The sequence below is a fragment of the Mustela erminea genome, chromosome 4 (assembly GCF_009829155.1).
Source record: "Mustela erminea isolate mMusErm1 chromosome 4, mMusErm1.Pri, whole genome shotgun sequence".
Lineage (NCBI taxonomy): Eukaryota > Metazoa > Chordata > Mammalia > Carnivora > Mustelidae > Mustela > Mustela erminea.
Window position 1 is genome coordinate 19,320,397 of NC_045617.1, and position 72,089 is coordinate 19,392,485.

The 72,089-nt window shown below is 37.5% G+C and overlaps 1 long non-coding RNA gene across 2 annotated transcripts; it reads left to right on the forward strand.

The window, feature by feature from the left end:
• Positions 1-16,286: 16,286 nt before the first annotated feature.
• LOC116588094 lies at positions 16,287-54,333 on the forward strand. 2 transcript variants are annotated; one of them, XR_004284779.1, is made up of 4 exons: positions 16,287-16,506; positions 18,410-18,457; positions 51,484-51,635; positions 54,141-54,333. It is a non-coding gene; the product is annotated as an uncharacterized LOC116588094 (long non-coding RNA). The 2 variants fall into 2 exon arrangements; XR_004284780.1 differs by lacking the exon at positions 18,410-18,457.
• The last annotated feature ends 17,756 nt before the right edge of the window (positions 54,334-72,089 follow it).

The following is a 72,089-nucleotide window of genomic DNA, read 5'->3' on the forward strand; positions in this document are numbered from 1 at the left end:
GTTGGTTCCCCGCAAGTCAACATAAGAAAGGTGTTACTCTAAGGGTGTGTGTCAGGAATGCAGATGAAAACTATAAGGTAGACATTGGGAACTGGAGTTGTGCTTGTAGAAATTTTAAACCAATCTCCCATTCTCTGATATGAAAATAGTGGCTAAAAGTTGGTTAAGCATCTGCCTTCAGCTCAGGTCATGATCTCACCATCCTGGAATCCAGCGGCGTGTTGGGCTCCCTGCTCAGTGAGGAGTCTGCCTCTCCCTCTGCCTCTTGCTCTGCTCCTGCTTTCTTTCTCTCAAATGAACAAATAAAATCTTTAAAAAAAGAATCTGTTTTAAAAAATGATATGCATGTATTATAAGCTAGAACTCAAAATTCACGTAAAGCCTTTCAAGTAGTTTAACCTTGGAAGTGGGCATAATGTGAAATGTAGCAGTATTCCTCCCTGACAATAAGGTACTGTGAGGCAATTATAGAGAAAGACGGTTAGCTCTGCATTCCTAAGATCAGCTTCCACCCCACTCCACAACAGAAGACTACTCTTAGTTTCATTGGATTCTTATTAGACTCATCTTAAGGAAGGAAATAGTTTTTGTTTGACTACTTTTTCCAGTGAAAAAGAAGTAAGTTTTTGCCTTCAGTTGTGCTTTTGAAACTAACCCAGTTAGCTGAATCATTATCAATTACTGGTATTTATACTTGTTAATTTAGTGGTTACAAGTATTTTGTACACTTTTCCAAGCCAAGAATTAACATTATTCTGGTGTTCATGGAAAATGTATAATTAGCCATCTAAAGCTATCTGAGGCAACTGCTGTCTTTCAATGTAGTTCTTGAATTTTAGACAAATCAAGAACATTTTTTAAAAAGATTTTATTTATTTATTTGACAGACAGAGAAAAATCACGAGTAGGCAGAGAGGCAGGAAGAGAGAGGGGGGAAGCAGGCTCCCCACTGAGTAGAGAGCCCAATATGGAGCTTGATCCCAGGAGACTGGGATCATGACCTGAGCCGAAGGCAGAAGCTTAACCCACTGAGCCACCCAGGTGCCCCCAAAGAACATTTTTCTATTTTCGAAGCTACATAACTTTAATTAGATCCTATAATAATTTTCTCAAGTTTACTTTCTCTTTTTTGAGATAGAAAAAGAAAAGAAAAACTGACAAGTCATCCCTTTGACTTGACCCCTTGGCTTATATTTTTACAACATAAAATTTTTATCACATTTGAACCATCACCTTATGGAGTTATTCTGAAACAAACAGGAGTCTTGATTTCTAAATCTGTATTAAAAAAAAAAAAGAATTGATTTTAATCGGTATAAATTGACTAAAGCAGGGATTGGCAAATTTACAGCCTTTGGGCCAAATCTTACATACAGCTTGTTTGTGTATAGAGTAAGAGTTAAAACTGGTTTTATATTTTAAAGTGTTGTAAGAAAAACAAAGGACAGTACTCTACAGAGACTGTATGTGGTTTACAAAGCCCAAAGTATTCGTTATCTGGCTTTTTACAAAAGTTTGCTGACCCCAGGTCTGGAGGATTACATGATATATTGTCTTTTAATTCCTACTAATGCTGTACTCATCCTTTCCAGGATTCACTGCTGTTTGATGGTTCAACCTCTTCATGGAGGATGGTTCAGTTAACAAACATGATAGTTCAGTTCCTGTAGAAAAAATGTGGCTTTTCCTGATTGTTTCATGGCTCAGTAAGGTAACATCTTAAATTCATTCTCTGACCTCTATGCTATCTAGAATTAACCTTCCCTGATCTTGAGTAGAATCTTGTTTTCTGGCCATAATTATTCAAGAATAATGCTCATTAGTGGGTGGTAAAGGAAAACAAGAAGACTGAATTGAAATACTAACTGGCCTTCAAACTAAATAAATGCACGTTGCAAAGAAATCCTCTTTCATAGTGAGTAAGAGGACAGAAATTCAGGTGTTAACTAGTTAAAGAAAGAGTGCTTTTGCTTTTAAAATGGAGATAAAGAAGGACAATCCAGTGTTTTGGGGAATTGCAAACTGCTACTTGTATTGCTTTTTTCTTAAGTGGAAATGTACATGTGAAAAACACCGTTCTCTTCCTGCACGAAAACAGAAAACCAATTCTCAGTTGCTCTCTCTTTTTTGTGACCAGTGGTGATTTACCCCTTGCAGTCTAGAACATGGGCTCCTGCTGACATGCTGGCCCCAGATATCTGACCTTCGTTTGTGCCATTTCAGGCACAGAATTCCTTCCATTAACTGAACAGCGACAAACAACCTAGTGCAGAGCAAATCGGTCACTAAAGAAAATATGATCTAGGGCAAGGAGATTTTGAGACAAATAAAAACAATTATAAGAAAAGGATCACATTAACGTTATAAACAGCTATCAGACACCCTTCAGGTCTGTGAAAGATTATTTCTTGGAGTTTTCTGAGAACTTCCTTGTTTGTTTTCAGAAAAGATAAAAGTAATTTTGCATATGTGTAGTATTAAATACTAAGTTTTATTCAATAATTGGTTAAATATCAGTGTATTCCATTGGCAATTCTCCTAACTGCTCAATTCTGTTCTCCTTTTGACATTGGTCTTAATGCAGAAATGAAGAAACAAAGGATTAGATTCATCGTTTTTATGTAGACAGGCAGAAAGAAGTGGGCAGGTTCCTTGAAATTCCCTTCAGACCTTGTGGGAACAGTACAATCAACCACAAAGCCATTCCTGGAATATTTACTCTTGTTTGGCTCTGGAAGCTTTTGGGTTGTCACACGGCCTTGGAGAATGCATGCTCTTGCTTCATTGCTAAGGGGCCCCTTCCCATGGCGCTGGCTGTCGTTCTATGTTGACCTTTGATGGAGGGTGACAGCCGCTTCCTGGCTGCCTGTGAGCAACATCCTTGGTCCTTCCTTCAAGAAAGCAGATCTCAAGGAATGGATAACCCGGGGAAGGAAGTCAGGAAGAAAGGCAGAGACTATAACACAATGAAAAAATAAAGTGGTTTTGGTAACTTGGGGGAAATACCATCAAGCTGCAGCTTCTGGTCTATCCCATTGAGTACTAGATAAATTTTTAGATATTCATATTGCTAGAAAATGTGTGATTGGCACACTTTCTTTTTTCGAGCCTACAATGCCACATCACAACAAAACACTGGACTTGGAATCAAGAAATTTGGATCTGAATTTAGTAGTTGTTTAAATGACAGAACATCTGTCGGAAGATGTGTGGGGTAGTCTGTTCTCTTGACTTTAAGCTCACTCTTTTCATCCTTTTTAAAACTTGCACTGTGTCTTCTAGACTCCTTTGTTGCAGACACTGACGGGAAATGAGAAGTTTGGAAGTAGGGGGAGAGGGAGAAGCTGCATCACCCAAGTTTTACCTTTGAACTACACATTTGAGTGTGAGTGTGTGGCACACACAGACACAGACAGACAGACACACACACACACACACAGCTCTGACAACTCCTCCAGCATGACCGTCTCACTACTGTGTTTACAGTACCTGCAACATGGAATGTGTTCAGTGGTTGTTAGCTATTATTACTGTGGTTGTTTTATGCACAAAAATTTTCCAGCTCTAATTTAGGAAGGCTGCAACCTTCCTGTCTTTCCTGAGATTTGCAATAAAAGTCCTAGAATTCTTTGTTTTAAAAACTCTGCTTAACTTCAGTGATTCCAGCATTCTCTAAACCTATTTGAATACCAGTCTCTCCTTCTGAAAATACCTCAAACATCATCTTATAGAATTGGGGTTCTATAGAAGATATTTTAGAAAATACCGGCCTAGTGGGACATCTGTGGAACTTCAGGCAGAGGAGACCTTAATCCTAGAACTGTCTGTTTACTTGTCATATGACCTAAGTGGGCTTTTAAACTTCACGGAACCTCTTTTTGGTTTCTCTAGAACATGGCTGGGTACTATAGCAGAGACGTCTGAGGGTGACCCTCAGTGATCTATGCCCTATATGATCTCTTCCTCTTGAACACGACTGGTGTCTAACCAATAAAATACAGCAAAGGTGGATATGGACTTGAAGGAGTCCGCTGCTACCATGTGAACAGATTTGAGAGGACCACATGGCTGGGCACAGTGGGCATCTTATAGGATCTGGGGCCTCACTGGTACAGCAGCAAGGATGTGAATCCTGCCAATACTTCAGAGTCCCTGACAGCTCTGGCCAGCAGCAGGCCCTCACTCACGGGGGCCCACAGGCTAACACTGCCATCCTAGGGAAGCTGGGCAGCCTGGTAAATTTTGAAGGAAGAGCCTGCACATTTCCTTCTCTCAAATTCACAGACAGAGCACTCACTCTTCCTCCCAAGCAGAGAACTGAACAGGGCTGGAACTGGGGTGGGGGCAGGGTCATAGTCTGTCTTGGTGTAAAATTTTGGTATTTTGTTTATTATAGGTGTCTTTTTTGGCATCCATTTTGGTTTTTAAAATTTTTTCATTAAAAATGTTATTTTTTAATTATTGAGTTTTTTGGCACTTGCCGAGATGAGTGACTGTCTAGCCTTGCCCTAGTCTCAGCCCTGCAAGAAACTCAAAGGATAACATGAATGAAACCTTTTCCAGATAGAAGTATCAGGAACAGGGGATACATTTCTACCTGGCTGGATATTTAGTAGCTTAATCAATCATACCCCCCAGTAAATGTGCTAAGTTACTCAAATAGTCTGGGAAATGTTTATTTCTTTAGTTAATGTGTTGAATTTCTGGTGTTGTAAAAAGAAAAACAAAATGGGTATCAGGGGTCCTAGAAAGTGATTGTATTATTCAGTGAAGCTGCCAAAGAAGGTTGGTACTAATGGTCTTCAGAACTGAGTTGTTCTTTGCAACAAATAATTGCTACGCCTGCTATTTTCCTTAATTAAAGTCCAGAAAATATCTGGGTATATTAAAAAAAATGAAAAATGTAAACACAGATTTGGATTTGTGGAATTTAATGTATGAATGTATCCAAGTAAGTCTTGAGGTTATTATGTCCATCAGAAGAATTGCCTGTTCTTTGACAAGTGTGAGCCTGCCTTTGGAATTCACAACACATTCCAGGAAAATCGTATTCTAACTGATTTGTTGTTTATCCCAAACAGGGTATTTTTGCACCTCATTTTTCAACCCTTAGTTTGTTTATATTGAAGCAAAACATTCTCACACACAAAGAGACTAGATACTCTTTCTCAATGGAGGGAGACTTCTCTTTTCAGGGTCAGTAACTTCATGTCTTCAAATTTAATTATCATGAGATTGTAGACCAGTCCTTCAGGCTCCATGTCTGTGTCTCTGACCTTCCAATGGCACAGTGCCACTAGACATATCACAAGATAAGCAAAGGATGGAGTCTAACTTGAATAGCCTTGTTTCTGATGCTGATACAGAGATTCTCATCATAACTCATTTGCTGCCTTTGAGAGAGCTCAGTTCAAAAGGTGGAATTGTTTAACATCAACATCCTTACCTGATTAACTGTGACACCTTCAATTCTCCCAGCTCGACTTGTAATGGAAAGCCTTTTACATTTAGACAAGATCTAAGCAAGTCATTGGACCACATTTTTCAATTTTGTAATTTTGTAAGCTTTGGCCAGTCAAAAACACAATTTCTGATTTATAGCTTGCCTTTAAGCAAAATCCAATATCAGGGCCACTGGGCAAGTTTCAGTCATTTTCAAAAGCTGAAAATTCAAAAGAATTTTTCTAAGTCTGTAGTTCTGTTCTGGATGGCCTTCTCTAACTGATCATGTGGACCTGTGCTGTTTCATGTGACAGCCATTAGCCACATGTGACTACTGAGCACTGGCAATGTGGTTCCTCAGAACAGAGATGTGCTGTAAGTGTAAAATACACATGAAATTGTAATGACAGTGGAAATAATATTTTGGATAAAAAGGACTAGATAAAAATATATTATCAAAATTTACTTCCCATGTGTTTCTTTTTACTTTCTTAAATGGTGCCACTAGAAAATTAAAAATTACGTACGTAGCTCACATTCTATTTCTATTAGACAATGCTGTCTTGATGCCTTGGAAATAAACATCATGGAGAGAGACTCTGGTATACTTTGTGCATTTATACTTCCCTTGAAGTACTCCAGAAGCAGCATTAATTTACACAAAACCCCTGTGAGGAGGATAGAAAAATGTCTCTTACTAACATTTCAAGAAAAATAACTTCAAAGGATATTGTCATCATGACTATGATTCGTAAATCAGAGAAAAACTTCAGGTTCATGCTTCAGAGAATAAAGCATTCAGGGTCAGCTGTTTCCTTCACAGCTAACTCTTCCTTAGGTCCAATTTAAAACCAGAAAAATCTTAGAATATGAGTGGAGAGTGGTGTGAATTTGGGGAACTATGGGTAGGTAGTAATTTTCACAGAATACCTCGCAGAGAGGTTTAAAAAAAAAATGTTTGTTATATTGAGAAAGGGGGACTTAGGAATTTAGATTTAAAGACTCATGTTACCACATTACAACTGGCTGCACAGAAGGCCATGGTGCAATGCGACAATTCAATACAGTGCCAGGGGTTCCTGTTCCTCGGTGGCATGGCTAGGATATGTCTGGCGACAGCCACAGGATATGGGGTCACTGGGCACATGCCAGGCATGAGGAAATAGTACAGAGATGTAGAGCTCTGAGAGACTAGAAAAGGTGAGAGGTCAGAGGTCTAAATACATCAGGAAAGCATTAAAAACCCATGTTGTGACAAGGATTCAAAGTGTTTCAAGCCAATGAGCTTCAGATTATTGAAAAGACTCCACACAGAAGTCCAGGTAGGTACAGTACTGAGTCTGACAAAAGAGAAGGTAATGGTGCTATGGGTTAAGCCTTGAAAAGCAAAGCTTAATTCAGTCAAGTGCCTTTGATGTACTTCCTGCCTGAACAGTAACTGGTTCCGGGTCATGTGTAGGTCTGAATGTTTCAGTGCCAATAGGAGCAATGGCAGTGATTACAGATGGGATGAGACAGTAGCTGAACGCAGGTTCTGGTTCTGACAGATTTTATAAGAGTTTGGAGTTTTGCCATTTAAAATGTGAACCAATCTCCTTTGGTTGCTCAGTGCTATGCTGGATTGGAGGAAAAAGGACAGATATGAGGGACTTTGATATTCTCATGGCTCTTTTCATCACTATTTAAGAAAACAAAATTCTCCTCTTCCAACATTACCAGGCATACTAGGCATAAGCTACTAGGTGATCTAGACCTATGGTTAAACATTTCTCTTTTCTTTATGTTCTTTATCTACCTGGTAGGTAAAGAACATCCAAGCAGGAAGAACAGAAATAAAGTTAAATATTTGGCATATAGGAAGTTATCATATGTAAGGACTTTTTGCTTTCACTGTAATAATCTATCAAATAAGCTGACTTGAAATGATTTTGTCTCAAAATGATTGCAGGATAACAGACTTGAAAGTTAGTCTTCTTAGCCTTGATATCATAATGTATAGATGAAGCCCAGTAGAGTAAATGTCTTTTTTATGATCCTGTGATCCTTATCTAGGTTGAAATAATGGCTTTGGTGCCTTATTGATTTTGACCAAATGACAAAATTATCAGTTTAAGTAGCAATTGCTTAAGAGATGTGATCACTCTGTTGTTCTGAGGGAACTCATGGGATCTTTGTGCTACTATTATTGTTTGAAATCAAATTGATGGCCCATATGTAAGCTAAGAGCTGCTCTGAGACCATCATTAATGATTTAGTGATGCAGTCCAAATTATAAGTGCGATATTTTTTGCCTCTAAGAATCCAAATCATACCTTTCTCTTAAATAAATTCTGGACAGAATTGGTCTCTCTTAAAAGATGAGCTTGTCTTTACTCTGTTGCGAGTAATATGGTGAATTGTAAAAATAGATACAGCCCTAGGATCTGACAATTTAATACTTTCCCTCCTCAGTACTGGATTTACTTAGAAAATGGACATCTTCAAATTCTTGGTTATGGAACATCTGAACAAGCACAAATACTTCTACAACCCATAATTGCCAGTTTGGGCCAAAAAAAAAAAAAAAGGCATGGCTTTTTGTGGATTAGAGACTTAGATTTCAAGCACCGACTCCCCCATCTCCCACTACCAAATCCAGCAGTCTTATAAATGCAACATAAATTTGCATGCACTATAATTACTGTGGTCAATTATGCTACAGCAAGCACATAGTTGTTCCTCAAACATTTTCATAAGCAAGGAAGAAGCTGCCTTTGTGATTCATTTTTAGAGATGGGCCAACAAATTTGGGTCATGTGAGAGCTGACTCGCTTTTTTTTTTTTTTTTTTTTTTTTTACCTCCATGTTTAAGATGTACTCATGTTTAGGGGAATCTAACTAAATCAACTTTCTATTACTTTGATTGGGTCCAGATGAAAAGTAACTAAAAAATAGGTCAGAGTCTTTAAATGCTGAGGATATCTCTATAATAAGCAGACCTCTTGCTTATGAAGTAGATTATGACCATATACCTTCTAATGTAATGAATTGTTTTAAAAAACACTTTGTGGAAGTACGGTTTTCATATGGTAACATTCACCTATTGCAAGTACAGAATTCAAAGATTTTTGTTAATTTATATAACAATGTAACCATTACTATATTTCAGTTTTAAAACATTTCTATTACCCTTAAAATTTCCCTTGTGCACTTATGTAGGTCATCTGGCTTCTACCCTTAACTCCAAGCAAACATGGATTTGCATTTTCTCTCTACGGATTTTCTTTTTCTGGACATTTCATATAAGTGAGTTATACAGTAATATTCCCCATGTGTCTTCTTTTTTGGGATTCATCTATTTGTAGAATGTATCAGTTGTATTAGCTCTTGATTTCTAAATAATATTCCATTTTATGGGTATGTCACATTTAAAACTCCACTTATCAGTTGCTGAACATTTATTTTTTTCTAAGATTTTATTTATTTATTTGAGAGAGAATGGGAAAGAGCATGGGGAAGAGCAGGGAGAAGCGGACTGACCACTGAGCAGGGAGCCCGAGGTGGGGCTCGATCTCAGGACCCAGAGATCATGACCTGAGCCAAAGGCAGATGTTTAAGCAACTGAGCCACCCAAGTACTCCAAACATTTAAATTGCTTTCAGTTTTTGGCCATTATGAATAAGGCTACTATGAACACACATTTATACATCTTTCTGTGGACATTTGCTTTCATATTTCTTGCATAGGGTCCTGAGAATTGAATTGCTTTATTATATAGTAAACATAAACATAAATTTATGTTTAAATTTTTAAGAAACTATCAAATGTTTTCCAAAGTATCTGTGCCATTTTACATTCCCACCAGCAATATATGAGGGTTCTCATTCCTCCACATTATCGCCAGTATTTGATATTGTTCGCCTTTTTGACTATAGTGATGCTTGTATATGTAAAAGAGCATGTCATTATGGTTTTAACTTGCATTTTCATATTGACAAATGATGTTTAACATCTTTTCATGTGTTTAATCAACTCTTTGCATGTCTTCTTTGGTGACATGGCTCAAAATCTTTTGCCCATTTTTAAATTGGGATATTTGTCTTCTTATTACTGAGTTGTAAGTGTTCTTTACATATTCTGGGTATAAGTCCTTATCCAAACACATAATTTGCAAGTATTTTCTTTCGGTCTGTGGCTTGCTATTTTATTTTAAAAAATGAAGTACTAACCCTAACCGTGTTTGTAACTTCGAGGAGGTGAAAATATTCTAAATTTTGGTGAAGTCCAATTTATTGGTTCATCAGCTTGAAACTATCCATGGACTCCCCATACACCATAAGAACATAATCCAAAACCCACAGTATGACATACGAAATCATACAAAGACATTATAAAGTCAGATCTGACTTCTGTGATCACCTTACAGCTTTCGCCCTTGACCTGATTTTGTCTCTCATTCTATGTCCTAATCAAAACATTATGTCCTGCTCTCTCTCTCTCTCTCTCTCTCTCTTTTTTTTAAAGATTTATTTATTTATTTGAGACAGAGGGTGCGAGACCATACACAAGTGAGGGGAGGGTCAGAGGGTGAGGGAAAGAGAATCTCCAGCAGACTCAGCACTGAGCACAGAGCCCTATGTGGACTCACTCTCCTGGTGCTGAGAGTTGGCTTAACCAACCGAGCCACCCAGGCACCCCTCTCCTGTACTCTCTTAATTGATCATGACATTTCTGCTTACTGTGTTTTTGCTCAGTTTGCTCTGTCCACTCAGAACAACATCCTGCCTTCCTTTCCCTCTCTGGGTAAGTACTTCTCCTTCTGTCTAACTCCTTGGTAACTAAGATCCTCTGGAAAACATTTCCTACCCTCCCTTTAGCCCAGGCTGTGTTGGGTGCTCTTCCTAAATGCTTATTTGAGTCTTAGCACATCTCATGTTATTCTGTCTTTTTTTTTTTTTTTAAAGATTTTATTTATTTATTTGACAGAGAGAAATCACAAGTAGACTGAGAGGCAGGCAGAGAGAGAGAGAGGGAAGCAGGCTCCCTGCTGAGCAGAGAGTCCGATGCGGGACTTGATCCCAGGACCCTGAGATCATGACCTGAGCCGAAGGCAACAGCTTAACCCACTGAGCCACCCAGGCGCCCCTATTCTGTCATTTTTAATTATATTGTCTATTCTCCTTATCCAAGAGTAAAATTCTTTAGATAAAGGGCTGTATTTTAGTTTTTCTTTGTATTGCTAGTGCCTAGCATAACTACAGTGTTATTATTATAAGTACTTAATAAATATTTATTTAATATATGCTGTGTTTCAAAAGTAATCAAGAGTCTGACTATAAGAAGGCCAGTCTACTTAGTGGATTAGAGATAATCAGAGATAAGCATTTCTCAAACCTATATGTTCAGAGGAATAAGAAAGATTCCAGATTCAGCATCAAACCATTCACTCAGTTTAGATTCTAGAAAGACACTGAATTATGTGCTTTACAAGTATTTTCTCTAATACTCGAAACATCTTTGTGTAAGAGAGGTAGCTTGATGTCCCTGTTTAATAGGAAAGGAACTTCAGACTAAATGCTTTGACTGAGGCCACCTAGCCATTTGTACTGGGAAAGAGTACAGGACATTTATAAACATAGCAAGATAAGAAATCATGGCTTCGAGGAACATATTTAACACATGTTCAGTGAACACACACTATGTGCCAGACAACATTCAAGGAACTATGAATTTAGAAGGAAAAGAACAGACAACTTTTTCTGCAGTCATGGATTTTATATTCTATATGGTCATGGATACAATGGATACTACTCCAACCAACATTTTAAAAGAGAAGAATTTTTAGCCTTCAACTAACTTGAGGTAGTAAAGATAGGAAAAGATAAAAAAAAAAATATTGAGCCATACAGACATAAGCAGCTTGCTTTATGCATCTTCTTCTTCTTTTTTTTTTTTCCCCCTTAAGTATTAGTTGAGTAAGAGGAACCGATTTTCATATATACAGGGCTTTGCCAGCAATATAGACATCATAACCTGGCCCTGGCCATGTGCCCTGGAGTAGCCAATTCTTTGGCCATGATATTTGTCAGAGAGACCAAACAATGCCCGTATGAGCAGTGGCATGCTTAGGAAAGAGTCGAAGGGAAGGAAAAACTGGAAAAGGCAAGATGAGGTAGGAAAATTGAAAAGGCAATGGGGCAGAAAGGGTACAAGGGCACACTTACCGCCAACACTACCCTCGGTGGATCCTCTCTCTGAGGGTAGCGCCTTGCCCATACTGATCATTATTGTGTGACTTAGGACCTAGAACAATTCCTATCACTTAGCTGGTGTTCATTGATTGTATTAGAAATATGATTTATTGAAATGAGGCTATTCATTAAGTCAAAAACATTTTTTGATTGCTCTGCTATCCTAACCATAGTATAAGGTCTCAGTCCTTGCCCTTAAGGAATACACCCAATATTTGGGGAAACATAATCAGATTATTGAAAAGAAAGTGTGATAAATACTGTTAACAGAGAGGTGAATAAAGTGCTATGAAAATGCTAGAAAGAGATGCTTGCTCTGTCTCAGAATGAGGGGAAGGATTCATGGAGAGTACAGCATTTGAGCTAGGAAGGCTATTTAAGGCATGGTCTGGAGAGACTTTCTCTTTCAGGATATGATGAGAATGTCACAGTGGCTAGAAACAAAACACATGGACAGAAGAGGTTGGGGACATGTGAAATTTGCAAGGCCAGGCTAAACATTTTTATTATAGCCTAGAGCATCCGGCAGGCAGTAGGGGCACACATTAGTTCACCCTCTGCTTTGCCATCAGAGCTATCTTCTTAAAAATATGTTTTATGATGTTAATACCCTTCTCAAAGCCACAAAGCCACTCAACCATCACACAGTATTATGTAATATGGGTTTCCACATACTCTTGGGGCCTCTAGATAGACATGAACATGAATGTCCCATTGTGGAAACAAGAGTCCACATAGGTCATTAACTTTCATGGCCTTAGCCCCACTTCCTGGTATCCCTGACCTGGTATAATCCTCACTTTCACTGAATTAGTGTAGATCTGTGTAACCAACAGAACATAGAGGGAATAATGGTATGCCATTTCTAAAACAAGGTCATAAAATATATTGGGGCATCTCTCTTCTTCTCTCTTGGTTTATTTGCTCTAGAGAAAATCAATCACTATGTCTTAAGGACACTCAAGTAGCCTGTGGATTGCCTCATGTGGCAAGAAACTGAGGCCTCCTGGGAACGGTCATATGAGTGAGCCATCTTGGAGGCAAACTCTTTAGCCCTGGGCAAGCCTTCTGATGGTTGCAGCCCTAGCAGGAATCCTGACTCCAGCCCCCTGAGTCACCAGCTATGCCACCCCAAATACCAGACCCATCAAAACTTTTAGATAATAAATGTTTGCTGTTTAAAACCACTACACTTGAGGACAATTTGTTAGGCAGCAATTGATAATTCATACATCATTGATCATATAAAGCTTAGGGTTCAGAGGAACTCCAAGGATTAAGTAGGGCAGGCACTAATAACTGTGTTCAACATTTCCCATTGAAGCTTGAAGAGATGTGATCAGAGTTGGCACAGGTTGAGACCTCTTTATGGTCCCCGATTCCAAGAGACGTAGGGCTTGGTCCAAGCTTGCATGAGTAATTAAATGTTAAGAACTCCATTTCCTGACTGTAAGTCTAGGTCTCTTGCCATTATATTGTGCTATGATCCATAAAAATAACTTAATTTAACCTTTTTTGTTTATAAGAGATATCTACCCACTTGCTGCAGATCCGTCACTCAATTTGTTAAGAATTACTCATCATCATATGATATACTGTTTAAGAGAGTGAAAGATAGTTTGAATTCTCATTGTGGTGGGCTGGATAGCCGCCTCCGGGGATAGCCAGGTCCTAATCCCTGGAATCTACCAATGTTACCTCGGTAACATGTTACCTCTGTATGGTAAAAGTGATTTTGTAGATGTAATTCACTTGAAGATCCGACATGGAAAGATTATCCTGGATTATCTGGGTAGAACATAATCTAAATGTAATCACAATTGTCCTTGTAAGAGAGAAGGAGAAAGCAATCTGGTAAAAAAGTCATTGTGACGCTGGGCAAGGAGAGAAAAGATGATGTGATGCAGGGCCATAAGCCAAGGAATGAGAATAGCATCCATCCTGGAAAAGACAAAGAAACAGATTCTCCCCTAGAGCCTCCAGAAGAGGCCAGTTCAGCTGACCCTTTGATTTTTAGCTCACTGAGACTGATTTCAGATTTCTGATCTCTAGAATCAATGTGTGTACTAACACACAGTCGTTCCAACATATCCTCGTCCTGTTAGTTTGTGTAGGACAATCTTTCCTAAACTCTCTCTTGTCCTCTGTAAAATGGGAGCAATACAATGTCTATTCAGAGTTGCTGTTAGGTTGAATAGGATCATTCATGTAAAATGTCCTGATAGGATTTGGCACATGGAAAGTTCTTTATAAAGTTGGCTGCTGATTTGTTCTACATAGGTAGATTGCAGCATTTTTTTTTTTTTTTTGGCTTCTTTTGAAAATTCAAGTACAGTACTGAGTATCCCTTAGACGATATAAAGGGTTGACTATTTGTTAACTGTTCTCTTGTTACTATCCTGTCAGGCACCCTGACCCTATTTGCCTCATCCTCTCTGATTGTCCTTTCTCAAAAGTTGACTGCAGGATGCAGAAAAGACCAGTGGAGGGGATGACTGGAAAATAACCCATGAATGAGAAAACTAAAGAGGGTTTTGAAAGGATTTCTTTGCCTATTATCTGCTTTCAGAGAAAGCCACACAAAACAGTTGAAAAGTTATCCCATTGGTAGAGATCTCTAGAGAGGGAGTGCCCACAAACTTTCATAGTAATTTCCCTTGGTACATAAGAAGATTGCTGTTGATTTTCAAAGAAGACTTCACTGATGGCTCTAATTCCTCTGTATATAAAAAAAAAATAGAATGGTTTTATTTTTGAAAGCTGCTTGATACCCAGTGGGGCCTGAAAGAGTTTATCACAAAAGCAGCCGTGTTTTGTTAGCTGGCCATGTCTCTAGTTCAGCTTCAGGACTACTGATGGTAAGATACAGCATAATTGTGCAAACCTTTTCTTTTCCATATCCTGGATTCAATTTCAAAATTTCACTGATTAAAAAAGTAAATATATTTATTTATATTATTCCTCCCTACAACTCTATTTTAGATAGATTCTGGTATTTTCTCTTTTCTACAGATTTGGCATTTGTATTCTGTTTATATGTACTGATTACATTCACATAGATGAAGTGCTCTGTGGTTTCTGTCATAAGCCCTCGTGGGCAGGACCAGCTTTGCCACCATTTTCTGCTATAGTGCTTGATGGAACTTCTTGTGCCCCATGATAGTTTTATGATGATGGAGATGACACTATAAGACGAGGCCAAAGGAACATTTTTAAAATAGGCTCTGACGCTCTTGGTCTTCAGTGCTTGTATCTCCATTTACAGAGTCAAGAACTGAGGAAGAACTGCTGTATCATCATGACAAACTGTGGGCAAACAGCCGAGACCAGTGATTTTCTAAAGCCCTGCAAAATCCTGGTCCCGTTAGTTGGAGAGTGCTACGGAAACAAATGAATCTGGTTCACTGACTTGGCCTCTAATGCCAGACTGAGGTTTACCCGAAGGACAAAAGACCAAGTTGCTTTCTATCTCTGAACATGTCTCAAACCCGGACATTGCCCATCTCCATCACTGAATCCCCACGCTTGCCCGCAGCCATGGTCAGCAGTTCATTAGAGGGGAATGCGTTTTTCCTAATTCAGCCTGGATGGGCTGATACTTGTTGAGTTAACGAGATGTGGTTCCTGGTACAGGAACAAAGTCAGTCTGAAGTCAGCTGACCAGGATGTCTTTCTCTCCAATGCAGACCCAACTACTTAAATCAGCAATGGAGGCAGACATCTCTTAATTGAAACCTTTGTTTAGCCAACAGAGATTGATGGCTGAGGTAGAGCTCACCTCCACCATTAGGAATTTTACTGCCTCACAGGTGCCATCTGATGGTAGCAGTTGAACAGAACCTCAGCAGGTCTTCTGTAACAGCTTTGAGAGCGCTGAGTATTAAGCCAAGCACAAAATGCTTTTTCTTATTTGGATGCTCTGGTTGTCCAAGGTAGGTGAAGAATGGACAAAGGCACTTCTAGAAGGTGATGCTTGAACTCTCTCGAGATAAGAGGCTCACACCAGCCTTTTGCTCTTGTGGGGAATCAAAATTTAACATACCATCTATAATCTTCCCAGCTTTATGGAACTCAGCTCACAGGTTCTAGGAGAGAAGATGAAACTTTCATTTATTTACCCCACACATGGAGAGATACTGTGCATAATTATTCAACTATAAGCTCGTAGTAGATTTGGTTGCATTTTATCTGTTTATACAAGATCAACTCCCACCGTAAACACTGAATTCTGTTTATAACAGAAGGGCAGGATCTGTGGGTAGCCTCAGCAGAGAGCTCCAGGCTCTTTTTTTCCCTTTTCACAGAGACTCCAAAGGAATGTGCCTTTGTACCCGCTCACTAGCATCCCTAAATCATGATTAATTTAAAACCGTTTCTCTCCTTGGTTAGGTCTGACACAAACAACTGCTTTGCTGTCACATTGATTTTTCTGTCCTTGCAGATTCAAAGCCAGGGTTGAGTCCTCTTAACAGGGTGAGTTCTCTGACAAGGAAGTTTTGCAACCGAATTTACAGCTGGAGTCAAGCTTGTCAGTGAGGGCCAGAGGGGAACTGTCGCAATCCACTGGTTAAGTATGCATTTAATAGTGTTTATCCAAGCAAGTTTGTTATTTCTTCACTCTCTCCAACAAATATGTTATTTGTAATACCTATCTTCTCTAATCTAGGTGTTTGAAAAATGTCTCTAACGTGTGTGGGCTAGAAGACATTTTGTTTTTCTGTGGGTATATTCATTTAACAAGGGCAGTGTTTGAGGAACTATCAAAAACTGCTTGTCATCTTTCCAAATCACCTCTCTCTGCAGTGACCATGACTTAATCCTGAAGGAAAACAAGGTAATCTTTTCAAATAAACATTCTCAAGGATGTTTAGAGGGAACTGGATTGCTAGTATGCAGAGCCCTCCCTGCGACTGAAAATAGTTATATTGAGGGAGTCCAATTGCAGTAAGTTGGAGTGTTTGTAAGCGTTTGGTATTTTCAGATGATTAACAATAATAAGCTACATTGCAAGCAAAGGGGTGTGTGTGTGTGTGTGTGTGTGTGTGTGTGTGTGTGTGTTTTCAAAGAGTGGGGCTTGAAGAGTCACTTAGGATCTGGTTCCTCAATGCTGTTGGCGGAAAATGAAGCACAGAGTAGTTAACCACTTCCAGTCGTAAAAGGAGTTGGTGAGGAACATTGGCAATATTTGGAACCTAGGCCCATTAGCTTTCACGGAGCTAACCTGCTTCTGGTAAGAATAACTAAGAGAGGAAGAAGAATTTGATCATCAAGTAAAAAGGGAGCTCTAAACCAAAGCAATTGTTGTATGCAGCTTATTAGTGCATTATTCCTAGTCTCAAGGAACCTGGCATGTAAGAAAAGGAGAAAATGCAGTCTGTGGATTAAATACACAAAACTTACTTGGATGATAGAATTAATTACATCAACAGCTAAATCACGGACACAAGAGTTTTTCATATTACTGACAACATTATTTTGAATTATAATTTTTCCCCCCAGTCCCTTCCATTCTGGTTTCTGGGCTCTTGAAGGACAGGCCTCTTTTTTATTTGGGTCTGGAGTCCTTATACTTAAGGCTGATCCTGGTACAGATGAGGAAAGGAAGAGGTAAATGAATAAGTTGGTCTTGAATTTGGTGTTTTTCTTTTCTCACTGTTTGTGGGCCTGATGTTCTCTAATTTATCATTTGTTATTAAAGATGCCATACGTTCAGGGGCACCCAGATGGCTCAGTCAGTTAGGTGGCTGACTCTTGATTTCACCTTCTCTTTCTCCCTGTCCCTCTGTATCTCCCCCCACTTTTGTGCTGTCTCTCTCTCAGATAAATAAATCAATCTTTAAAAAAAGGATGCTATACACTCAAAGCATCTTTTTAAATACGTCACCACGTATCTGTGACATAAATATATTATTACCTTGTTAAGAAACTTATAGCACGGCCAAGCAACAGAAATACAATGTGAGACACGTGCATAATTTAAAATTTTCTAATAGCCATGTTAAAATTTTTTTTAAAAAGTGTATTTTATTTAACTTAGCATCTCTAGAGCATTGCCCTTTCAACAAGTAAACTAATAGTATTAATTTAAAAAATTACTAATAAGATACCTTGCATTCTTTCTCTTATACTAAGTTTTTAAAATCCAGTGTACATTTTACTCTTAATGGGCATCTCAGTTCAGACCTACTTTTGACTAGAATGTAGACTGCCACATGTCAAGTGACCAGCGGGCGCTTTCAGGCACTGTATTGCTCAGCACGGCTCTAGTGTTCATATGTAGGTGTAGGGAGCATTTCCCAGCCTAACACTCACCCCCTTGCTCTTATGCACACTTTCAACACCCATAGTTTGGAAATAATCCCATCCTTAGTGTTCCATGAAAACTGGGAGACCAACCATCTTGATTTACACAAGGGTTTTCTGGACACTGGACTTAGTCTCAAGCAAAACAGAATGGCTGTTCATCCCACATGGAAACCATACCTGTTCCATCAACACCTCTTACCTTCTTGGCCACAGGGAGTGGATCAGACGTAGAACACATCAACCTATTGTCAGTCATGGGATTTTGTGGGAACCACTGGGGAAAAGAATGTCATTTTCTGCTGTAGTTATTATCTCGAGCTTTAGCTCACCTTCTTTACATCGTGAGGAGTGAGCCTTGTTGACAGTAATTCCTACTTCGGAGAAAACCAGAGGTAGGCAAAAACTGAGTCTTGGTGACTTTTTTTTTTTAGTTCCTGGATCCAGCCTTGCATGAAGCTACTCTGCCCTTGAACTTTTCAGTAAGCCAAAACATTCTTTACATCTCCCTTTGTTTACTTTCTTGTCTAAACCATTCAGGTTAGATTTCCATCACTTGAAACTAGAACAGTCTTGGCTAATAAAATAGGTTAAAAAAAATAAAGGAGTCCTAGAAATCTACTTGGAATTCTACAGGCTTATATGAAACATAATCAGAGATTGTCTATTTTTCTTTGATGTAGCCTCTGGAGCTCTGGGGTGGGTGTGTGTGAACACGTGCATATGAATATGTATGAGTGTGTGTGTGTGCATAAGTGAGTGTGTATGTGTTCTCTCTCATGCAGCCTAGGAACATGGAGTCTTTTTGTGACAAAGGGGTTGAAGGCAGTGAAATAGCTACATACTGGCAATAACCTACGAATTGGTGGGGATATTTTGAAGTAGGAAGCAATGGAGACCTTCTTTTTTTTTTTTTCCTCTCCTGTCTCTTTCCCTCTTGCTCTCAGACCTTTGCACTTTGCTCATGTTGTGGGTGCTTTGCTCCTTTGTAATGACTTTCATGATGGATCGAAGTCTCTTTTTAGGTATTAGAACCATCTAAGCTTCATGAGATTTCCAATGTGTGGGCTAGGGTCCCTTGGGAGATTGTAGAGTGGTGAAGTCGAGCCTCTGAAAACCCATCCATCCATTTATCTCTTCTTAATCAATGAATGCTAAAAGTGAAACCATTAACACGTGGAAGGATTCTAACACTTTTTGACAGCTCCAGGAGAAGAGTGAGTACATATTCAATAGATGTCATTGAGCTACTAACATGTAACTTGACAAGGTTAAATGCCCTCTATGAAGAATTTAACATACATTATAGCATAATATTTAGACTTCATTATGTTCCTTGTTGTTTTGAAACAGAAATATATATATATATTTTTTTTCTTTATTCACTATTCATTTAACAAACTTATTTTTTAAACTATTATATCCTTGATGAATTTAACCCCTAGTGGAGAAAATAGGCTTACAAACATATGACTACAAAACCATGTGTGAGTATGTAAAGAATGGAGAAACAGCACTGCAGAGGGGAGGAAGAGCAGCACCAGAGGGCAGAGGTGGGGATGCGTGGGCAACGGCTTCAAGACAGTCAGAGAAGCTCCCCGCTAGCATGGTGCCTGATTCCTGACACAGTGATGTATATCTGCCCTATTGAAAAGCTCTTTACCTTTTTCAGGTGAGCATTTCATTATTTTACAATGACAAATTTTACTTTGTTTTTCTGCCTCATAGTGACATAAGTGACAGAACCTTGAACTGTGAAGCAGAAAAGTTGGGTTCTTTTTTTTTTTTTCATGTGATACTGAATAATTTTATTATTATTATTATTATTATTATTATGTTCAATTAGCCAGCATGTAGTAGTACATCATTAGTTTTTGATGTAGTATTTGATGATTCATTAGTTGAGTATAACACCTAGTACTCATTACCATACATGCCCACTTAACTAGATTTGCTGGATTTGCTACTGATCATGTCTATGGGCAAGACCTCTTAAGTGTCTAGGGCTGGAGTTTCCTCACCTTTGAAGAAAGGCAGATCCACCAATTCATCTAGAATAGTTTCCTTTTTGAAGTTCAAACACTACAAAGCCTTCAACAGTGTCCTCTGTTTCTACTTTTACCGTCTTTCTGTTAAGAGTGATTACCTGGAAACCACAGTCCAGAAGCAAGTCATTGCAATGAGGCATCAGGGGAACTCAACTTACAAGGGAAAAATTTCATCTCATTTTATTTTTACCAAAGTCAAAAGATCATCCCATCATAGCTACAGGATTTCTTCACTTAGACACAGTCTAGGACAGACCAGTGAAGATTTGGCAAATCAGGTTAATGATGGTAGAAAGAGTCTCATTAAGTGCCTCAGTCTATCATTCCTGGATTTACAAAAGAAGAATAGTGAATTTCTTCCAATAGTCAATAAATATCCTGCAATTTTCCTATCTAGAAACAAAACGAAATAAAAAAAAACCACAAACATTTTTGTATGGGCATAATTTAGAAGCATTTTATCAAATTCTTCATTATAGAATTTAGATTTTTTTTAAAACCACAGTGAGATAACACCTCACACCAGTCAGAATGTTTAAAATTAACAAGTCAGGAAATGACAGATGTTGGCGAGGATGCAGAGAAAGGAGAACCCTCCTACACTGTTGATGGGTATGCAAGCTGGTGCAGCCAATCTGGAAAACAGTATGGAGGTTCCTCAAAAAGCTGCAAATAGAGCTACCCTATGGCCCAGCAATCATACTACTGGGTGTTTACCCTAAAGATACAAATGTAGTGATCTGAAGGGACACATGCACCCGAATGTTTAGAGCAGGAATGTCCACAATAGCCAAACTATGGAAAGAACCGAGATGTCTATCAACAGATGAATGGATAAAGAAGTTGTGGTGTATATATACAATGGAATATTATGCAGCCATCAAAAAATGAAATCTTGCTATTTGCAATGACGTGGATAGAACTAGAGGGTATTATGCTGAGTGAAGTAAGTCAATCAGAGAAAGACAATTATCATATGATCTCTCTGATATGAGGATTTTGAGAGGCAGGGCAGGGGATCATGGGGCGTAGGAGGGAAAAAATGAAACAAGATGGGATTGGGAGGGAGATAAACCATAAGAGACTCTTAATCTCATGCAATAAAATGAGGGTTGCTGGGGGTTATGAGGGAGGGATGGGGGGCGGGGTTATGGACATTGAGGAGGGGATGTGCCATGGTGAATATGTGAAATGTGTAAGCCTGATGATTTACAGATCAGTACCCCTGGGGCAAATAATGCATTATATGTTAATTAAAAAAAGGAATTTAGGTTTTTCAAGAATTGGCTTTCTTGTTATGTTTAATTTTAATTGTACCTGGGAATGCATTTGTGTATGTAGTTATGAAGTGGAGAGAGAAAGAGAGAGTGACAGACAGAGGTGGGGAGAGGCTGTCTCTTATGCTGTGTTTCCCAGAGCTTAGTGTAGGTCAGCAGCTTAAAGATCAAAATCATGTTTAAGATTATATGAGAAAATGAGAGGCTAGAGAAGGAATAACTATTTATTGACCACATTGGTGCACTTAGACTCTGACACTGGATTTTTTTGGTTTCAAAACTCTTTTTAATATTTGTTTCTTTTTTTTGATGTTAATGATAATATCTCATTATGTTTTATGAACATATGTGGCAGTTAATATACATTGTATTTTGATAAATTAATATACATTCACCTTAAAATCCACAAAGACTCTGGCTTTTACAAAATGAATGCTTTTCCTCACTGCAGGTTGAAACTGATATTTCACTTCTCTGCCGCTAAGCGTGAGACAGTGGTGATCACATGATAATTCAGCAGAAGGGTCACCTACTAGCTCTTACTTTGCTCTTCCAGATTTCACGTTTCCTTAAAAGGACAGGGCTGCAGGGTGAAACCCCAGATACTCAATATGGTGCATCTGAAGAGTTGTCCTCTTCATGATACCAGAGTCACAGACCTTGTGACACGTCCAAAGACACCATGTTTACTAATTATTGGATAACACTCGGATTTCCCAGCTGACCTCTGCTACTTTAAATGTGGCCAGCACACCTTCCTACTGCCCTGTGATTAGCCTATAAAAGCTGATGGGAGGTATCATCTAGCATTAAAAATAACTGGCACCAACAGCTTCCTGTTTAGTGTGACTGTAACTCCCGACCATTTATTAAGAACTCAAAGCCTTCACTGTATCAGAAGCGGGTGCGTCTCTAAGTATGACCTTCTCTCCATCTCATCTCCCCTTTGGTGTTCCTTCTCACCTCCCCACTGTCACAGTTTTGGCTTCCCTTGCTCAGGCCGTGGCTGTGGCTTCAAAGGGGCCCATTTTTATCTGGCTGTAAGGCCAAGCAAACTAATCTTGCAAAACAGTTCTGCTACATATTTCATTCTCTTCCTTCTAGGAATTTATATATTAACAAACTGTGAAGCCTTTGAAGCTGAGCTTTTGCACAAAGCTACACCGAGAATGTAGAGCTAAGTTGCCACCCCATTGTCACCTCCCTGTCACCTAACTCACATGGCAGTAAGTAGCCTGCAGTTAGAGTTTTCGGTTGCTTTCTTCCTTCATCTAAAGGAAAATACCAGAATGGTGTCTAAAAAAATGTGGCTTGGAGGTCTGGTAGTACGAACCATGGGGTTATTGCCTATGGAGATCCCGCTGCAAATCCTTTAGCGCATTTGCCTCTTCTACCTTTTGTGTGTTTCATCTTGGATGCTTTCTGCCCTCTGGCACATTATTTCTGCATAACTGGAGAAGAGATGATATTTGAACCAACAAACAGCCATGCTGTTTAGTTCGCTCATCTGGAGGCAGGTACAGAGGGAAAAGTCAAGCTTGTCCTGAGCTCAGCTCTGTCGGTCCCTGTCCCTCTACTCACTGTCTAGCAACTCACCCTGACCCATTTCTTAAGCAACATGGCAAGAGAGCAGGAAACCCTAATTGTTTGTCTGTTATTCATTCATTTGGGGTAAACTGCAGACCTCCTTGCTGCAAAGCACTGAGCTTCACTGGGAGGGTCATGAACGATCAGAACATCTGGTTCCTGCTCTGAAAGGGTGGCCTCTGTTCGTGTCCTTCCAGAATGACCCCAGCTCCCCTGCCGCGACTTACAATCCAATAGGCAAACTGCAGAAGGGACTTCCTCCTTTGGAAATCTCTACTGAATTATAAGGGAATTGGAATTTAGCCTCTTTTCTAGATTTGCCTTCTTTTGTTCCTCTAAGCACACCTGATGTGGCAACAAAACTGTACTGTTTAGCTTCCCCTGAACCCGGCCTACCCTTGCCAGCCTGCACAACTCATCAAAGGACTGCCATCTACACCTAGCACCCTGCTCGTCCCCCCTACCATTGGGAAGCACATCCTTCTTTTTCAAAGGCATATTTCAAATATGCCTTCCGTTCATCTGGGTAAAATTTTCCTTTGCCTGTAGACGCGCAGAAAACGACAGAGAGAACAATAAACTTTGGAGTCTAAAGGATTTCCTTTAGCTCTTGGGCTCTACTGCTTACTAAGTATGTCCCATTGTAAAAGTTACTGGGGCCCTCTGGCCTCAGTTTCCTCATCTGCAAAAGAGAGATGATGCTACTGCAAGAGAGTGATGGCTTTTTGATGGGGGTCATTCCCATAAATGGTCTAGCACTCAGTGTCTGGAACTTAGTGGGATCTCGCCAAGTATTAGTCATTGTCCTTTCTTGGAAACCTCCGCTATTAAATTTCTGTTTAAATAACTGTTTGCAGGACTATATCTTGCATTAGAATCCAAGTCACTTAAGAACAGGCACTATGGCTTATTTGTGTGGGGTTCCCTGCAGCCTTGCACCATCCGTCCTACCTATCGGATGCTCAGGCACATTGGGTACACCAATGTGTCACTTTAAAAATTAAAAAAAAAAAAAAATGATCACAGGCCTATGAAGAGACAGGCTCAGTGGGTGAAAGGCAGGACTGGGTACAAAGCCCGGTTTCTTGAAAGCCCTTGCTGAGCTCAGCAAGGTTCTTAAGGGTATGGTCCTTGCAGGAAGAAAGTGGCAGTCTCTGTGTGCAAGCTCATATTATTTAGGGCCCCAGGGTGACCTCTCCCTGGGATCATGAACAAGATGAATCAGGAGAAGGAAGAACAGAGATGTGGCCAGCTGTCCTCAGATCCTGAGACATTCCAAACACGAGGGAGAGACTTAGTTTTTCTTGATTAATCTTTGGTGATTTATTCTTTGGACATCATTTAAAAGGAGCATTTTAAAGTAAATTAATTGAACTCCCATGACCTTTTACCCCACTTGTATCATCAAAAGAAACAAGATCTTGAAATTAAAAAAAAAAATACTTGATTTATTTTCTGTGACTTACAAACTACTGAGGAATGTCAGTTTTTTTTTTTTTTTAATTGTAAATAAAAACTCCAGCCTTTCTGGCAGCAAGCCGAAATATCCCAATTTTGAAACATTCCTATTTTAGCAAATGAATGTTGAGGGACGGGTGTCATATATATGGGTGGATGATGAATATATAATCTAAGACACACAAAAATGAGAAATTATTAGCTGTCTTTAAAGTAGTCATTTCCCCTTTGACTATATTGACCTGACAATATTCTTGAGTTCACCGCTCTCCAATAATACTTGAGTAAATTCTCATTAGTATAAGCTAGTGTTCTTCAAAGTGCAGGTAGTAGTCTATTAGGGAGTTTACAAAATCAACTTAGTGTTTTTTTTTTAATTAATGGAATAGAGAAGTATAGAGAATAAAATAGAAGAAAGAGTATCTGAATGTGTCACACAATAAGGATGAATTTTATTTTATTAAACTTCCATTTGCATTTTATATATGCATTATGAAATGTGTTTATGCAAGTAGTGAGTTGGGGTGTACAATGTAGTTTTTGCTGTGGTCATCTCTCAAAAATGTTGGAAGCTGCTGAATCTGTCCGGCTTCGTGATGCTTTGTTTACAAATTGTGCAGTGATAGTGTTAAAGCTCTGACCAATGAGATGTCAAAGGAGGTTGTGGTGGGAAAGGTGGGTTTGGGAAAAGATTCTTCACTCAAATTATGGCGTCCAGTGGAGCTACTCTCCTTTCTTTCATTGGATGTTGTTCTAACTGTACATACTTTCTAGAGCTGTGGTACCATCTTGCAACCACAAAGGGAGCTCATATGAGATTATATTGAATGTAGCAAAGTAGAAGGAAGATGGAGGGAATCTGGTCTTAGATTTAATGTTAAGGTGTGATATTAAATACTTCAGGAAATATTCTACCTCTAGGCTTGTTACACGAGATAATAAATCCCATAACTATTTAAAGACTTGAGTTAGTATTTTGTGGCTCATAGTTGAAACAAACCTAAAGGATAAAGAAAACTTATGTTAGGAAGTGAAAGTAAATCAAACACTTGTGTTTAGGTGTGGTGGAAGGGATGCATGGAAAGGTAGTGAGGGTCAGATTATGAAGGATGTTGAATTTTAGGACCAAACACTGACATGGAGATGGTAGAGGCTTCTAGCTATGAGTATGGACTCAGGAATATATACATTGCACTTAAATCTGTGTCTTACTTATTAGCTGGGTTGCCTTGGGAAAGTAATTGTTTTGAACAGTGGGTTGGAATATTAATCGAGTGCCATTGTCCAGGGTGGATTGAAGGCTAGGAGAAATTGGAGGCAGTGAAGCTGGGGAGAAGGCTGTGGTGATAAGCGAGCAGTGAGCAATGAGGGATGTGCTCTGGAGGTGGAAAGAAAACCCACAGAAAGGAGGCACTAAAACAGGTGGACTTGATAGGCTAAGTATGGGAGACCCGACTGGAGAAGGACTCCAGTATAGTGCTGATTTCAGTGCTGCAATGCCCAAGTGAAGAAGAGATGTGTGTGTGGTAGGCTGGGAGTCAGGAGTGGGCAGGAGGTCACTTCTCATGATCCCCTCTACGGGATGGCACTGTATGTACTTTTAATTTCCTCATCCAAAGCCTCATTTTATGGATGGTGTGCCAAAGTTCTGAGAAGTTAAGATCTTCTCCTGAATGACATAGTAAATGGAAGAGCTCAGATTTAATCCCAGGTCATTTTTACTTCCAATCTCTTGAGAGTTACCCAGGATCAGGATAAGAAATAAGGAAATCATTGGGAGGTGAACAGGTTTTAGTGAGAAGACAGAGTTTAACTACAGATCCATAATACAGGTAAGTAAATAAAGGAGGCAGAGTGAATAGGGCTTGAAGACAGATCTTTCTAACATGTTATTTTTAATTGAAAAAAAAAAAAAAAGTCAGGTGAGGAAATAAAGACAACTATTGGTGGAGACAGAGAAGTGTGAGGATGGCATAGATGCAGTGAGTGCTAAGGAAGAGTGTGCAGCTAGATATGGGGCCTCTGGTGTCACTGCTTGAGAGATGAAGGGATTTAGGGCTGAAAAAATGGTATCAAATACAATAATAAGCTGTTTCCTGGTGACTTTGAAGCAAGAAATCCCAATAAGCTTGGCAAACATATGTGCTAGATTATAGGATATGTGAGTGAGTGGAGAGAGATTGGGGACCACTAATGAAAAGTCACAATGGAAAGTAAAGATTTGATATGAAAGGGAAGGTCTTTTCTTGTTTAAAGTTAAAAAAAAAAAGAAATAATTTGAAAGTACTTTAGAAAAGAGGAATACTTGATGGAAAAGAAATGTAGAGAAAGTTGGAGGGAAGAAGGAAAAGAGAGGAAAAAGAGGAAGATGGGGAGGAAGAGAAAGAAGAAGGAGGAGGAAGAGGAGAAGGAAAAGGAGGAAGAGGAAGAGAGGAGGAGGATGAAGAAGTTGTCCCCAGAAAATAGGGAGAAATTTATCTGTGTATCAAGTGCATTGTAATTTAAAAGAGGTGAGTATGAATAAAAGAACTATGGAGTAGTATCTAGGGGTCAGGAGACATTACAGGCTATCCTAATGCCTAACACCCAATGCCCTCAAGAGAATGTGAGGAGAAAATAGAAACTGATCAGGGGATGTGGAATTTGTAACCAATGACTTAAGAAAATGCTACAAGGGTATAGTGAACCCAACACTGAAGTGATATTGGTATCACTCTGTGCAGCAAGTTCTGATGTTGTCAGTGGAAAGAGCTCAGAATTCCAGTCATGACTCTGCTATAATTTGTTGGAAAATCTTTTTTTAAAAAATACATAAATTCAAAAAATGGGCAGAAGACATGAACAAACACTTCTCCAAAGAAGACATACAAATGGCTAACAGACACATGAAAAAATGTTCATCATCATTAGCCATCAGGGAGATTCAAATCAAAACCACATTGAGATAACACCTTACACCAGTTAGAATGACCTAAGTCTACAAGACAGTAAACAACAAGTGTTGGAGAGGATGTGGAGAAAGGGGAACCCTCTTACACTGTTGGTAAGAATGCAAGTTGGCGCAGCCGCTTTGGAAAACAGTGTGGAGTTTCCTCAAGAAATTAAAAATAGAGCTATCCTATGACCCTACAATTGCACTGCTGGGTAGTTACATCAAAGATACAGATGGAATGAAAAGAAGGGCCATCTGTACCCCAGTGTTCATAGCAGCAATGGCCACAATCGCCAAACTGTGGAAAGAACCAAGATGCCCTTCAACGGACGAATGGATAAGGAAGATGTGGTCCATATACACTATGGAGTATTATGCCTCCATCAGAAAGGATGAATACCCAACCTTTGTATTAACATGGATGGTACTGGAGGAGATTCTGCTGAGTGAAATAAGTCAAGCCGAGAGAGTCAGTTATCATATGGTTTTACTTACTTGTGGAGCATAAGGAGTAACATGGAGGACATGGGGAGATGGAGAGAAGTGAGCTGGGGGGAATCAGAGGGGGAGACAAACCATGAGAAACTGTGGACTCTGAGAAACAAATGGAAGGCTTTGGAGGGAGGGGCCTGGGGGGTTGGGTGAGTCTGGTGGGGGGTACCAAGGAGGGCACGTATGGCATGGAGCACTAAGTGTGGTGCATAAACAATGAATCTTGGAACACTGAAAAAAATTGAAAAAAATGTAAATTCTTAAACATTCATTCATTCATTCTTTAAGGGACTTAGTTTCTTATATTTATATAGTAGAACACATTGCCCACAGCTCCTTACTGTTCTATTGTGGGAATTTACTGAGAAGATGCAGATGATGAAGACAAAGATGATGTTGACAGTGACAAATAACAATGAGAGTAATAAGAATAGCATCTGAAAATTATTGGCTCTTCCTATTGTGGGCCATGTAGTAGCTTTCTACGTACATTAACTTATTTAACCTTTCCATCAGTACTATGAGATTCTTAAAATTACCCCCACCCCCGGCTCCAGTTTATAGAAGAAACTCAGATATAATGAATTTTGTTGCCTTAACTAACAACTTAAAAGTGACTACTGAAAGGGATTCAGCCTCAGTAGCCTGGCTCCAGGTAAAGAATTTTGGAAATATAAAGCTTATATTTTGCCAGGTATTGTTACAAAAGAAATGTTATTATAAAAATTTTTTTAAGATTTTCTTTTTAAAAATTTTATTTGACAGAGAAAGAGTGAGAGAGGGAACACAAGCAGGGGCAGAGGGGGAGGAAGAAGCAGGCTTCCCCCTGAGGAGGGAGGCCTGCCTGTACGGGGCTTGAGCCCAGGACCCTGGGATCATGACCGGCGCCAAAGGCAGACGCTTAATGACTGAACCACCCAGGCTCCCCTAAATTATTATATTCTTAAAACACAGGCTGAACAGTTTTCAACAAAGGACATTTTAAAATTAATTTATTTTGATTACTTAAGGTATCTGTTTTTCTAATCCCATTAGCTCTTGATAACATTGCATTTCCATGATTTTGTTTATCCCATCTTTCTGTGGTTTCCTAAGGACGAAAGTCCCTGAGGGTGTTTTGTGGTTTTTATACCTTGGAGCAGCAGCAGCATTGCTCTGGGAAGAACGCTTCTCCTCCTACTGCCTGCTCTGAAGCAGTGGGTATGGCAGTGGCCACCTCAAGCTCCCTGGGCAACGCGGAGCCACTCGGTGTCTCAGGCAAAGAGGACAGAATTGAAAGGAATACAACTATTTAAAAGCTAGAGAAAATCCTTTACCATATCATAAAAATGTGGAATCAAGTTTCAAATGGATTTCCTCAGAGTGTCACTTGAATGACTTCTGCCTCCAGTAGGCACTGAGCATGATTCCGAGCCAACTGTGTTGGGGGTGGTGGTGGCGGTGATCTTTTACCCCAAATACCATACACCAGGGTGATATTTTACATCGCAGTGATGCGGACTCCAGACTGTTGATCAAACTTTGTGAGGCGGCTCCAAACAGCCTACTGTACCTGATAGGACATCATTTCTTTCAATACTGGAATGACTGCACAGCTAATTTGTAATATCGTCTGACTCAGTTGGCTGCAGTTTGGAATTGCTATGGCTACCTGAGAATTTGATAAAAGAGAGGTTAAAGAAGTTAAGTCAGGGTGACAGCCTCTGTTAGCATTATGAAGAAAGTCCCAGAAACACAGCTTCGTCCCTGTATTGCATGTGAGTCCCTCAGGGACAGGTCTGGAAACTCGGCTGCAGGGACACCGGGCCGAGTTGGAACTGGCCGGGGGAGAGTCAACAAAGGATAAGCTAGGGGCTTGGGATTCGTGGGTTTTGGAATTCCTGTCAGGTGCTGTCAGCAGACTGGCTTTTCAGTTTCCACAATTCCTATCATTCACAGCCACCTCCTGGGTGGGTGTTCTAAGGGGGAGCAGAGCCTGTCGAGATGCAGAAAAAGCATGCTTTCGCACACTTTCTCTTTTGAATCTTGCTCCTCTGTTTTTAAGGGAAGCTTCAGTAACAAAAAAGAAGATATTGATTTAGAGCCACAGGAACTAGAAGGTAAACAGTAAAAAGCGTGTAGAATCCAGGCAGCAAGGCCAGGGAGGCTGACATCGGCCCACACAGCAGTCTTGCAAATGGTTTAGGCACCTCGTGCTGTGTCTTCAGTGATAGGACCATTCAGGCCCAATTGGAAGCTGTCGATTGCAACCTCAAAAGGTCTTTGTGGTCTGATAACAGGGCCTGACTCTTCAGGTGGCCATGCTGCCTCCTGCCTAGGGGTTAGCTTGCTTCTGTAACACATTTGTTTAAAATCGATTTCCACAATCTTGGCCTCGGGTTTACTCCACATTTTTGTTAAAAAAAAAAAAAAAAAAATTACATCGGATTGAAAAAGAAAAAAAAATTCTCTAATGTGAGACAGGCTGTAAACATACAAAAAAGACTGGATCCTAGCTCTGGCAGGTCTTACTCAAAATTAGTGGGAATGCTGTGGACTTGCTCTTTTTGGTATTTCAGGAGTTCTGACTTTTCTTAGATGTTAGATTTCCTTAGATGTTAGCTAATTTTAGATCTGGAGTATACTTAGGAATACCATGTGTTTTTATGCTCTGAAATAAAGGCTAAGCTTAGTGGGTAATGTATTCTGTATAATGTATTTACGCTCTATTTCTGCCCCTACCCCCAGACTCCTACAATGGCTGTGGGCCCAAAGAGTTGAAGTGACTAAAAGCTCTGACTTTCACCTTGTTTTCATACAGAATATGCCAGATCCTACTTCCAGGATGGATAGACTTTAAGTTCTTCCAACCCTAAAATGGATCTTCTGAAATTTTCTAGTCTTATTTTTTGTTAGCAAAAAATCTGAAGTAAACACATATTTGTACAACGGCCTCTCTTTTTCTTCCCCTATAATTTAGTACTTTTGCTTTTCAGCATAATTACTATTGTCAAGTTCCCTTTGAAGGAGGAGGCTTATCTTCATTATCGATGTCTTCCTGATTTAAAATATATATATATAAATCAGGTTGTGGCACTTCTCTGCCTAAAACAATTTGTTGGTTTTCCATTACACTGGATAAAACAACTAATTCTCTTCATGGGTCAAAGGACCTCCATGACATAGACTTTGCCTTTTTGGAGGTTACAGTCCTGGTCCCTTGGTCTCCATTCAGAAAAGCCTCTTTCCAGATCTACAAGTTCTTCCCACCTCAGGCTCTTCACACATGCTGGCCCCGCCATCTGGAATGCTCTTTTGCAGCGATGACTTCCTTTAATTCGAACCTTGCATCTTCAGCTATGTCTTCCCCAACTACCTTATTTAAGTAGATAATTTCTTGCCTTCCACAAGCCCCATCCTCATTTCTATATTCAGCAGCAATTTTATTTCCTTAGACTGCTTATCACAGTTCATTTAGTTTCTTGCTTATTGCCTGTCTTCTCCACTTAGTCATGAGCTCTGTGAGGTCAGGAACCACATGCTTATGATCTTCCTGCAGCTGAACAGAGTCCACGCGCCTGGTAGGGATTCAACAAGTAGTTGTTGAATGAATACTTGTGCTTGGAGGGTACATGATGATGAATGTGCCATATATTTGTCATCTTCCATGTAGCAGGATAGAAAGACAACATTGAAGAGGTGACTTGAGTCCTGATGATAGAAGCTCTCGAGAGTATTGTGTAGTAGGGTCACCATCAGCAATGCCTTATTGAGTGGGGAACTAATGTCGCCTGGCTTGTATTTTAGAAAGATTGATCTAGCAAAAATATTACATGCGTGGTTGTAGTAGAAAAACAGCCTTGGGAAGACCAACAGTAGGGAGAGGATTGATCCCAAGGAAGGGGCAGGGTTGCCTGAAAACTGATAAACTAAAGCAGGTAGATAACAGAAAACTCCACCTTTTGATGGCTGTTTTATTCAAAATACATGTTTTGGGAAGGTTGTTAGGGAAAATGGAATAAAGAGTTGCTTCCTGCCCCAATTCTCCATCCTGAGGGTTACTATCAAAGACACAGCTTGTTGTAGTTTGGCATCATTGGGTATTTTTGCTCTGTCCTGGGTCTTCTGGTCGTGTCTGGGGTAAGAAAGTTAAACAGTTGGGGTTTTTTTGTTTGTTTGTTTGTTTGTTTGTTTTTGCTGTTGTTGTCTTTCAGATTTCCTGTATCTTCCAATGCAGAGCCATATTAATTGAGATGCATTTGATTTTGGAATGCTGCTTTTTTTTTTTTTAATGGAGTATTGTGGGAAAAGAGAGCCAGGCTGTGTGCCTTTAGGAACAGCAATCTCAGTAGATGGAATATAGGGTTTTGAGTCAGGTCTTTGTAGGCTTGGGCCCTGGCTCAATCCTGCAGCAGCTGACTTAAACTGGAGAAGTCATTTAACAACTCGGAGCCCCATTTTCTGATCTATAAAATAAGAATGAATTATACCCTAACTCACAGTAAGTACTTTAAAACTCTGAGCTGCTCCACAGACCGTGGTGACTGGGATTGACAAACACTGTGCCTCTCCATCTAGTTACACATCAACATTTTAACTTCTTTTTATCCAGAAATTAGTGACAGGGGATTTACAGATATGAAGCCTAAGAAGGAGGAAAAGAAGAAAGAGAACTGTGTGTCCAGGTAATAGAAGAATAGTGGTACAGGGCCCATGGGCTGCACACCTTCCTTTACCAATAAAATCATCAGGAAATGATGCGCACCAGACACTAAATTCGCAAATATTGTAATGTGCAAACCTGTTTTTTTTTTTTTTTTCTTCCTTTAGTGAATTTGTGACGGCATGGTGGGTAGGGAAGGAGGCACAGGATTTTTCTGTCGTGCTGTCACTGCTATTGACAACCCTATTATCACTGTAAGGCAGTGGTTTCTAAACTCTGTTGGGTCAGGGACTCTTCGGAGTCTCTGATGAGAGGGACATATACTAGAAGAATTTCCATGTACATCTTTGCCTCCAACTGTACTTATAAATCACCTGAAACCTGTCTGGAGAGGTGGCCATTTCTGGACCCCAGGTTAAAAGACCTGGATGTAAGACAGTAATTGAATTTTCTATTTATTTATATTTCTATTTCAGTAGGTTTTCTATTTTGTTTGGTTTGGTTTGGTTTTAATTTAATTTTTAGTGGGATTGTTCCCTTGGCTCCTAAGCAGTCATGAATGCCTGGCATCATGTTAGGAATTTCCTCAATCTTTAACTCTTTTAGTCCTTTCAATAATTCTACTGGGGAATGGGGTTTATTGTTGTTTATGTAACATAGCCTCAATGACCAAGCCAAATGTTTTGGGTTGCTCATGGGTGAACCTGGGAGCCGGAGTAAATATTTTATCAGAAGACTATTAGTTAACTTAATGTCTTCATCACAGAGCCAAATGTATCTCTTGGGCAAGGCTTCCCTTTTCTATCAGGGGAACACCACAACAGCAATCCTGGAAAGGTCATGCAGCATAAAGGAAGAAATATCACTCCTAGAGTACTTTCACATACAGGATATCTTACGATATGTCAGACCACCATTAAACACAAGGAGTTTGTGTGTGTGTGTGTGCATTTATTTGCTTTTCTAGGTCATTAGAATTTCTATTCCTGACCTAGAAAAGAGATGTAAATATCTATATTTATTCTGGTACCTCTTACACTAATAGATGTTTAACTCTGATAATACCTGTAATCAATTCTCAGGAAGCAAGCTGTTTCTAGAACATCAAAAAGTGCACAGGTATTCTTTAAGCTAAGTGTATAAATGGTTGAAATGTTAAAAATGAGGGATTCTGCGTTTTTTGATTAATGCTGATATTTGAAGCAAATTTACAGAAGTGCATATAAATGAAAAAGCAGATTTATTTGGATAAAATCAAAGTATTTATCAATAAAGTCCTCTTAGATGCTCAGAGGAAAGACATTGTAGAGGTATAACATGTCATTATTATGGTTATCATCACCATTAACAGCTAGCCTAGTACTTAACGATTTTCTTCAAGTTGTTTTATTGGTATTATTGGCATTGACTTTTTGGTCTTGGTTGCAATTAAGGCATTACAAGCTGCTGATTTGTGTTAGCTCTGGGAATAAAAAGAAAACAAACCAACTAAGCACTACTAAACCAGAAACTCTTCAAGAGGAGCAAATTTTTCATGCCTCAAGGATACTTTCATATTTATTTCTAAATGTACCATTTCATATAAATTAACATGCCAAAAAGGAAAGTTGGTCATATCAAAGAAAAACAGAAATTACGCTAGATCTCATGATGTGAGATAACTCTGGGTGATTATGAGTAATAACTATAGTTCAGGCTGCGTTAAATTTTAATTTCAGTAAATCATGTCAATAGAAATGACATTATCTTGTTCAAAGTCAGAAAACCCAGTGCTTCTGAAATTGGTTTTCTGGAATAGGTCCATATGGTTAGTTAATGTGATTTGATACTATCTGGGTGGTGTTCTGGAAAGTAAACTTGCTTTTTCTGCAAAGAGAAACCAGATTCCAAATACTCGCCTAGTTCTTTTACTGCACATCGATATTTTGTTCTACTTTCAATTCTTTATGGACATAGACATTTTGAAAGATGGGATGTTTAGATAAAGTGATATAACCTGAAAAAATGATTATACTGTCAAGTGAAAAACCCAACGTGGAAAAAAAGCACAAATGGTCAGCAATATAAAGGAATATGACTTAGAGGAAAAGTTCTAGTCACATATGCACACACAAAAAGAGAGAGAGAAAGAAAGAAAGAGAGAGAGAGAAATAAGTAAATAAATAAATAAATAAATAAATAAAGGAATCCTATTAGTTACAAACTTATGAAAAGAAAAAAAAAAAAACAAATGTTGGGAGAAGTACAAAATAATTATAGAAATGTTCCAAGTGTTACAATGAACTCCCTTGTTATCAGGTCTTAGATGGATGATTTTACTACTTAGAAACTGAATTACAAGCCTTGGCAAGTGAATCCCAACAGGGGAAAAAGCAAAACAAAATTCTTGGCAATTGGAGAGTATTGGTAAACTAAAATTTCAAATTAAACAATATTTTAAGGGGAAAACCGCCTTTAATTAAAAACTAATTTTATACAAACTTTTCAAAATAAGCCAAAAAAAGTTTCTACCATTTCTACCTTAGAAAATAAAACCAGTTTAATCAAGAGTTTCTTTGATAATTGAAATGTCCAAAAATATCTAAGGATTGTTATTTTAAAAGTAAATCCAATTTTTGAGATAACAAATCTATAACAGCATTTTTTTAAAAAATTGAAACATTCTGATGTTTTCTTCAGTGTGTGCAATTTCTATTTCTTATTTTGCATTTTCAGTTCATTGAATTAAACAATGTATATGTATTGTGGGCCAAATCACCTGGAGACTGCTGTATAGATAGACTTGGAATCTGTATTTGTGTTCTTATTGTATCGATGTTGAGGCAATATTTAATTCTAATGTCGCTTATCCAGTTTAATGTCAAAACAGCCCTTGTCTCAAGATAGCCATTGAGATGAATTTCTTTTATCAGTTTTAATGACAGAAACATTCTTAAACTATTTAAGACATTGAAATTTTGGTTGGATACCATAAAAGTGCTGAGTACTCACTGTTACATAGTAGTGAGGAAAATAATGGGAGTGGTCTTATTACATAAATAAATGGTATGTTTTTGCTATGTGGAAGCAAAATAATATCATGGAGTACCATGCAAAGAATGGTTTTATCATAATTGGTTAGAGAGAAATAATGGGAGTTTTGTACCTTCCCTTGGCACATAGGACAGAAGTTCAACTGAGAAGAGCCTGGGCAGAAGCAGTTAGCCCCATACTCAGAGTATTCAGGCTGTGAGCAAGTGTCCGGCGTGGATCTTTCTTGCTTGTATAAGACAAGCTTGCAAAAAGTTCAGTAGAATTAAATGCAGAGGGAATCTAAGTGAAAGGTTTTAAAAATTCACTGATATTCTTTTTTTACTTAACTTATTCACTATTGAATTCTATTGATAATGGATTGATGGCAAATGTAAGTTCCTCATTAAAATTTTCCATTTTGAGGGTGACAGTATAATATGAAGCTTGAGGAAGACTGATAGGAATTCAACTTAATTTAGACTTCCTCCTGAACAAACTGTCCAAGTTGTTTGAAATAGACAACCATCCTTAATAAGAGCATCCTCTTTTTCTTCCTTCGTTCCTTTATTCCTTGGTTTGGTCATTTCCTCCCTCCTTCCTTTCTTTCTCCTTTCTTGCCTCTCCCCCCATTTCTTTTCTCTTTCTCCTCCCCTTCCTTCCCCTTTATCCTAAAGCTGAGAAGAGCAAGATAACACCCAGTTATAAATTCTGGATAATCAAAATGTAATTCATCAAATTGAGAGAATTTCTAACGTGAATGTAAAATACACTGTGTTTTCCCTTGGGTATTTAAGTATAAGGAATGGTTTGAATTTCAGATCATTGGGCCACTTTTTTGTTTGTCTGTTTGTTTGTTTTTCCTGCTGATTTACTCAGAGTCTGCTCTATAAAGACTCAGAAATTTGATATGAAACTAGAATTCATTACTCTTCAAAAACCCAGGTGTTGTTGGAAACAATTTCCGCTGGAAAAATTAACTATTTGTAGACATAAATTCAGTTCAGTTAAATAATATTGGGGAGCTTACTATGTGCAAGACACAACACTAAGCCTTGGGGGTAAAAAGATAAGTTGGACGTTCTTTCAGTGTCGAAGAACTTAAAATCTGGTGTGGGACACTAGCAGGGAAAGGGGAAGGTGAAAATATTTTCCAATTTTCAAAAATGTATTTGTGTATTTTTTGCTAATCTACTTTTGTCTTTTAGTACTGTTTACAAAAGCTTTCTAATACTTTTTAAACTAGAGTTTTGAGCTTATGAAAGAGATATTTCTATGTTCTCTAATTTCACAACGCAAGATGAGAAGTATCATTAGTACATGTATTTTTTTGCAAGATGAAAATATCCTCAGGCTGGGACTAATGGATAATAAGGAAAGCAAAATAAGTAAAAAGTGCAACACTGATGAAAGAGGGACTGAACGTCACACAGACACATTAGCTGGTGTTGAATGACAAATGATAACACTGTTGGGTCAGTTTCAGGGATAGTGGCAGGGGGTAGAAATGAGGAGCCCAGATAGCCATGGGTGGTGTGAGTCGCTAAGGAGATTTTCCTGGAACTTTTATTTATCTTTGCATTAAAAATAAATACATAAACCCAAATAGTGCAGATTTAAAAAAGAGAGAGAAAACTATAAGCCTTAAAATAACATGGGCCTTAATTACTTGCTTTGGTTAAAAAAATGCTCCATATTAATGGAAAGAAGGCTATTTAAGTCATGCTTAAGAAAACAGGACATATGACTTAGTACAACAACTATCCAGAGCCAAAAAACAAAACAAAATAAACAAATGAACAATCAAGAACATTACTTTTCTACAATGTCTACTTATGTAGTAAGATATGTATAAGGGAAAGAATATTTGTGAGGTGGGTGGTAGAATGACTGTGGGGAACCAAGAATGTCCTCTTTAGATCTGAGTTTGTAAAGTATCTTGATAGATGCCAGTATCATGGGGAAGATGTCTGTGGTCAAATAATTTTGAAGGATGTTGAAATAAATAACTAAACAGACTTGTTTACTGTAGGACTTAGTTTAGACTTTAATATATTGATATGCCCTGTAACTGGCCAGGAGAGGACAATAGTACCAACATTCCCAAAATGCATTCAACTACAGAATACTTTTAGAAGAGCTCACAGGAGAAATAGGTTCTTGGGAAACAGTTTTAGAAATTTCTATGTTAGTACTGAGCATATGGAAATCACCATTATTTCTCTTTCTTTTTAGAGGAAAGAAATGAAGCCAAATTAATTATCTCTTGGGTCCAACATAGAGATAAGTTATATGTTGTCTTGATATGTGTCTAGTTATTATTCCTCTTCCCTGGCCCCGTACCCCACCCCCATTCCCAACTGGTAGATTGGGAAAAATATAGGATATATTTTATATATATTATATATATATATATATATATATATATATTATATATATATATTTTTTTATATTAGGAAAAATATAGGATAAATATAGAGGATAAATATAGAGTCCTGGTAAACTGATAAGACTTAGGCAGGGGTTAAAATTCAGAGTTTTTTGAAGTTTGATTTTAGAAAACTTGAATTACAACTGAAATAAGTTATATAAGATAGAGATTGGATCATGTGACCCATTCATTGCTAAATTCAAGGGGCATCTCCCTGTGATGCTCTGGTAACATAGGTGATGAAGAAGATGTGGTACCTTCTTAGGAGCTTAAAATTTGATGAGAAAGGCAGACCCATGAACATGTAATTTCAGTGCAATAAGGGAAGTGATTAAAAGAGGTACATACATCTCTTTGCTTTTGTTCATGGCATTATCTCTCCTCAAAATACAGTAAACCTGAGCCCTCATCTGCACCCTTTCACACATATTAGATGTTTTAAGAGTGAATTCCAGAGCATGTTCTCTGGGAAAAATTTTCTAGACACCTTGCCTCCTTCCTATTTGGTATTAATTGTTCTCTACATTATGTTCCCATAGCACTTTCCCTTTCCTCCATCAAAACCCTAATTTTTCAAAGTGTGAGTTGAGTGTGTCTGTCTGTTCATCTTCTTCCTAGATTGGAAGATTGTTGAGGGATGATATTGTCTTAGACATTCTTATAATCATCACTGCTCAGACAGGGATTTGCTTGAATAATGCAAGCCCTCAACAAATGTTTTGTTCATTGATTGGTTGTTTTTGCAATAAAATGCATTTTATTTATCTTAAATTTTTACCATTGCATAAAAATCATTAAAAACCGAAACTAGAGTTTAGAAAATATTTAAGATTTTATTTTATAAGTAATCTCTACACACAATGTGGGGCTTGAACTTACAACCCTGTGATCAAGAAAAGCATGGCCTACTGACTGAACCAGCCAGGCACCTTCAAGAAAATTTTTAGAGGCAAAAAAGGGTAGAATGTTCTTCCTATGTCATTTAATATATTTTATTTTATAATTTTATTTTGTATGTTTTACTTCCCTGTTTTCTCATTAAGTAGTAGAATCTGAGGACAAGTCAGAGGAAATAGGGCATGGCCTATCTAGCTCATTAGGAAACCCACAAGAGTTTTCTTATGAACTAATAGTCCAGTTCGATTACCAGGCAATTTTAGCAATTACAGAGAGAAAACGAAGGCTGAAAGGAAGTCCCTTACAGAATGTTTAGCACCAGTCTTTTTTTAATATCTTGAGTTGTAGACAAGTCCCAAGGTGTCTGAGTCAAGCCTCGGAAAAGTAAGATTATTTTAATCAGCAATAATTAAATCAGCAAGAATAAAAGCATTTGTTTCCATCAATCTCACTCAGACTTTGTGGACTTTGAAAGAGATTTAAATATATGAAAGGATCTTTATCTGTTTATCATTCAAAATCAGTTGGTTTATTAAAGAGGACAAAACAGTTGAAGTAGGGAATCATAACAACAATACGCGTGATTCTTAAACATTTAGGATGATGGCAAACCCAGTTATTTGGGGTTCATAAATTATCAAACCTACATAAGGCAAGACAAGTTTTAAAATATAAATATATTGCCTCATGTTTTTAACCTTTAAAAAGGGGGTATAAATGCCTCAGGCTAAGTATAGGAATAAATACATAACCAATTTTCTTTCAAAGAAAACATATCAAGACAAGAAAGTCTTGTCAAACCTGTAACTGTTTTGGATTTACTTAAGCCAGATTTTAAATCTAGATAATCTCTGAAAGAATTATGTAAAGCAGGAATGAGCACATTTTTTTCTGCCAAGAGTTGGGCAGTAGATGTCGGCACCAGAGTCTTTGTAGCAATTCCTTCATTCTGCTGTTGCAGGGCAGAAATAGCCATAGATCATACGGAAATGAATGCTCCTGGCTGTATGCAATAAAACTTTACTTATTATAAAAACAGGAAGTGGGCCTGATGCAAAGCATTGATACTGCTGTACGTCAAGATGACCTGTGGGAAGTGACTGAATGTAGGAGTAGACCTCTTCAGTTATGTGTGGCCAGAGCAGCAGTCTCCTTCTGAGAACTGCTCACCCTTCACTCACACTGTGCTGTAGGAATTTGGGCTTGCACTCTCTCATTTGATTGAGAGTCTTTTTTTTTTTTTTTTTTTTTTTTTTTTTAGTCAATCCTTTCTTTCATTGAGTCAATACATTGGTCTTTGGCCTAAGGTGGTGTGGGTTGTACTTTTGTTTCTTGTTCCTATGGAAGTCTTGTCCATAGAAATGAGTAGGCACCAACTTATGGAGCTGGAGATGAGGCCGGAAAGGGGGTGACAATAGCGGTTGCTTCTGGGTTTACCTGGTCACACCAAGGTCAAGACCCAAGACATCTTCCTGGGGAGGCTTCCTGAGATTGCATAGGTGGTTAAAGCAGAGATCCTCCCAAATAGAGGTGATTGTAGAGGAATCGTCTTTCCCTTGTAGAATTCCCCAAAGAGCTCTCCAGATAATGAGATAATGCCACTCTTGGGGGGGCTATTTGGCATGCTTGCCCTATGTACAGACCACAGGTTGTAAACTTGATCGCTTCTCCATGCTGGGCTGGAATTTACATGGGCTTACCTTTTCTTCAAGTGTCATAAACATCCTAATCCCTTTGGAAAGCATTTGTAAAGAATAATATTTTGCTTTTCATAACATCAGTAGTCCCCTTGCACTATCCCGAGCAATATGGTCCTTGGAAAAATTTCAGCAAAAATGAGTAAGAGCCATCCTCAGCTGTGCCTGTTTCTTTTTGTCACTTAAATCATTGTCTGCTCCCACCTCCCGTGAGTCCTTCTCATCCTCTCTCCTGTGGGTGGTATATTTCTGTTTCAAGGAAAACTTTGAACCATCAGAGTCCCTCCATGATGGCAGGGGAATACTGTGACTGCTTTATGACTGGGTGGACCCCCAAGTAGGGGGGGTCCCAGTAGCCAAGTAGCCAAGTAGGCTATTCTTGGTCAACATTCACCCGTTCCTCAATGCACACAGCTCAGCACACGGTGTGTTTATGGAAACAACTCTGTGGTTTGTCAAACTGCAGTGAGGTCTATGTTGATTATTTTACTGGCCACTCCCACTGAAAACAAAAACTGTGGGCTGATGGCACAGCAACAAGTGACTAAGAGGTATCCAAAAAGATGATGACTAAAGACAAGTTGAAATACAAGCTGGAAAGAACTCTAATTACTTGTAGGTCTTCCTGTATGATTATTTAAACTTGTTCCAGTTAATGAGATCTGTCAATGGTGATTGAGTTCGTGGTTAAAAAAAAAAACAGACAGACCTGCTTCGCTGAATCGGAATATGAATTGTGCCATCTAATAACAGACTCTGATTTACTAAGTGACTTCCAACTGCAGTATAAAGATAAGTTTCTTCTTTGCTCCTTACAACAATCGTTTGAGGTAGGTACTGACTCCATCTTGCAATGAGGAAAACCGAGGCTTAGAAAGGTCAAACAAGTTCTTGGCCGCACCAGTGGCAAACAACGCAGGCAGGAACAAAATCTGTGGAAGCACCAGAAGCAATCCTTATTACCTGATAACAGTAGAGGGATCCTCAACTTACTGACCTTTTTCCGGTGGGGACAAGCGTTATTTAGTTCTCATGAAATTTGCATCTTTGCTGAATGGATTTGCAAACGCACAATGCAGAGTTTGTCTGAGAATCCTAATCAATGTTTTATCCTCTAGAACGGCAGATTTTAATCAGTAGCAATTTCCTAAATTCTCTCCCTCTCCAGGGAGAGATCTTTTTGGTCATCACCCCTTGGTGGGGGCTGCTACTGGCATATCGTACACAGAGGCCAAGGTTGCAGTTTGCTGCTGAACATCCTACAATCTATAGGACAGTCTTCTCTAAGTAAAGAATTTCTCTCCCCAAATGTCAATAGTGCCAAATTTGAGAAGCCCTATTCTAAATGCTGTGGAAATTAATAGCAAACCCTTGGAAAGATGAAGAACTTGGACAAGCAGTGCTCTATATCTCCTCTCCTCAGAGAATTTTCTCCTATCTCCAGCAGCTTTCACATTTAGCCCCTTTAGTACATATCTCCAGCAGGACTAGTCTGGGATATCACTGAATATTATAAAAAAGCTAAACTGGTATCAGCGCAGTGCTCCAATGCTTCAGAGAAGTGAACTTCAGGACCTGTGTTCCTTGTTTCTTTTTCCATGTTTCTTGGCAGCCATGTTCTTTTTTTAACTCTTAAACGCTTTTTCCAAAAACTGGCAACTTCTAAAACTATGTCTCTTCTGAAACACAGTATTTACTTCTTTAAGTGCTCCATGTAGCTAGAGTTCCAAACACAGAGCTTTCTACATTTGTTTCTCATCATTTTTGACAATTAGCCTCCCTTACTTCGATAAACATCTCATTCTTAAAGAGTAGTTCTTAAGTACCATTTATCTTTTCCTGGGTGGAGTAAAGATTTCCCATGAACAAGCATTTCACATTTTTCTTTGCAAAATGTTTTTCCAAGTATTTAACTCTGTGGGGAAACCTATAGGATAGACAAAAAAAGGATGTTTTGAGAGTTGGAAGTCTTCTCTAAGGTCTTAAATGCTAACTCTTTAGTTTCCACAGTAAGGAAATCCCCCGACCTCTGAAAACAGTCTTGTCTTATACAGCTTCCCTGCAACACAGGCTAATAGCATTCTTATAGATAATTATCCAGGAAATAAAATATTTTAACCTATTTCTATAAATAAGTTTGACAGCCTTTTACTATAGGAACAATTTCAGAAATAAAAGACAAAATAAGAAAAAGTTAAAATGATTAACTTACAAATTTTATTAGAAACAAGTAAGCAATGGCAGTGTACTGTTCCTTTTAGCGACCAATAAATTGAATCAAATAACGTCATTTCTAAGTCCTGGGAAAGAATGGAAATAGCTGTTTATTTTAAATAAGTTTTAAAAGTCATGTCTGGGAGTGCCCCTTGATTATGAAATTACCATTTTAGGGACATTCCTACATTGGTGTTGGAGAGACTGCTTCTAAGGCAAAAGGGAATTGGCTTACCAGCAAAGAACTTGTGATCTACATGTAGACAATGAAACCACAGTCTACTCACTTCATCCTAACATACTCAAAATAAGACAGAGCCATGGCACTGAGTCTCTCTCCTTCTCAGGTCTTCACTGTCCCCATTTTAGGGGTGACTTTTGTATCTCTATTTCTTTTCAAGAGAAAGGAATTCCAACATTCAAAATATTATGTTAACTTGATTTCATTATGAATGAACACACAGAACAATACTTGCCAAGGGCCTTGCCCCCAGAGTTGGCCCTGACAATAACAAACGAAGGAAATGCCTTTAAGCTTTTAAGTTTAGGAGATTGGTTTAGACTGAGTGGTAATCTTTGGCCCCATTGCCCTGAAAGCTGAGAAACAGGGTTCTTATGTTTACATTGTGTTCCTCACTAAATCAAGGTCATAGATGCCTCTGTGTGTGTGTGTCTATAAAATGTATAATAATTATATAGCTTACAGGCAAACTCAAGCAAGAGGTATAATACATAACATGGCTGGATATATCGTTTATTTGCTCTCAAGGAACTTCTCATTAAAAACTGATCATTAATTTAGTCTACCTTGTAAAACACTGGTACTCCTCCTTTTCTTCCTCCTGTCCTTTCTCTTCCTCTTATTCTTTCTTCTTCTCCTTCCCCTCCCCTTTCTTCTTTCCTCCTTCTCCTCCTTTCTCCTCCTCCTCTCCTCCTCTTCTTCTTCTTCTTTTCATTGGCAGTCAAAATGGGGAGATTTAAGGATAGATCTACTCCTTACCTCCAACACAGTGTGAATTTTATGAAGAGGTTTTTTATAGTCTGGATTTCTTGGTTTGTGATTTTATTGGCTTGCACAGCAGGCTGTTCCTCCCTGGAGAAATTAAGTCTTCAGGCTTCTGGTTGGCAAAATCTTTGAGTCCCTCCGCTGTGCTCCCCTTGGGGGATGGAAATGTCCCAGGTTGGTCTACAATGACTTCTCTCCCTGAGCAGTGTACTACTGTTCCAGGGGAAACTGCCAATTGGCAACCAGACATGAGTGGTCTGGACAATTAACAGGCTTCTGTTCAGTCCTTGGTCCTATTAACTGCAAAGCAAGCATGTCAGTTGGATGAGATAGGAATTCAGGCATGTGAAGTAACTGGCCTGGATCCAGTGACAACACCAAAGGTAGCTGGGGGCAGTGCTTTAGTTCCCCACCCCAATCTCCATAACATTCCCTCCAAACATACCAAATGCATAGAAATCTAAATCAAAACAAACAGTGAACTTGCTATGCGTACAAATTCAAGACAAATCTGTAGTCCTTCTCTTCCAAAATGGTTTTGTGTCCGTAAGCTCTTTTTATATAGTAATGTTGAAACTACTCATGATAATAGCTGAGAAGAGAGTATTTTCCAGATTAAAAAAGAAAAAAAGAATTACAGTTGTTAAGCTTGTTCACTGATCTTTCCTTAGTCGTATTCAACCTCCTTGGATTATGTACCTCCTGAATAGAAATGTTTCCAAGCATGAAAAATCTACAGAAGTCTTAATAGTTTGGGGGTTATAAGAAGCTGAGCAAACACTCTGACCAGAGGTGTCTTGAATAACCAGAAGAGACATTGCAGATTAAACTAGATTATTAACAGATGGTAAACATCTAGAAAAAGAAATCATGATTGTTCAGAAATTCCACTGAAAACAAATCATACCAAAGAAACACCATTTCCTATTTAAATGAGCTTTGTTGAGTGGTAGATTAAAAAAAAAAATGCTACAGGTACAGTGTTTTATTTCAGTAGGACATTTGATAGAGTTTCTATTGAGGTAGTTGTTGTATAATAAAACAAGCATTGGATTTAGAATCAGAAAAATGACCCTATTCTCCCATTTATCAGTTCCATAAGCTTTCACAAGTCACATAGTTTTTCTGAAGCTGGGTTTCTTCATCTCTAAAATAAGCATATTTATTCATGAATTTTTAATCTCATTCCAAAATTACTGGTTTCTTGAAAACAGGATTAAGAACTGTGACTTAGATGAAACTCTATTTAGATGGAGTCACAGTAAGATAAAAAAATGAAGCTCATGTGAATTATACCTCAATAATTAAAAAATAATAATAATTAGGCACAACGACCATTGGTCATAGAGCAATGGCAAGTTTATAGAAGGGTCCTAGTGGGTGTCCAACACAACTCTAAATTCTATCCTGCTCCACATATTATCAATAGATGTAGAAATATAGAAGTGATAATTCTTAAAGCCATACATAAGTATGGGAGGAAAGCTTCTAATTATAGAATCCAATCATCAGAATGGAGCTAAGACAAACTGAGCTAAGACACAATACCAGGTTTATTGTACATAAACATATCATTATGTATAGACATAGTCTTCAAATCATAAAGTATCAGTAACGTTATTCCAAGATGGGAGGTGACTATAATAATAGTTCAAGAATAGTTCAAAGCACTGAGGAATGTAATTGAATATAAGCCAAATGGGTGAAAAATTCAGAAGATTTTCAGAGTTCCTTTCTTCCTCCACTTGTGCAAATATTCTGCTTATTTCACTTAAACACTCGTTGAGTTTTCTCAGTTCCTGCCCTTGCAGGACTCACACTTAGCTGAGAGGAATTATACTACAATGGAACCCACATTGTAATAAAGACATGTAAAAGGGACTGTTGGAGATGAGAAAAGGAGGAGTGAGACTTTTTGCAGGTTTGTATATGCATGTTTAGGTGTGAGTGTACCTATACAGGTCAGTAGAAGCTATAAAGACAGGTTATGCAGAGTTGGGCCCTGAGGAATTAATTGGAGTTATCTAGTTGGATAATGTGGGGAAAGACATCTCAGATAAAGGAGACAATGTCATGGCAATGAAGGCATGTTTTAGGAGTATTAAAAGTTTGACATGGCCAAAGTATAGACTGGTGAGTTGTATTTAAGGCAGGTTACTTAAATAGGAGGCATCACTGGGTTTATGGTTGAGAAAAACAATTCGAAGAGCTCAATACTACACTAACTGAAGCAGGGAAACATTTTAAGAAGTAGGTGAGTTGGTAGAAGTCCTAGCCTCAGTAATTGACCACAAAAAGAAATAAAAGGCATCTGAATGGGCAAAGAAGAAGTCAAACTCTCACTCTTTGCAGATGATATGATAATTTATGTGGAAAACCCAAACATTCCACTCCAAAACCACTAGAACTCATATAGGAATTCAGTAAAGTGTCAGGATATAAAATCAATGTGCAGAAATCAGTTGCGTTTCTATACATAGAAATATGTATTTCTATAGGGTGCAGTCACTCTAGAAAACAGTATGGAGGGTCCGCAAAAAGTTGAAAATAGAGCTACCCTATGACCCAGCAACCACACTACCAGGTATTTACCCCAAAGATACAAATGTAATGATCCAAATGGGCACATACACACGAATGTTTATAGCAGCAATGTCCACAATAGCCAAACTATGGGAAAGAACTAAGATGTCCGTAAATAAATGAATGGATAAAGAAGATGTGAGATACACACACACACACACACACACACACACTGGAATACTATGCAGCCATCACACCCACAAAATCTTGCCAATTGCAATAATGTAGATAGAACTAGAGGGTATTATGTTAAATGAAATAAGTCAATCAGCGTACTTGCTTGGGCAGCACAAATATGAAATAAGTCAATCAGAGAAAGACAATTATCATATGATGTCTCTGATATGATGAATTTGAGAGATGGGGTGGGGGATCCTGGGGGAAAGGGAGGGAAAAAAATGAAACAAGATGAGACTGGAGAGGGAGACAAACAAACCGTAAGAGACTCTTAATCTCAGGAAGTAAACTGAGGGTTGCTGGAGGGTTGGTGGGGGGATAGGGATAGAGTGATTAGATTGTGGACATTGGAGAGGGTATGTGCTATGGTGAGGCCTGTGAATTAAGTAAGACTGATGATTCACAGACCTGTACCCCTGAAGCAAATAATACATTATGTTAATTAAAAAAAAAAAAAAGAAGAAGGTGAGTTGGAAGTCTTTGTTTGGAAGGGATAGAAATCAACATTACCTAGTTTGAACATAATAGAGAATTGACTGGTTACTATAGCCAAGGTAGATGTAAACTGCCCTTGACAATGACTCCATAATGATCAGTGCCCTGAATGTCATTTGGATTTTCTCTGTTTCTTGTCTTTACTTCTCTTTATGCCAGGTTCCTTCTCTCATGCAAATTTCTTTATTAGGCTTAATCTGTGACTACTGGCAGCAGTCTTGCCAGAGAGTTTAAAAATCTGGTGTGAGGGCTCTGTTGGCTGGGTTTGGGTCATGTGCTCATTCATGGAAAAAATTACTGAGGCTATGGGATGAAATGCTGACAAACTTGGGGCTCACCTACCTATCAATACCTAGTTTCAATTTCTTAATTGATAACAGAACCCTGAGTTTGTTAGGGATGTAGTGGGCCTAGCATCATGTGATTGATCATGATTAGTTTAAGCTAAACATTACAATCTTACTCTGTTTTTCAAACTTTTTTTTTTTTCACCACTGGAGTTATCCTCAAAACCTATTAAGATTCCCATGTCGTAGGAGTTTCTAAAAACTCATTGATTCTCTCCCCTGCCCCCACCCCTGCCCTGGCCACTGGGTCTCTTAATGAAAGGGATTGGACTTGATAGGGACCCACTTGATAGAACAGATATAATGCCTTGAACCATAGTGGCCAACTAGTGACCATAAATTGCCATTTATGTGGATATTCCAAGGGAATTGGTCTTAATTTTTTGAGCCACTGTAATTAATGTGCTCTACCTACCTCCATCATTCTTGTTACGTGAAAAAAGCAAACTTGGTTTGCTTAGGCTACTGTTAAACAGTTTTAGTTACTTGCAACTAGATGCCTTTCTGACTGTTATGTAGTACTTCTAGTCAAATACTGTGGCCAGGGAGGTAAGATCAAGCAAGACATTGGCATTTACTGTTCAGAACACAAGTATAATAGGATAGAATCCATGTCCCCTAAAGGAGAGACAAGGTATATCATAGAAACAGTCGCTGTGGGAATTGCTGTAAATGGGACAGATACCCCAATCTGAATTTGCTGTAGAGATATTTGGAAGAATGACTGACTTCATCCAGCCATAGGATCTGGACAAGGACAGAGGAAATGGGGCAGGGAAAAAAAAGGGAGTCTATGAGGGGCATGCACAAGGGGAAATCAAAGGAACTTAATGCAGTTTAGGTGTGTGGTAGTTTAATTAATGTTAAAGAACACAGGCATGTAGAGGACATTGATGACAGAAGACTATAAACAGGTGACATTTTAGTCAGCAGTGATGGAAGCATAATATCGAATTTAAGGAATGTTAAAGAATCTGCTCTCTCATTGTCATCTGTTGTCTATATTGCTAAATATCAAGTTAATTATCTCTCCTCCTTCAAATCTCACTTTCAATAAGATATAAGTAATTCACAAAGAAGTATACATTATTATAAGATAAAATAAGTGCAAGATCAATAAAAATTGAAGTAAAGGGAAAGTCAGTACAGAAAAATAAGAGGAAATGTTCACAGAATGTGTCTGACATGAAGTCCGGTATTCATGCTTGGGCAGACCAGCAGGGACAGTAGAATAAGGTGTGGTGAGGAGAGACCCCTAAATAATGATTTATATTTTCTATCAATGAACTAGGATGAGAACCACTTATAATAGTTGTAACAATCACGTTATTAAAGCAAACTGGGTATCTATAAGAAGCACCACTATTCCTTATATGCAACCAGAGAGTGGTTTCTCCCAGCCATTCCCAAAAAGGCTTTCATGCAAATATATGTACATAAATCTAGGGACAGATTTTATAGAAGTGTTTATCATAGTATCCCCCAGTATGGGATGACCGCACAATATCAGGCACAGTCAATATAAATTAACCTTGGGGTTTGGAGCCAGGTAGACTAACAGCTCTGTGCTACTTTACAATAGTCTTATGTCTGGGAAGTTATGCTCAGTTCTGGGACATGTTTTACAGAAGCAAATTACCATTTGTACAGCACCCGTTACATATTATATTTTTTGTAGCTGCTTGCTGAATGAATATACATTTGAATAAATGCATGAACATTTGTAGGAACAGAATATATTTCACTTGTTTAAGAGAGGCTGGTTTCCCCCTGCCCCCATGCAACTGTATGTCAATTATCTATCTTTGATGAAAATGTGAGTTCAATGAGGACAGGAATTTTGTCTTATTTGTCTTTATAGCCCCAATCATGTAGAGTGTCTGGCATAGAACAGTAGTCAATAGTTTTTTTAAATAAATAAATGACTGTGTAAGCATGCCTTTGATACACACAGAGCTGTGTATGGGAGGAAAACCAGACTGATCTATAATCTTGTCTCAATATAATTTTATCACAGGTTAAGGCAGAAACATAAAGCAACACTGGAGTTTTGAGGCAAGATGCTTATCACTGGAAAATCACCAGGAAAAAATGGTTAGAGGGAATTTGTGCTTCTTTTTGTGGCATATAGAACTACATTCTCTCAGGTGAAGTAAATAAGGCTCAGCAGCCCATGTCTTTTCCCTGCCTTTCAGACTGTGATTAGGGCAGGTGGTGGTCCTCCATTTGATTCCGTCTCCTTGTGTACTGGAGTAGAGGATGCCTGTTTGGTGTTGATGTTAGAGGGGAAGGTACACATCCAATTTCCTTGTCATCTTGATGACTGATCCTCCCAATGGAAGATTTTATGAAAAGGAAGAAAAACTTGTATTTTCCAAGTCTTTCAACTTATTCTCCATCTTTGGAGACAGCATGGTCCGGGTTCTGGAGCCACAGGATCTGAGTTCAAATGTTCACTTCACCACTTATGCATTGTGTGACACTGTGCCAACGAACGTAACTATTTGTGCCTCATTTTTCTCGTTGGTAAAGGAGAAATAATAATAATACCCTTGTGAAAGGATTGTTTTGAGGATTAAATAAGTTAATTCATGCAAAGCAGTTAAAAGTGACTGTCACATAGTCCTCAAGGGACATTACCTAATATTATGACTGCTCACAGATGCTTTCCTTTTGCTGACTTTTGCCATGTTCAATATAAAAATATTTATATTTAAAAATAAAAATATTATCACATATCTAGTATGTTTAAGACATTATCAGACTATATATTAAAATTGCCCTAAAGGGGCAATTATAACCTACTTATAACCTACTTGTTGAACAAAGTACAAAACTCACAGGGCATAGGAACACATACAGATAGAAGTAGGACAGTACACCGCAAAGCAAGCAATATCACATGGTTGGTAACTTACTATTTTGCAAACCACATCCATATATAAACAATGTCCATACTGGAAATATAGAAAAAAATAAATATGTAGATGTAGATATTTTATTTTGATATTTCTTTATAGTGTATGCTGAGAGAACAGGCAGCTTAAAAAAGAAACAAATACAAAAAGCAGAATAAGCAAAGATTAAGGTAGACCTGAAGTCTCCAAAGGTATGAAAAATTACAGATTATATGGGCCATTAATAAATGAGTAAAACATAAAACAGGCTTCCAGCATTTGTGAAGAATTACTCTTGGAAGCAGATAGGATGAAAATGTGGTATGAGTTTATGAGGAGTTTATGTATGTATCTGATCCTGGGCCAAAGCAGATTCCAAGCATATCCACAGAGTTGGTCGCACATGTGAATATCCTGGAAAACTCAGCCATAATTCTATTTCCCCAAGTTGCTCAGGCCCTGACTGAAATGTTCTTGGAAACATAAATATGTAGAACACTGAAGAAATCAGAACAAGTTATAGGATTGTTTTTCTACAGAGAAATGTTTTAATCTTTGTAGCAAACAGGGTTAAGATTTCCCAAGATCTGTTCACTATATTCTGATTAAAATCCTAATAGTATTAAGAATCATTTACCTTTCCACTAAAACAATTTAATAGCTTCCATCTTATGCAAAACTATAGTTTGTTTTACACACAAAGGAAACAGAAAGAAAATGGAAAATGCCAGGCATTAAGAGAGTTAATCTGGAAAGCCTAGCCACAGAATTCCAAGTATTTTAATGGATGTTCTTGGTTTTCCTTGGGTTTTAAGGAAAATTTTGTCACTTTTATAACAGAAATCACATTAGTTTTTACAGGCTATTCTGTTTAGAGTCAAAGGTTCACAAAACCTTTAGGTGAGAGGAAGCTTTTAAAATCCCACCTGCACAGAAATCTTTCCCACAGCTTGGCTGACAGTTGTTTATCCCATTTCTAGCTGAGTCCTTCCAGTGATTTAATAAGTACCTGATTAGTACACAAGTCAGCCCATTCTATTGTTGAATACATCACATGGCAAAACAATGTCCTTCCTTATATAATTCAGATGCCAATCACCTTTTCAGACTCAGAAAATTTGTAAGATTATGTTTCTATTAAAACTCAAATTATGCTTTGGACTTTGAGTCCGTATGAGTCCATATATGGACTTTGAGTATATGAGCCCTTGTAAGAATTTGAGGTTTTAGGTGGTGATTGTTGTTGTTATTGTGTAGTACGCTTTTCTGATTTTTTTCGTTCACCCAGGATGTTGTTTCATGTGTGACCTCTGTTCCAGCCCAGCTCTTCACTCTTGTCCTCTTATCGATCTGCCATCCTACTGGCTAAACTTAGATGGTTCTTATAAGGGGGCCACTCTGCTGAATATAGCTGGCTGTTATTGATGGTTACTACTTTGGAGCTACAGTTCTACCAGATCATCCATCCCAGGTATAGAACAACATATTTGTGTAATTCTCTGTAGCACTGGCTATAACTTTCATCAAGATTTACCAAATATTTGGGATTCTTTGCTATATGTTTGTCCTTGAAACCTACAAATCATGGAGCTCTTACAAAGCACACCCCATATGACCCCTGGTTTTCTTCCTGTGGCAGCCACAGTTCAGTTCACTGCCCAGGTGACCTGGGGCCCAAATCTCACTAGGCCAAAGAAGAGAAAGATATTAACCCCACACCAATCTCAGGTCTACATAATTCTATCCCCAAACCAGTATTTTTTTCTAGGCAATTACCTTCTGAGATTCAAGAGCAATTCTGTTACTATGTTATGACCCAGTATCAACAATTTCCTGAAGTGTGGGTTTTTCAGTTTTGGGAAATGCTAAGTAAAGGACCTTCTATTGGGAAAAGTTCTTGCAGGAACAAATAGAATACAACTGTGGTTAACTAAAATGGAAAAGAAATTTTTCGGAGGGAATATAGGTGGCTTCCAGAATTAGGCTTAGAAAATAGACTGTGACCTGTAGTGACTGGGGTAAAGGGATAGCTGAAGTCCAGCTGCAGCTTGGATCTGGGTAAGAAGTTGTCCTTGGAACAGCCACCTCTGGATACCTGTGTCAGCCATCACTGCCAGACTTTCCGTTCTTTTTACCTTTAGATCTGAAACTTTCTACCATACTATTGTATGGTAGAAATTTCCACAACTAATTAAGCGGATCTTTATTACTCAACAAGTAGCCCCTAGCTACATATGGCTATTGAGCATTTGAGGTGTGTCTGAAGAGCTAAATTTTAAATCTTATTTATATTTAATTAAAATGGATTTAAATAACCACATATGATTTTAGTTACCATCTTAGATAACACAGCTCTAATCTATCAGAGCCTATTATCTTGGGATTGTTAGCTGAAATTTTCCCAGGAGTGAGTCACTTTTCCAGGTGTAAAAAGTGCCACCCATGCTTCTTTTCCTGGCTCCTAAGTCTTCATATTCAGCCTATGTGAGAAATGACATGATTTAGGTCAGTCAGTCAGTATAGAGAGTGGCCTCCCCAAAAGCATGGTCCATCAACCACCCTAGGGTGGTGGCTTCAGTGTGTCTTTCCATCATTTGTCAAGGCCAGTAACACCTAGTGCTGGAGATAATGATAAGAGCAGTGGATTGATCCATGTTCGAAGGGTCTTAGTTAAATGTTAGAGCTCTAAAGCCGGACGTCCTAGATTAGAATTCTGGCTCCACCATTTACCAACTCAGTGATCTTAAGTAAGTTATTTACCTAAGGTATTTGTGCCTCAGTGTCCTTGATCTGATGAGATCACCTAACTCTAACAGTAGACAGATAAGTTTGTATAAAGCACAGGAGAGCACCTGGTACATAGTAAGCTCTCCATGAATATTAGCCATTATTGTCATGGATGCCACAGACACACAAATGATTTGCAATAAAAGATCCGGTGGATACTAATCATTTTTCCCATGAAAGCATGAATGAGTAGGTCTACCAAAAGACTATGAGTCATAATATAAACTCAAAAAGGTAAAGATGCCAAAAACTCTGGTGGCTGGGCAACAGTTACCTTCTAAAATAGTTGAGAATGGAGACTGCATTGTAAAATATTGCCTTCTAAAGACAAGCAACAAAATACTTAATGATGAAACTTCTATTCTGCATGTTGAGAGATTTAAAAAAAAAAAAACAAACCTCTAAAGTCTGCAGATTTAAGGTTGAGAGTATGGAAACACACACAATGAAGGAAACGGTGCCAGTGGGACTAATCTGTGCTGACTCCGAGAAACACATTAGTGGCTTCAGGAATTATTCCTCTCATTATACTGAGGGTTTTTATTTTTATAAAAACAGAAACCAAAAATGCAGAAAAGAACTCTAGATTAATACATGGAGTATTGCAATGGTGAAAGAAACTATGCTTGTCTTGTGTTTAGACATTTATTTCAGCCTTGAACTCTGCTTAGACCTCACTGTGGGCCTTCAGCAGCTAGCATTTGGCAGCACAGAGTCTTGTCTCAGGCAAGCTTTTTCTTTTTCCTTTGCAAAAAGGAAGAAAGAAAAAATACTCAATAATCCTAATCTCTCAAAAAATAATTTCCTTTCTTTCTGAAAATATTTAAAAAAAATTGAAATCCTTGCTTTCTTTCTAAAATGATTTCCAAAAAATAGAAATCTTTGCTATACTTTTTTTGTGTGCCTCTAGAAGATTTTGTATTATGTAGCCAGCGCAATTTTCCATCTGGCTTTAAAAACAAATATTTTATTTTAGTTTTCTACCATGTATTCTGTAGGCAGCAAATGAAAGAGTTATATAATACGACTTTATTCCACAGAAATATGAACCTGGAGATTCTACTTCTTCATATGAGATCAATAAAAGTGCTCCCACATGCCTGTGTATATAAATTTTGCAAGTCTTTTACACATGTGTTTCTCAAATGCCACTAGCTCATAGAAAATAATAAATCCCCTACTTTTCTAGAAACCAAATCAATAAGACATGGAATCTTCATCAGTCAAGAGCCAAGTACTTTGAAGTATTCATACATACCAGCTGGGAGAAACATACCACTGCTACACTTAAACCTAAACACGTGGACTGCATGATATTACTGGCAAATTGGATATATTAAGGTTCACAATTTCTTGGAGCTAACTGTGTGTATTTAGGCAATTTTTAGGATCATAGAAAGTAAAAAAAAAAAAAAATATCTAAACTGATGCTTTCTTTTTTTTTTTGTAATTGATTCCCTAAAAGAACAAGACTTTCTAGGTATATTTTTTAAATAGGATGTATGTTTTGAGTTGATTTTCTGACAATGGAGGTGAGTTTTCCTCAATACTTGCATATAATGGTTCTAGGAGTTAATAGCACACATTGGCAAGACAGCTGGCCAAGGCAAGAAGAATGTTTATTCATATAAAGATAACATGATCAGATCACAATGAACCTACAGAAAGTTCACAGCAGCACCATGTTACATGCAAAGCATGTGAATAAATCTGAACCGGAATGATTACAATTATGTGTGTTTTTCATGATCCTCTTTCGAGTTGAAAAAATCAAGAAAAAAGTCAACTTTATACACAGAATTTTCTGCTTTGAAATAGTAACCAGTTGAGCCAACAAAGAGTGCTCTAATGGGGTCCATTCTTCCTTGTCTAAGAGGGCAAATAGTCGTGAGGAGACTTCATTTCTCTATTCTCCTCTACTGAGCAGTACTGAGGTATCTTCCTATCCTGCTTTGTGTTGGAGAAATAGTACTGCTTATCTCATTAGGGTTCCTTTAAAAGATACTGGACAATGTAGTGAGACCACAGCATCTGATGGTTTTTCTTCTCTAGATTTCTCTCAACATAAACCCTGAACATAACACCTTCAAAAAAGAAAGTAATCCCCTGTGAAAAAGCTTCTTCAATTTACCTACAAATCTCTTCTTCCCTCCCCTGTTCCGTTTCTCACAAACACTACATTGCTAGGACTGCCCCTTGATACTAAAGGAAGAGATTGGGATAGAATTGAAATGAATTAATATTCTTTGATAAATGAGAAAGAAGATCTTAGAAATTAATAAAGACCTTGGGGGCCATTTTCTCTTGTTTTAGAAATAAATTAATAAGGACACATTATCAAGGAGAATTATAAGCTTACATTATATTAAAACACAAGGGACCTGGTGGAAATGCAACCAAAAAAGAATCTTCTAAGTGAACAGCAAGCTTGGGAGCTGGAGGGCCAAGTCTAAATAGCTTTCCAAAGCACACAATGAGAGTCTCTTCCTAAGATATATTTATACAATGCTTTAACAATTATTTGGAGAGTAAAAGTTTTAGCTGGTTAGGTGGCTATTTCCTTTATAAAACCACAAGTAGATTGTTTTGCTTAAATGCCTAATTGACTAATTTCTCTCTTTTCATAACTCATGTTCTCATACGCACATGCAAACAAACAAAAATAGAGGCTACACAACTTGGTATGGTATTGAAGTCACAAATGAATGTGAGTAACTAATTTTGGCAATCATTCTGTAATCTGATCACAGTGATGTCTTAATCCAGAGGTTTTTTTTGTTTGTTTGTTTGTTTGTCTGTTTTGTTTTTTAAACACAGACATTTAATATCTGGTTTAAGCATTACCTATTCTTGAGAAGGAACAGAATGCAAGTAATTCTTCAAAACACAGTTCTAAGTGTCTGACCTACCCTAGAAACATCCTCATACTCTAAAGAAAGGTATGGTCAAAATATTAAATCCATTCTTTAGAAGGTCACTGGGGATTTATGTTCTATCTTTTCCTCCCTTGAAAATCTCTGCAGTCTGATGCCTCATGCTGAGGTCCAGTAGACAAAAGCATGGTGGTAGATCAAAGTTGCAGTTCAAGCCCTGAAAGAGAATTTTTATTAAAATGGACAACAGATGTGAACAAAGAAAAGAAATAGATCAAAGATGTGAACTCCATTCATGAGCTTATTTGCACACACAAAGCGTGTAGGTTTTTGTTATTTTTAACTTTCATCAATGCAATCTTTAGAGTGGAGGGGGAAATAACACAAAAAAAATTAAATAAATAAAATAAAGAAGGGAGTGGGCTGTTATGGAATAGAAAGAGTTGTATCTGTGGAATGGAGCAGTATTTAAAACAAAGCAATTCCACACACAGTTTTTGAGCACCTTATTTATATAGGCACTGGTCGGGATGCTGAGGCTATAGACAATACAACATACCATGATTTCCACTTTGGGAAGCCCAGAGTAAAGAGAGAATTTAGAAAAACCCAAATTACAAAATTAATTTAAGAGAAATGGGAGAATTCCAGAGGATCCAAAGTCAAATTACTCATTATATATGTTGATAAAAACCACTGATATCTTTTTCAAAATATTTAATTGCTTTTATAATTAATGAATCTGAGCAAAGGTTAGCTATTGCATAGGTATTGAAATAATTTGGAAACAACACAAGCAATTGTTGCCCTTTATGATTTATCCTACCCTTGTGCTGGCAAGTCTGAAGCAGTTCTGCAGAAGTAGTGGAGGCCACAGAGAGTGAATTTGGAGCACGTGATTTTCAGTACTTTGCTGGATTGCTGCCTATGGTTAGTCATTTCCTACAACTTTGAACTTCACCACATCTCTCATTTCTTATTGACCAATTAACATTCACACCACAGCTCACAGTGCCTTTTATTTGCTATTTGGCATTCCTAACCCCAAGTAAATACTCACAAATTAGCACTACTTAGTGCTGTTCTTACAATTCTTCGGGTGTGATTTTAAGGCTTCTTTTGAAAAGACAGCATGGTTATTGAATACTTAATTATAAAGTTTTCTTTTTTCCAATGAAGTATTAAGGTCAGTGACGATAGTCAAACAAATCTCAAAATGGCGCTAGAGTGACAAAGAATGAATAGGGAAACAGCACTTAAAATTTTCTGATGGCTATTAATCAGAATAAGTTATTAATAAGCTATTAAATCACATAGCACACCCCTGCAGATATCAAGAGACTTCAGGTGAGAAACTTTACCCAAGAGAGTGGAAGAAAACAGGGAAAGTATTTCTTTCCCTGTCCTTAGTTTAAAAACTGGCTTTTTATTTTAAGCAATGTCCACTAAATCAACAGTAAAAATACTAACTACTTATTTCAGGACCTTAAGAATGTTCCAAGGTCTATGGGACAACTGTAAAAGTGTCTTCTTTTGATAAGGATATTTATATAAGCAAAAGGAAGACTATCATTCAAACTTTCCCTGACAATGATCTCAAATGGTGAGGATACCCAAATCCAGTCCAGAAGCTATTCCAGATTCTGAATCAGAAAACAAATACATTATTTTAGAATATTTAAGTAATGTATAAGTTATAGTTAACCTACTGTATGGGTCCATAAAGTTGTATTTTTATGTGTCAATATCTTTTTTATAGCGGGCATTTACATGGGTTTTATTCAGTGAAGAGAACTGCCTTGGAAGTTTAAATGATTGTAGGGGTATCTGGGTGGCTCAGTCAGTTAAGCGTTGGACTCTTGATTTCAGCTTAGGTCATGATCTCACAGTGGTGAGATGGAGTCCCATGTTGAGCCCTGTGTTGGGCTCCGTCTTTAGTGTGGAGTCTACTTGTTCCTCTCCCTCTGCTCCTGCCTCTGCTCTCAAATAATAAATAAATAAAATCTTCAAAAAATGATTGTAGAGGTTGCTTCTAAAGTATTACTAGCCCAAAGTATATTCACAAGATTAAAGATAAATTTATTTTTGATTTCTCTTGTTCTGAGTACCTAGACCCAGTGAAAAAAGAGATACCTAAGCAAATGAAAGAAATTAAAACAAAAAGCACATCTCCTGATTTTAATTTATTTCTATAAAAAAAGTAGGTTCCATTTTCTAACAACCTGTTTTTTGATATAACTTCTGGGAACATACTGTGTTAAAAGGTATGCTTGCACCTTTAAGTAATGAAACATCATGGATTAATACATTAATTAAATGGAAAGGGTAACATCCAGTTTCCTACACTGATGAAATGGAAAAAGGACATAAAGTAAAAGCAAATCAATAGCACTTCAGAGTGATCAAATTATTTTCACAGTAAGTGGATGGATTCATGGACAAAGTGAATTTTAAAAGGAGAGTCAGGGAAAAAAAATAAAGGGAGAGTCAGAAAATAAGAGGCAGGCTGCTATTTAAGGTTCTCAGGCTTATGAAAGGAAGTTAGGATGGGAATTCAGCCTAACAATATAGCGATTCTGATTATTGATGAAGAGCATATTTGAATGAAAAATCAAGAAAGAAAGCCAATATTTTGATTTCTAGTAACTTTCAACTTATATCTCCCATATTTTACAGATGCAAAAAGGAATCTTTTTTTTAATGTTATGTTAGTCACCACCATATAGGACATCATTAGTTTTTGGTGTAGTGTTCTGTGATTTTTAAAGTTTTGTTCGTTCTTTTAATATTTGGGTACAGTTGACACACAATGTTACATTAGTTTTAGACGTACGACATGGTGGTTTGACAATTCCATACCTTCTGCTGTGCTCACAAGTGTAGCCACCATCTGTCACCATACAACACTACTACAGTATCACTGACTACATTCCCTCTACTTCCATCTCCATGACTTATTCATTCCATAACTGGAAGCCCATAACCCCCACCCCTCTTCACCCATTTTGTCCATCCCCATCCCATTCCCAACTCCTCCTCCAGCATCCTTCAATTTGTTCTCTGGATTTGTTTTTAAATGCTACCTGCCTACACGTAATAAAATTATCCAAAGTCAGTGTAACCTGTTCTTTTCATCCTTTTGTCTCATAAATACGACAATAGATCAGAGAAGGGCTTAGTTTGAAGGAGAGAAGCAACGTTCTGGAATAACACCTGAGTAGAGGATTAGTGCTTGAGAAATTAAGGACTCACAGTCAGAGTGACAAAGGAGACTTTAGGGTGACAGGACTAACAGAAACATTTGAAGACCATTAAGAAAAAGCTGATGCACAATGGCTGAGAGTTGCATGGTAGATTGGATATTAATGAAATGGGTTGGTTTTGTGCCCGCCTCCCATATGTTCATAAATGAAACATATCACACAGAAGGAAACAAATTGCTTTATCTCTTATGGGACATGATGCATCCAGTTCCTGGGTTAATAAAGTGAACTTCCTGCCCTTGCAGTTCCCTCTTTTGTCATGACCTGTCCTCTACTTCACCCTTCAGAAACACCAGAGTGTTCATTGTGTCCCCACTCCTCCAACCCTTTCCTCCAGCACACCCTTAGGCCATAGTACTCCTTAAGATGTTCTCTCTCCATGGAAAGATTTCACTGTTACTCGTTCATCTTTTAATAGATGTAGTTCAGGCATTATCTTCTCTAGGAAAACTTCCCTGATCGCCAATTTGAACTTAGTTGCATCTCCGGATACTCTAAGGAAAATCCCGTGCAATTACATACACAAAAATACCATCTATTTATTTGTCGCCTTACGTAGACTTCTAGCGTCTCCAGTAGAGTTACGTGCTCTAACCACCTTCACCTCATAGCAGGACACTGTGCTCCGTAGATCCCTAGTGAAATAAATCCAACAAAACTGAAAGCCAGACTGGATCAGTGCCAGTCAAATATGGTTTACCGAATGGCACCAGCTTGCAAATGGTCTGTCTGATGCTCTGCAATGAGACAGTTACAGAAATTGAAAGTAAGCCTTTTGCAGCTTTTACTGCAACTGAATATCATTGTGCTGTGTAAGCTCCTGACTTGTCTCAATGAACAGAGTATAAGCCAGTGAGACCACTGTCAAACCTATGGTGTCATATGTGGCATGAGGTGCAGGATAATCGTGCCCAGTAAGAATCTGTTACAACATGTGATATTTTCAGGTTGGTGAACTGTAACTCAAAAATGTTAATAAGAGGGGCGCCTGGGTGGCTCAGTGGGTTAAAGCCTCTGCTTTCGGCTCAGGTCATGATCCTAGGGTCCTGGGATCGAGCCCCACATCAGGCTCTCGCTCAGCAGGGAACCTGCTTTCCTTCCTCTCTCTCTGCCTGTCTCTCTGCCTACCTGTGATCTCTGTCTGTCAAATCAGTTAAAAAAAATTAAAAAAAAATGTTAATAAAAAAAGATAAGCATTTGTTTATTCTTATAACTTCTAACTTTCCAATCATTATTTTATTTACTTATTTATTTATTTATTTTTGGAGAGGGAGGGAAAAAGAGGGAAGGGACAGAAGGAGAGGGAAAGAGAAACTCTCTAGCAGGCTCCATGGCCAGCACAGATCCCAACGTGGGGCTCCACCTCGTGACCCTGAGATCATGACCTGAACCAAAGTAGAGTTTGACACTTAGCCAACTGAGCCACCCAGGTGCCCCCCCCCAATCATTGTCTTTTAATCAAATTAAATGTATAACTTAATATTATTAGCTAAACAGTGGACATAACATGTATTATTTATTTGCATTTCTAATTAATATAGGCAAAATAAATTTCATGGGATTATTTTTGGTTAATAACTATGGATACAGAAGTAAAAAAAAATGCTGATGATGGTGACAATGATTCAAAAAAAATAAAGAACAAAGGAGTTTGACTCATTTGTACTTGGAATTATGATCCTCATCCATCAAGATCTATTTTGTAACCATAATTGTTGGTGGGGTATTAAAATCACAATTATCATATGGTTTCACTTATTTGTGGAGCATAACAAATAGCATGGAGGACATGGGGAATTGGAGAGGAGAAGGGAGTTGGGGTAAATTGGAAGGGGAGATGAACCATGAGAGACTATGGACTCTGAAAAACAATCTGAGGGTTTTGAAGGGGCGGGGGGTGGGAGGTTGGGTTACCAGGTGGTGGGTATTATGGAGGGCACGGATTGCATGGAGCACTGGGTGTGGTGAAAAAAATAATGAATACTGTTATGCTGAAAATAAATAAATTAATTAAAAAAATAAAATAAAATCACAGTTGGTTATTAGCTAAGAGGTTCTGGCTAATGAAGTAAATAAAGATACCATTAAAAGTCAAGAGTCATTTACATAAAAATCATAGACCACAGGCTTAGAAAATAGAGTCTAACAAGAAGATTATTAAATTCAAAAGCTAAAGGAAGATGTTTCATATTTCATATATAAATATTAGTAATTATCAGCCTTTTTGTAAAGTAGTACTTTGGGTTGTTAAAAATAAGAAATCATCCAAATGCTGACGCACCAGTGGAAGGATGGATCAAAGATGATTTGCTAGAGATACTGGAAAGTCTGCAGAGAAGTAAGATTGTATATCAGTTTCTAACAACATTATAGTTTGATGTTTTGAAGAACTGTTTAGTTCTACGGAAGACTTATGCAAAGAATAAACAAAACTAGCAAGCATGATATCACTTATGGCACTTGACAAATACACATATATCATTAACATGGCAGTTCTTTTCATACATGTGCAATTTGAATATGATGATATATAAGAAGAATAAGTTTTTGGACTTAGCTGACAATGAATGCTAGCTCTGAACTATATAAAAGGAAGAAGACTATGGAGGATTATTATCAACAAATTTGGTTTGGGGTTTAATTTTGGTGCAGGAGTGTGGTCAGATGGTGTGTGATGTATTCTGATGTTGGCTGTGACAGAAGAATGTTCTGGAGTAGTTATCTAGGTTGAGGAGCTTGGGTTAAGAATCAAGCAATATTCTGCTTTCTCCAACAAGGGAAATAGCCCTTGCTATTAAAATAAAAAGACAGCAGCACTAAGCAGTGCCTCTAGCAATGTTGTAAAAATTATGAATTATGTAAGTTTGATGCATTAAATTAGAGATTATTCTCTTTATTATGAGATAATATGGAAACTGATTATTGACTACTATTATTACATGCTGAGGCAAGAGGATGAAAATTTCTGTCAAGGTTTAAAATATGAAATACATTCTCTGGGCATCTGCAAAATCAGAAGTACTTTGTTCTCAACTGTTTAAAGATGGGAATTGTTTAGCTGGACTTTCTCATCTTTCTATTTGTTTTGCTTTTTTTAAATGATCTCAATACCTGCATGTATGTGAGGAAAATAGGCAATCTATTTTCCAATGGCAGATAAAATTGAAAGGCAAAAATAAAAGTTAGAAGCTTGAAAAACTGGAACTCCTCTAGATTATGATAGCTTGCATAATGAAATAATTTTCAGTAAAGTGGGTGACAATCTTGATAGCACACATTTTTGAAAAATTATCACCAAACACCTTACAAATTTGATGGAATGCTATTTTGTCTGTGTGCAGTAAAAAATCATATTTGTAGCAGTTTGTATGCCTTTGGATCTTTTGTTTCCTTATTCTAGTAATTTTGTTATAGTTTACAAAAATATGGATTGTAAAGAAATCACTAATAAAATCCACAGATAATTTGAGGAAACTGCTCTAGTTCTGTGTTTCTTACTTTAGTATGCATAATGAATCATCTCAGGACCTTGTTAAACCCAGACTCTTTGATTACTGATATATCATTCAAAGAGCACATAGAAGTACATAGGATGTACATGGGATATACTGTACATAGGTTGTACTGTGATGACAGGGACAAGGTAATTTCTGTGCAGTGACCACTAGGTCTGGTGGGCAGGGTCTGCTCCAACAACCGGTAGTGGTGCCTTCTGATGAGTTGAGTTCTGTGCCTGAGGAAGTGGATACTGGTATGAGTGGTGAGTACTCTCAAAGATTGCTTTGCAGAAAAGGAGGCCAGTGTAACTTTGCAGTTGGTTATTACTAGTTCCCTGGGGACTTAAGCCATATTGTTTTTAAGTGAAGATATCCAGCTCCTCAATAGAACACTTTCCCTGATTTTTTTATGTGGTTCAAGTTAATGGGATGAGTTCCTCCATACTGCATTTCCACTGAAGGTAAACTGGGTCAGTGTTCTTCTGTAGAACCATTGGTTTTAAAATTATAATTATCAGTACAACCCTGAAAATTTAAGGCCCTGTTTTCTGATGTGTTATTCACTTTTTTAAGGTTAATGTGTGATAAAACCCAGAAACATAATTAGTTCTTTATGAACAGTAATTTCATCTAATAAGTGTGTAGGTGAGACTCGGATATTGAAGTAACATAAATATATCTTTTCAGGGTCAGATAGTTTGCAGACCATTCAATGTTCATATTATGTATATTTAGTTAAATATAAAAATACAACTAAGAAACTTGGAGATGAAATGAAATGAGATGAAAGCAGAAGTCTACAAAATCTGCAAATTGATAGTTTAAAGAATAGTGTTTACTGATTGCAAACACAGTATAAGCAGAGCTATGTGGGTAGATCGGGACTTTGAATATAGCCAAATAAATAAATGCAAATATAAAAGGTATCCTGACAAAGCATTATTCTGATTCGGTCAAAAAATATAACTCTTCAGTGTTACACCAATTTCTGTACATTATCTTGTTCTATAAAACATGTCATTATCATTCCACCCTCATACTGATTTCCAGTGTTTATTTTAGAAAGAAAATATTATATATGTATAGAAAAACAGTAATCATTTTAAAAACTATAATCTCATTAAAATTTTTTGAAGAAAAAATATTAATACTCTGAAGTAAAAGTTTTCCTTTTACTTATCTTTCGCAAAGAGCTTTCTTCACATCTGTATACATCATAAAACTAAACTGCTCATATAAATGAACTATGGTACATTACAGTAATTAGCAACTTTTAAAGCAAATATAAGAATAAATGATGGGGAGGATGTGGAGAAAGGGGAACCCTCTTACACAGTTGGTGGGAATGTAAGTTGGTGTAGCCACTTTGGAAAACAGTGTGGAGATTCCTTAAGAAATAAAAAATAGAGCTTCCCTATGACCCTGCAATTGCATTACTGGGTATTTACTCCAAAGATACAGATGGAGTGAAAAGAAGGGCCATCTGTACCCCAATGTTCATAGCAGCAATGGCCACGGTCACCAAACTGTGGAAAGAACCCAGATACCCTTCAATGGACGAATGGATAAGGAAGATGTGGTCCATATACACTATGGAGTATTATGCCTCCATCAGAAAGGATGAATACCCAACTTTTGTATCAACATGGGAAGGACTGGAAGAGATTATGCTGAGTGAAATAAGTCAAGCAGAGAGAGTCAATTATCATATGGTTTCACTTATTAGTGGAGCATAACAAATAGCATGGAGGACAAGGGGAGATGGAGAGGAGAAGGGAGTTGAGGGAAATTGGAAGGGGAGGTGAACCATGAGAGACTATGGACTCTGAAAAACAATCTGAAGGTTTTGAAGGGGTGGGAGGTGGGAGGTTGGGTGAGCCTAGTGGTGGGTATTATGGAGGGCACATATTGCATGGAGCACTGGGTGTGGTGCATAAACAATGAATTCTGGAACACTGAAAAGAAATTTAAAAAAAATAAAAATTTTTAAAAAGAATAAATGATAGCATGAAAATTCATTTAAGTATTGAAAAAACTTGATTGATAGAAATTATATGCTGTCAATTTAAGAGGATTTTTAAAATAATAATAATGATAAAGAGGTTCTAGTACATTTATTTATGTGTTGACTCTAAAGTGTATCAAGAATGCTCATTCAACAATGTAACATTTATCAAAATTTTCAAGATGAACACATGACATTAGTTTTCCAGCTCTCTGAAGATGTCATTTGAAATTTTCTTTCATTTTCCAAAATGTTTAAGATAGAATCTCTTTTTAGTTCATATCATTTTCTATTCTTTCCAATGATAGTAAATCTGATTATTGCAAAATGAGAGTACTTTCTGGTGACTAACTGTCACAGAGTCATGTTAGGATTTAGAGAAAAGAAAGAGTTTGCAAATAAAGAAAATGAAGTGACCAACCTCTTGCCTACATCAGATATATTCATGGGGTGTTTTGAAATAGAGAGGTCGGAGCAAAATTGCATTTGTGAACAGATGAGGAGAATATCTTCTAAAATTTTTACTTTCTTATGAGCTGAAGTGATATACAAAGCAAAGTAAAATCCAAGAATATTACACTAACTTGGTCTAAGATTTTTAAATCTCTTTAAAAAAGAGAATAATTTGTTGGATTGAGTGAATAATCATTGTAGGTTATTTTCAAATAACCAACTGTACACTATCTTGTGTTTGTGTGTGTGTGTTCTTTCATATAGTTGAATAATCACATCCTTTGTTTTTCGGTAGTCTATGGGTATTTTCACAATATCATTTTAAAATATGGCTTTCAGAGACCTCTATTTTTAAAAATTTTTAAATTATTTTTTTATATACATATAATGTATTATTAGCCCCAGGGGTACAGGTCTGTGAATCGGTTTATATACTTCACAGCACTCACCATAGCACATACCCTTCCCAATGTCTATAACCCCACCCCTCTCTCCCTACCTCCCTTCCCCCGGCCACCCTCAGTTTGTTTTGTGACATTAATAGTTTCTTATGGTTTGAGAGACCTCTATTTTTATTAGGATTTTTTTCCCACATGTTTTATTCTTTTAAATTTTTAATTCTAGTGTAGTTAATATACAGTGTTATATTAATTTCAGGTGTAGAACATAGTAATTCAACAATTCTATACATTACTCAGAGCTCGTCATGATACATGCTCTCGTAAGTCCCTATCACCTATTTGACCTGACCTCCCACACACCTTCCCTCTGATAACTATCAGTTTGTTCTCTATATTTAAGAGTCTGTTTTATGGTTGTTTTCTTTTTCTTTGTTTGATTTGATTCTACATATGAGCGAAATCATATGGTATTTGTCTTTCTCTGACTGACTTATTTCACTCAGCATTATGCCTCTAGATCCAGCCATGTTGCAAATGGCGAGTTCACTCTTTGTTTATGGCTGAGTACTATTCCATTGTACATATACATCCCATTTCTTCTTTACCTGCTCATTTATCAATGGACACTTGGCTATTTCCATAACTTGGCTATTGTAAATAATGCTATAATAAACATAGGGGTACATATATCTTTTTGAGTTAGAGGTTCTGTATTCTTCAAGTAAATACCCTGTAGTGGAAATACAAGATAACATGGTAATTCTGTTTCTAATTTTTGAGGAATCTCAGAATTTCCACAGTGGCTGCACCAGTTTGCATTCCCATCAACAGTGCACAGGGTTCCTTTTGCTCCACATTCTCACTAACACTTGTTTCTTTGTTTTTGATTTTAGACACACGACAGGTATGAGGTGATATCTCATTGTGGTTTTGATTTGCATTTTCCCGATGACGAATGATGTTGACCATATTTTCACATGTCTATTGGCTATCTGTATGTCTTCTTTGCAGAAATGCCTGTTTATGTCTTCTGCTCCTTTTTATAATAGGATTTTTTGTTTATTGGGTACCAAGTTGTACAAGTTCTTTATATTCTTTAAACTAACCCTTTATCAGATATGTCATTTTCAAATACCTTCTCCCATTCAGTAGGTGACCTTTTAGTTTTGTTGATTTTTTTCTTTCATTGTGCAGAAGATTTTTATTTTGATCAAGTCCCAGTAGTTTATTTCTACTTTTATTTCCTTTGCCTCAGGAGACATTTAGAAAAATGTTGTTACAGCTGATGTCAGAGAAATTACTGCCTATGTTCTCCTTTGGATTTTTTATGGTTTCAGGTCTCACTTATTTAAGTCCTTAATCCGTTTAGAGTTTATTTTTGTGTTGGTGTAAGAAAGCGGTCCAGTTTCATTCTTTCGCATGTCGCTGTTCAGTTTTCCCAGCACCATTTCTTGAAGAGAGTCTTTTTCCCATTGCATATTCTTGCCATCTTTGTTGGAGATTAATTGACCATATAAGTGTGGGTTTATTTCTGGGCTTTCTATCCTGTTTCACTGATATATGTATCCATTTTTGTGCAGGTACAATACTGTTTTGGTTACTACTCCTGTGTAGTATATCTTGAAATCTGGGATTGTGATACCTCCAGTTTTATTCTTCTCTTTTAAGATGATTGCTTTAGCTACTTGGGGTCCTTTGTGGTTTATCAGGATTTATTCTTAATTTATGAAAATAATTGCTTTGTTTCACAGTTCTCCAACTCAGGTGGTTGTGTCTATATTAATTTATATCTGTTTGGATCCACTATTGGATTCTTTTTTTTTTTTAAAGATTTTATCTATTTATCAGAGAGAGAGGGGGAGAGAACGAGCACAGACAGACAGAATGGCAGGCAGAGGCAGAGGGAGAAGCAGGCTCCCTGCTGAGCAAGAGGCCCGATGTGGGACTCGATCCCAGGACCTGAGCCGAAGGCAGCTGCCCAACCAACTGAGCCACCCAGGCGTCCCCCACTATTGGATTCTTAAGTCATTGAAAATGCAGTCATTTTTAAAAAAAATGATGGGATATTTTTGTAAGAATGCTGTTCTAGGTGATAAAATTTGATAGTGTTTTATTTTGATTGTTTTTTCAATCTTTTAAAGTATCCATTTTTATTAACCTAATGCCTTGGGGGTTATGATTGCTCTAAAAAAGATGACCATGCATAATTAAGAATAGAGGAAAAAGTTTCTTATGAAGTTTGAACATGCCAATAAACGTTTCATTAGCCAATTAACTGACTTTTCCTAGACCAAGATTTCTAAAATGGAACTGAGGTTAACTGAGAAGAGGCTTTTAGATAAAAATATTGTGAAAATAATATTTAAGCCCCAACTTTTGGGTAATTTCATGATTTTGAATAGTATTTGTGTCTATTAGGAATAATGCAAGTCTGCTATTTATGAGTGTTTGCCATAAAACATGTACTAAAGGAATAAATTGGACTACTACTATATATTGTGATTTTTCTCCATGTGGTTTATGCACGTATTTTGAATGAAAGAATAAGCATGGATAGGGATTCCACTTATACAAGATGGTCTTAATTTGAGACTCCATATCCATAGACGGTAAACATTTACATTGCTAAACAGACCTTCCCTGATATTGGAGAAGGGAGAACAAGAATAAAATTATGTATTAGATATACACTGTTTGTCTAAATATTTAAAAGATATTAACTGAGGTATCACACTTTTGATTAAATTTGTTCAATGCTCTTACTTTTTTTTTTTTAAAGATTTTATTTATTTATTTGACAGAGAGAAATCACAAGTAGATGGAGAGGCAGGCAGAGAGAGAGAGAGGGAAGCAGGCTCCCTGCTGAGCAGAGAGCCCGATGCGGGCCTCGATCCCAGGACCCTGAGATCATGACCTAAGCCGAAGGCAGCGGCTTAACACACTGAGCCACCCAGGTGCCCTCAATGCTCTTACTTTTTCAAATATACTTTAATGCCAAAGAAGAATTTGTGCAAGGCTCTGGTTTTTACATATTGAAAGTTAAGAAAATATGAAAGACAGCTGAATTTAATTAGCTTTGCACATATTTAAGAATTTTACTTATGAATCAGCTTTTTCATGGGTAATAATATAAATATATTATTTATTTCAGAACATTTCAGTTCTAATTATATTACAATAAAAAATTTTAAGTTATTTTTGTGTATTGGTAATAATGATATAAAGAATTAGAAGTATATACATTGAATACATTATAGTCAGGTTATAAAATAAAATAATTGTAAAGTATTAAAAGTAGTATTTATATATGATTTTAAGAAAGTTTATTTTGTGTCTAAAATATTGTTTATCTAAAATTAAAGACAAATACACATTAAAAAATTTACATATATGAATGTATTAATAAAATTATTTAAATATTTTAAATTTTATTTTAAAAATTTTATTTAAAAAAGTTAGTTGAAACTTGTTAAATATCTATATACATTAAAACCATAAACTGGAACACAAAAGAAGCATAAAAGGATGCTGTCAGCACTCCTGGGAAATAATATTTTGTTATGAAAAACTTCATTGCATTTATGCTGAGAGGAAGGATTTGGTAAATTAATCATTTGCCTTTTTTTTTACTTAGTGTGTTTGCTCCTGAACCGTACTTTGAAGCAGTGTGTACCTCTCATGGCACACTTCAGACTTTTGAGGATATGGAGCAAAAGATGTGATGAAGTGTTTCCCAGGGGCTTGAATAGTGTTAGCTAGGAAAGAAGGTGTTTAGGCTTCAGGCGTAGCTCAGGTTCTGGAACTGAGCTCTGCACCCTGATTGACAGAGACGATGTTTCCTTTACGCACTTTTGTTTTCCGTTTGTAATATGCAGAGTCCTTTAAAATACAGGGCTCAAGGCAGGGACCCTTCTTGAGGGCTTCAGGCCAGAGTTTTGTTATTCTTTTGTTTTGTTTGTTATTAAATATGATGCAGAAGGCTTAAGAAATCAGTTTCAGAAGCCAGCATACAGCCACATTCAGTCAAAACATATATTAATGATGGAAAAGGTCAAACTCACTGAAACTCAGATTTCCTTTAGGGAAAAAAAAGGAATTTTGGTTTGCTTCATAGATATTGTTATATGATTTTCATTTATGTAAAGTAAAATGGACATGTTTTAGAGGTAAATGGGGTGTGTGCCTAGAACATGGACATCTACAATTAATATTTGTAGATCAATACTACACATATTCCTGTTGAAGTTTACCTATGGGATCGTGAGAAAAATTCTCCTGAAAGAATTGTGTGCTTTGCAAAAACTTTGCAAAATCATGTTTTGATTTAATTATTGATAATTAACATGATGCTAATTATATCTATGAACTATAATTCTGCTGAGAAAAAGAAAACCATGTTTTTATGGGAAGGACAAAAAAAAGGAAAGAGGAAAAAAAATAGAAAGCACGATAGCAAGCCAAATGGCAAAAGTCTGGCGACTTATAAATCTGCCAAGTATGTCCTGCTGCTTTACAGTGTGGCCACCTGCCAAATAGCTCTGCATTGCATCCTCGATACGTTTGACAAGAGGAAGTGCAAAGGGACTTTGTTGTAATGCTATGGCTCAATTAATAACACTCATTTGGAAAACCTTTAATTGTTTAAATTGAGTATCCTGTCTGGTAGAATGCACAGTCTCGTAGCTTAACAAGAACAGAGCTAATTCTGATGAGATGGCTTAAAATACCTGTTTTAAAAACATCTCTTATTTATTAATTATGTGCTTAGAACCCATATTTTAGACAAAGGGCAAATAAAGTCCAAGTCCTAGAGGGTTGGATTCGTAATAAATAGAGCATAAGCACAAATTCCTCTTCTGTTCCACATCTGAAAATTTATGATTTTGGGTTTAAACCAAATGAATTTTTCAGGAGTAATGTTTCCATCAGAGTCTAGTGTGCTTCCATTATTCCATAAATCAGTTACATATAAGGTTATCCAAATGTCCAAAGTAAACCATATTGTCCTGTTGTTTTCATAATCATACGTTAAGAGACATCCTAAGTGAGGGGCAATAAAATCTTCACAGAATTAAACACTGGAGGAAAATAAACCAAGAAAAATTATACAAAATATCCAAAAGAAATACACAGGACAATAAAAATGTTTAACCTAGAATCATGAAATATTTGGGATGGATGTTAGATTTAATCCAACTCTTAATTTTAGATATGAACTAAATGAGGGCTTAGTGGTTCTAGTCTAATGCTGTTCTTAGCATAGTTTGTAAACTTTGATGTTCATTAGAAACATCTAGAGAACATGTTAAAATGCTGATTTAGAGTCCCAGTGATTCATGTGTTTGTAGTGGAGTAGAAAAGCCATATTTTCAATGGATGTCCTAGGTGACTCTCAGGCATGTGGTCCATAAGCCTTATGTTTAGGAACCATTCAGGATCCCATGTAACTCCACCGCATAGTAGATGGTACTGAAGGTCATGAAGTCTAGGAGGAAGATGACTGACTAGTAAAATGTAGACATGCAAAAAATAAACATATTAATGTTATCCACTGCCACACCCTCGGAAAAAGGAGTGAAAAGCAGTAACTCCAAATATGACCTTGAGGCAGGACACTTCTGTTTCTAATTCACACTCAGCACCATTCCCCATTGCCTCCTTTATTTACCACTTTCTAGGAGTATTAGTGAATGTATGTTAATATCTGCCTCTCCTTCAATATTGTGGACTCAACATCATGGACTCCATTCAAGGAAACAACTGTCTTACTTTTTCACCTGTTCTTCATCTCTCTCCCTTCACTCCCAGAACTATTTACAGAAAGGTGTTTCATCAATAACATAGTATGGAGAAGACCTGTTTCCAGAATTTTCCTCTCAGCATGTCCTGTTACTAAAAAAAAATCATACCTTCCATGTTGTAATTGAAGAGAAATGAAATACATCCACATTCTGGTGGTCTGGGAAAATCGTTCTAAAAGAAGGGGTTTGAAAGCCTCCACTAAAAAATTGCTAGAGCTGATATGAAATTCAGCAACATTGCAGGGTATTAAATCAATGCGCAGAGGTCTGTTGCTTTTCTATACACTGATAATGAAACAGCAGAAAGAGAAATCAAATAATCGATCCCATTTACAATTGCACCAAAAACAACAAGATATCCAGGAATAAACCTAACTAAAGAGACAAAAGATCTGTACTCTGATAACCATAGAACACTTGTGAAAAAAATTGAAGAAGACACAAAGAAATGGAAAAACATTCTATTCTCAAGAACAAATATTGTTAAAATGTCTATACTATCCAAAGCAATGTTCAAGTTCAATGCATCCCTATCAAAATGAGACCAGCATTTTTCACAGAGCTAGAACAATTTAAAAATTTGTATAGAAGAAGAAAAGACCCTGATTAGCCAAATGAATGTTGAAAAAGAAAACCAAGCTCGTGGCAACACAATTCCAGATTTCAATCTGTATTCCAAAGCTGTAATGATCAAGACAGGATGCACTGGCACAAAACAGACACATAGATCAATGGAACAGAATAAGGAGCCCAGAAATCGACCCACAACTATATGGTCAACTAGTCTTCAACAAAGCAGAAAAGAGTATCCAGTAGGAAAAAGTTCCTCAATAAATGGTGTTGAG